This window comes from Sabethes cyaneus, chromosome 3 (genome assembly GCF_943734655.1).
Source record: "Sabethes cyaneus chromosome 3, idSabCyanKW18_F2, whole genome shotgun sequence".
NCBI classification, from domain to species: Eukaryota; Metazoa; Arthropoda; class Insecta; order Diptera; family Culicidae; genus Sabethes; species Sabethes cyaneus.
Genome location: NC_071355.1, coordinates 2,010,495 through 2,082,583, shown reverse-complemented (window position 1 = coordinate 2,082,583; position 72,089 = coordinate 2,010,495). Strand labels below are relative to the sequence as shown.

The 72,089-nt window shown below is 40.8% G+C and overlaps 2 protein-coding genes across 2 annotated transcripts; one reads left to right on the top strand and one right to left on the bottom strand.

Annotated features, from left to right (window-relative positions):
• The first annotated feature begins 23,362 nt into the window (after nt 1-23,362).
• Nucleotides 23,363-24,946, top strand: LOC128744015 (uncharacterized). The gene has a single exon (XM_053840754.1). The coding sequence runs from the start codon at nt 23,363-23,365 to the stop codon at nt 24,944-24,946; it is 1,584 nt and encodes a 527-aa protein (XP_053696729.1).
• A 12,348-nt stretch (nt 24,947-37,294) lies between these two features.
• LOC128744013 (mucin-2-like) lies at nt 37,295-50,609 on the bottom strand. The gene is made up of 2 exons (XM_053840752.1): nt 50,305-50,609; nt 37,295-39,332 (listed from the first exon to the last, which is right to left on the bottom strand). Exons 1-2 carry the CDS (start codon nt 50,607-50,609, stop codon nt 37,295-37,297), a joined length of 2,343 nt encoding a protein of 780 aa, XP_053696727.1.
• Between the last annotated feature and the right edge of the window lie 21,480 nt (nt 50,610-72,089).

Here is a 72,089-nt window from a genome sequence, read left to right as displayed (position 1 = left end):
GATAGATTGGAAGGCGATCAACGAGAGAATGTGTGTATTGAGGATAAAGGGCCGTTTCTTCAATTATAGCATCATTAAGGGGGCATAGTACTTTTAACACCATATTTTTTGCCTAATTTCAAATATTTTATTCTCGATAACGCGAAAAGCGAATCGATTCGGGTTTTTTGCATTCCAAACATTGCACTTTATACTAATATTTACAATTTTGTTTGCATATGTGAACCTCTTTCCCTCTCCCCTACGGCTCCTTGAGCATGATCGTTCGAAAAAAACATGATTTGCGGTACCATGGATTGGCGCTGGGGGTCTTATTCGAATTGAAAAATTCCAAAACGACATGAAAGTATATTAAATTATCTCGTGTTTGACCCATCCTTTTTTTAAAATTTGAACGCGTAACAAAATAGCGGACATTCAAACATAAAAGTAAGGTTTTTAGTCGAAAAAATTGACTTTAAAAATTTCTAAAAAATACAAAAATAGTAATATCAAAAAAAGGATGGGTCAAACACTAGATAATTTTGTTGGCTTTAAAACAAAAAAAGAATCATGAGAATTGCTTGAGCCGTTCTTGAGATATTTATGGCACCAACTTTCAAAACCTGGTTTCGAGAAAAACGACGTTGAACTTTTTATTCGCCGTGTAATCGCTCCAGACATACGCGGTACAAATAGCTGTAACTTTGTCAATTTTTGGAATTCATTGAAATGACTTGAAACACATATGGTCAAAATGTTAATCTTTCGAAATAATCAATAAAAAAAATTTCGATTTTTTTAAGTTGAAAAAGTACTATCCCCCTTAACGTGCACTGCCCGCACGAAGGTATACCCGACAATGAGAAAGAAGCGTTCTACGCGAGGCTGGAGGCAACGTATGACAGCTGCTCGTCACGGGACATTAAGATCGTCATTGGGGATATGAACGCCCAGGTAGGTAGGGAAGAAATGTATAGATCGGTGGTAGGACCCCATAGCCTGCACACCGACACAAACGATAACGGCCAACGATGTATAAACTTCGCAGCTTGCCGAGGCCTGGCGATCCGAAGCACAAGGATATCCACAAAGCCACCTGACCAACGTACAATGAACCAAATTGACTCATAGAGGGCCGGTTCTTCTCTAACATCACGAACGTACGCTCCCGTCGGGGTGCGGATATTGATTCTGATCATTACCTAGTAGCAATACATGTGCGCTCAAAGCTGTCCACCGTATACCGGACACGTCATAGCCGCCCTCCTCGGCTGAACATCAGGCAGCTAGATAACCCGCAAGCTGCCGAGAACTACGCGCGAGTACTGAATGAGGCACTGCCTTCTTCCGAGGATATAGCAGCAGGAGACGCAATGGAAGTTAACCTCGGAGTACCTACAAACGACAACAGCGTACCGGCTCCCGATCTCGAAGAGATCCGACGAGAAATCGGTCTGCTGAAGAATAATAGAACCGCCGGAAAGGACCGACTCCCGGCAGAACTCTATAAAAATGACCAAGAACCGCTAGTAACGGCACTTCACTGGCTGATTTCAAGGATTTGGGAAGAAGAGAAACTACCGGCGGAGTGGGTGGAAGGCGTAGTCTGTCCAATCTACAAAAAGGGCGACCGGCTAGATTGCTGTAACTACCGCGGCATTACGCTGGTCAACGCCGCCTACAAGGTGCTCTCCCAGATTTTGTTGCGTCGTCTATCCCCAATAGCAAGAGAATTTGTAGGGCAGTATCAGGCGGGCTCTATAGGGGCCCGTGCTACAACGGATCAAATTTTTACTCTCCGACAAATCCTTCAGAAGTGTCGAGAGTACAACATGCCCACGCATCATATTTTCGTGAACTTCAGAGCAGCATACGATACCGTTGAACGCGAACAGCTATGGCAGATAATGCACGAGTACGGTTTTCCGGACAAACTGACGCAGCTGATCAAAGCTACTCTGGAACGAATGATGTGTTACGTGCGCGTTTCGGGGACACTCTCAAATCCTTTCGAATCGCGCAGAGGGTTACGGCAAGAGGATGGACTGTCCTGTATGTTATTCAACCCGGCGAGCGGGTATCGAAACGAGAGGAACGATCAGTAAGAGTAGCCAGACAAAGCTAAACCATCTTCAAAGGATGTGTTTAATGGCAATGTCTGGTGCATTTACTACAACTCCTACTGCCGCCCTAGAAGCTATTTTCAATATTAAACCTCTACACTTCCACCTGAAGCAAGAGGCACTAATATGTGCTTATCGACTACACGCGATTGGCCTTTGGCAGTCTGTGGACGGTTCCACTGGTCATACTCGACTGTGGTCGCAAATTGTTGCTGAGGACAAGTTTGCCCTTGCTCCTAGCGATGTAACGCTCATGCGTACTTTCCCGTATAGGACTTTCTCAAGTGACTTTCCTCCTAGAGAGGATTGGATGTCAGGCTACATGGAAAGGAAAATTTCCGACTATGTGGTCTGTTATACCGATGGTTCCTTGTACGAAGGTCGCGCTGGTGCTGGTGTTTACTGCCGTGAGCTGGAATTGGAGGAATCCTATTCGTTGGGTAGTTACTGCACCGTTTTTCAAGCTGAAATCTTTGCAATTATGTGCGGAGCTCAGTTTGCACTTCAGAAAGAACTGATAGGCAAGATTATCTATTTCTGTTCTGACAGTCAAGCCGCTATAAAAGCCCTTTGTGCGGCTAATTCTAAATCTAAAACAGTCATCGCCTGCCACACCCAATTAGAAGAACTAAGCATTCTGAATGCCGTTCATCTGGTTTGGGTTCCTGGCCATTCTGGTATAACCGGAAATGAATGGGCTGATGAACTAGCAAGATCTGGAGCAGAAAAGTCGGTTTTCGGACCGGAACCTGCTTTACCAATAGCGGCATGTTGGATAAAACAAAAGATTCGATCTTGGTTTTCATCTGAACATGTACGTTATTGGGAAAATCTTGAAACTTGTCGTCAAACGAAAAGTTTCATTGTTAAGCCTTGTGAGAAGATTGCGAAATTTCTTTTGCAACACTCAAAGGTAAATTGCAGTATTCTTGTCAGATCACTGACTGGTCACTGCAGACTAAATTATCATATGGCTACGATTCAGCGAGCTGAATCGTTTCATTGTAATTTATGTGAATCCGACTACGGTACACCATATCACGTAATTTGCAACTGTCCTGCAGTAGCACAATTGCGTCATAGGATCTTTGGATCCTACGTCTTAAATGAATCGGATTTTAGGAAACTAAAATTACGAGACATTTTGATGTTCCTTACCGAAAGCGGTATTGAGCTATAAGCTCTTATTTATCATGAGTATACCCCCCAAGGGGTGTACTTTTGATAAGTTAACTACCAAGGATTGCAGTATCCCCTCGGGGGTACAAAAATCTCTCGGTATATATATGTTTGTGTTTGTCCAAATTCCTCATCCACCCCTTCCTATTCCTCCTGTTTTCCTTCCCGTCCTCATCAGGTAAATGATGACACGGGCAAGATGGGCAAGGCACAAATCTTCCACATGATTGTGAGGAACGTGCTGCTCGAGCCAAAGATGCTGATACCTGATAAGAGTAGCCAACTCCTAGCCTTTGCAGACGACCTCGACATCATTACTGGAAACCGCGGGACGGCGGAGGTAATCTACGCCAGACTAAAAACGAAGACTAGGAGGATAGGGTTACAAATTAATGCGTTGAAAACCAAATATATGGTAGGAAGAGGCTCCCGAGATAGTAACGTTTGCCTCCCATGGACAGTGACTATTGACGGCGATGAACTGGAAGTGGTTGATGAGTTCGTATATTTGGGATCTCTGGTCACCGCCGACAATAATACGAGTAAGGAGATCCAACGACGCATTCAAGCTGGAAATCGAGCCTACTTTTCCCTCCGCAAGACGCTTCGATCCAGGAGCATACGCCGCCGCACAAAGCTGACAATGTACAAAACGCTAATCAGACCGGTAGTCTTCTATGGACTTGAAACGGTAACTTTGCTTACGGAAGACATACGTGCACTTGCCGTTTTTGAACGAAAGGTGTTGCGGACTATTTTTGGCGGAGTACAGACAGAAAACGGAGAGTTCGAAACCAGACACTGAGGAAGCCTGCAAGTCGTAGGCGAAATACGTATCTGTCGTGAATAAAATATACATAGTAGAATTAAATTGGATAAGTTTTTTTTTTCTTTTTTAATTTTAGGAACCATTTTAAGTAGATAATACCCAATGACATTAAATACCTTGGTTGTATTGCTCATGGTATCTGTTAGCAACCCTCCCGGACAACCGACCCAGACGTAAAACGCCAGCCGCCAGACGTACGTGGAGGGATATAACTCACCCAGTCGATCGCATCACCGTTTCTCTTGCAGAAAATTGAGAAAGCTTTCCCACGTGAGCGACCCGTCCATCCCAGATGTAAAAGAGTTGGAGGGATATCGCTCACCTAGTTGCCAGCAGTCGTCTTTTGTCCGCATTGTGCTGAAATCCTGCTTCAAAACATTAGTAGTTTTTAAGTACATAGTCAGTAGGATCGAAAAAATTGTTAACTCTTTTTTTAACAAATAACAAATATAAACAAATCACATTTTCCGATTTAGATCCAAATCTATACCTATAAAGAAGGATTTCTGTCTGTCTGTCTGTCTGTCTGTCTGTCTGTCTGTCCTGTGTTCCTTATAGAATCAAAAACTACTGAACCAATCGGCGTGAAAATTTGCATGTAGAGGTTTTTGGGGCCAGGAAAGGTTTTAGTGATGGTTAGAGACCCCTCCCCCCACTAAGAGGGGGGGGCTCCCATACAAATGAAACACAAATCTGCATAACTCGAGAACTAATCAAGCAAATAGAACCAAATTTGGCATGTGGGTGTTTTCGGTGACAAGAATTTATTCTAGGGTAATTTGAGACCCCTCCCTTCTTTATAAGGGGAATTATAACTCCTCTCCCCTTTAAGAGGGGGGACTTCCATACAAATTTCCTCATAACTCGAGAACTAATCAAGCAAATGCAACCAAATTTGGCATGTGAAGGTTTTCGAGAGCAAGAAAATTTTCTATGGTGAATTAGGACCCCTCCCCACTTTAAGAGGAGGGGCTCCTGTACAAATGAAATACAAATTTCCTCATAACTCGAGAATTAATCAAGCAAATGCAACCAAATTTGGCATGTGAAGGTTTTCGAGAGCAAGAAAATTTTCTATGGTGAATTAGGACCCCTCCCCACTTTAAGAGGAGGGGCTCCTGTACAAATGAAATACAAATTTCCTCATAACTCGAGAACTAATCAAGCGAATTGAACCAAATTTGGCATGTGTGTGTTTTTGGAGACAATTTTTTTTTCAATGATGAATTGGGACCCCTCCCCACTTTAGGAGGGGGGGTCCTATACAAACGAAATACAAATTTCCTCATAACTCGAGAACTAATCCAGCAAATGGAACCAAATTTGGCGTGTAGGTGTTTTTGGAGGCAAGAATTTTTTCTGTGATGAATTAGGACCTCTTCCCACATTAGGAGGGGGGGCTCCAATACAAATGAAATACAAATTTCCCCATAACTCGAGAACTAATCAAGTAAATAGAACCAAATTCGGCATGTGGAGGTTTTTGGAGGCAAAAATATTTTCTACGGTGAATTAGGATCCTTCCACACTTCAAGAGGGGGGGCTTCTACACAAATGAAATACAAATTTCCTCATAATTCGAGAACTAATCAAGCAAATGGAACCATATTTGGCATGTGGGTGTTTTTGGAGGCAACCATTTTTCCCATGATGAATTAGGACTTCTTACCTTTTTAGGAGGGGGGGGGCTCCCATTCAAATGAAATACAAATTTGCTCATAACTTTAGAACTAATCAAGCAAATGGAACCAAATTTGGCATGTGAGAGTTTTAGATGGCAGAATTTTTTTTCTGTGGTGTATTACGACCCCTTTCCCTTTTAAGAGGGTGGGCTCCCATACAAATGAAATACAAATTTCCTTATAATTTGAGTACTAATCAAGCAAATGGAACCAAATTTAGCATGTAGGAGATTTTTGAGTCTTGAATTTATTGTATGATAGTTAGAGACCTCTCACCCCTGTGGTAGGGGGATATGGACTCTCATACAAATAAAACAGAAATTTTTGCGAAACTCAAAAACTAATCCAACTCGAGAAATTCGAGACTCTTCCATAAAACATTAAACAAAAACTATCTATAGTAACACTAGATCATTCAGGACGAGCCGGTCGTGAGTGTTGCCGGTGGCCCGCCGTCGGAAGCGCCGCCCACTGGGGGGCTTGCAAAACTCGAGAAGTGACAAAGATCATCCGAGATTCATGATTTATGTACAACACAGGTTAATTTGTGGCAATACGAAGTTTGTCGGGTCAGCTAGTTACTTATATAATATCAATTTTTTTTTTAAATTCACAATTGTTGGTGTTAATACCGTAAATTTCAAAACTGCATTGCCCATCAGAGGTCATGCTAATATAATCAAATGAGTTCCAAATAGGGCTGTCTAACCGGTAGTACCGGTAGTACCGAAACCGGTAATACCGACCAATTTTTGGATACCGAAATACCGGTTTTGGCAAAGCAAAAAACCGGTATTTCCGGTATTTTCTAATATCTTAGTTTTTTCAAACTCCTTATTCGAAGAAGAATTAAGTTTGATGGAAGATTGTAAAAGTCATAGAAAAACAACTTGGTGTTAATGCTGCCGACATTCTGCGACTACCAACAATGAAGAAGGTGAAATTGTAAGTCAAATAATTATAGCTCTTGAACCAGTTTAGGCCACAGTAGAGCATCTTAGCCGTAAAAAAGTTTCATAGTAGTCAGACGTCGCGTTTCAATTTATTTTTGAACAACTTGATATTTAAAAACCACCAAAGCAACGTCACTTATAAGTCACTTATAACCCAGCAACGTCACTTATAAGTGATTTTTCAAATCACTACTCAACAATGAAGTAATGAAGCTTTAGTTTCGACTGAAACAACGCCTCTCCGTTTTAGAACTGGCTTCAATCAGCCTCAATAAAACGGTTTTCACTTTATAATGTCGACCGATTTTAAAGTTTCGTTTGTCAAATCAAATGTCTATCAAATATTCAGTAGAAGGCCAGCAACTTTGAATGCAATTGAATTGAATTTAAGTAACATTTCCGACGATTTAGCGAATATTATAATTAACCTACTCAACATCGACAAATCGTGCCTGACTGTCAATCGTAGTCATTTGAAATAGTCACTAACTTCAGCTGAAGCTTACTTGAAACGTTCTGTTCATCACATGAAACAAATCGCTTCATGTACCTGTAAAGCGAAGGTAAGAGAAAGTCAGCTTCATTTAATTGTTTCGAGGATGCCGAGCCCTAGTCAGAATACGGGAATATTTCCGCTTTTCGGGTATTCTTGCCATTAAAGGATCTGCCAGGATAGACTTTGGAATATTTTTCAAGTATTTCGAATGATACATTGATCAAAAAAGCAGATAAAATTTACAAGCTCTGCGAATAGTTAGATTGATAATAGAGAAGAGAAGATATCTGTGAACGATGATGAACAGGATGACGCTATGCAAGGGTTCTGCTCTGGAGATGCAGGAAAATTCGCGAAGAGACAATAAAAGTCCGGGGCATTTAACATGCTGGAAGCTACATTACCGGGACTTTTAAAAATAGTTAAAAGCAGGTTTCCCTACTATAAATTTGAATAAATGAAAGAAAAATTCCTGATGCGCTTAGAGCCGTTTGTCAGACTTCGATGAAAGCAGAAATTTTCGTTGGAAGCGCTGGCAATAAAATCTAGCAAGGGAAATAAATCACTAAGCGTATTATATCTGCTTAAATTCTACTTTGCAAAGGAACAATACTGAAACTAAAGATTGAAAATAGAGACATTTACTGAAAAACATCGACATTTCTATTGATTCCGAATAATCTGCCAATACCGGTTTTTTACCGGTACTACCGGTATTTTCTACGCCAATACCGAAATACCGGTTTTCACCAAAAGCACTCAATACCGACAGCCCTAGTTCCAAACTAACTACAGTGGGATTTTGATTTTGGCACCAAATGCATCCGTTTTCGGCAACACAAAATACTTCACTTCTAAAAAATATGCTTAAATATCATTCAGTTTCCCCAAATATGCTTCAATTGACAAAAAATCAAACCCTCAGTATGTTCATGAAAAAAAGTTTGCGCTTATAGAATGTTTCGAACAATAAGGTTTTTTATTGTCGTAGGACTACGTCTTACCGCAGGTTGTCAAAAACTTATTTGCACCGGACAGATAGCTCTTGGCGGGCTTTTTAAACATAAAATGGATGCAATTGTTGATTAATAATATTTAGTTAATTTCTAACACATTTACATTCAATTTTTTCATATGAAAAAAGGGTCTCGATTTTAGCACGGTTTCGATTTTGACAACACAGGCGATTTGTTGCCAAATTCGAAATCCTACTGTATTTATCTATAACTTCCTTCGTTTATTTGAGAGACTACCGTTATAAAAACTTGTTCAAATGTCTGACTTCATTAAAGTAAGTCCACATAACAGCATGAGGTTGATGAGGCTATTTTGGGTTATCATGCTAATAAATACTCATACTTATATATCATACTAATAATTTTGTGACGCTGTTTCAGAGTTATGAACCTTAAGGACGCTGATGCTGGAAAAAAACCAACCTCAGTTCTGTTTATTCGTCGTCTAAATTCAAATTAAACTAACTTTTCATTGACATATAATGAAGCAGGTAATTCCGATTGCTCAAGTAACCACACAACCAACACCTAAAGGTGCCCGTAATTATATCTCTCTGGAATGTTATATTTATTTAAATCAATCAACCATGTTTTAGCCACATAATAAAACACTAAATTACCCGGCTCCGTCGAAGAAAGTGAATTACCTGCAATGGAAGAGACTTGCAGATAATTGCGATAATAAAAAAAATCCTAAAAAAAACTGGCTTCTTGACAATAATTACGATCAATTCAATTTGCTCTTTGCAAGTTTTTACACCCTGCCAGACCGGCATAAAGTGGCACCGGGTTCCGTGGTCGCAAAAAGAGGACCATTATTATCTCGTGCATTCATCAGACCTCCCCCGTCAATCCGTCACCCAACTTTCGCATGAGGACCATTATCCATCCACCTACCCAGCTACCACCTCTCGCGCACCCTGAAGCAACCATGACGACGGCCATTGTGCACACTATTTATGTGACAACAACACACTCTGATAAGTGAATTTTCTCCAGTAAATGCTTACTTTGTTCGTCGCAGTAATGTCACCATCATGACTGCAACACAAACAATGTTCATCGCACCGCTTCGGTTAGCGTGAAAAGTGGATTTTTTCGTTCGATTGCTAAACTGCAGCAGCAGAAGACAATCCAGCAAACAACAGCCGATAATTTGCCGGCATTCATTAGAAAATGTGTGCTTCTCGCTTGATGGTCGGATTGTTCACCTCACCAATAGTAATCACTAACTTACCGTCGTCCCTCCCATAGGATGGCTATTAAATGATACAATTTTTTGGTGGCCGTGAATCGTTTCAGGTGTTTTTTTAAACCTAACTTTCTAGTGATATTTCTTCATTCGTCATCTCATTTGATGACTTTGGTGAGCAGGTCGTGAGGTCAAACCGTCGAACCGTTGAACGCAATCCAGGGCTGCTGTTTAAAATCTTCCCCCGGGTGAAATAACCCTCAATTACGTACGACTCGCATCGATTACGCCATCACTGCGTGTGCTTCAAAACTACACATCTGTTTCCGAAAGACCCCCAATTTGCGAAACACCACCTCGGGTTAGCTAGCTAGCTAGCGGGTCGCGCACATGACGAAACTTCCAGACCGTCTAGAATCCATCCGGGGGCCATCCGTTAAACCGAGCGAACAGATTATTCGCCGAAGCCTTTTGTCCGGCGAAAGTCGACAACATTTTGTACAGTCATTGTCCGTGCTAGCTAGCGTGTAGTAGTAGCCGGAGCCTATAATCATGAACTAGATCACTGGGTCCAGATCAATTTGACCAAGGTGGGAGAAGGAAACCGAACAGATGCTTCTCCCGGCACATTTCGTCGGCAGGGGTGGTCATTATCCGGGTCGGTTCTGTGCTTTCTTTTATTGGTTTTGTCATTGCCTGCAGAGGTCCCGGATTGTGCTCGAAGAGTGACGATTGACTTCGTACGTATTGTTACTGTTGCTCTAGCAGGAGGATTAAGTGTTGCGATTAACTTGATTTACATTTTTGTAAACTTATTGAAAAACTAAAATAAAAAGTAACAATCACAACATTTTGCTATCTTTGCTGTCTACGTTTTGTTTTTGACGATAGTCTCTCATCCATCATTATTTGTAACACAATTTCGAAATGAAAGTAGGAATAAACATTTAAGAAGCCTGGAATTGTGATCAAAAGACATACAGTCAGTCGTATTACAAACATCATGGTAGGCTTTGCCTTAGCTTAGCTTGGCGGCGAACGGAGTATGGAGGCGGAGGATGAACCATGAACTTGCACAGCTCTATGGCGAACCCAGTATCCAAAAGATGGCTAAAGCTGGACGGATACGATGGGCAGGGCATGTTGCAAGAATGCCAGACAACTACCCTGCAAAGATGGTGTTCGCCTCAAATCCGGTAGGAACAAGACGACCAGGAGCGCAGCGAGCAAGATAGTTAGACCAGGTGGAGCGAGATCTGGCGGAGAGTACTCAGTGTCCGAGGAAGTGGAGAGTGGTACCCCTTAACCGAGTTACATGGAGAAACTTTATTCAACAGGCTTTGTCTTAGGACGGCAAGCCACATAAGTAAGTAAGTAAGTAAGTGCCTTAGCTTAGATTAGACTGATTGCCTTAGACTGATATCAAAGGTTGCACTCAGTGATTGTTCCGAATCAGTGAAATTGCATAATGAATCAACTGAATGGGGTTTGAAGTGACCGATTATTCTCAGTGTGCAAAATTCATTGACTCAATTATAATGGATCAATAACTGCGCCGGCCACGTCCTTGCAATCAGGTGGGAATGGGAAAGGAATCTTTGTTGTTTTGGGGACCGTGTTAGCTTCTGCATCCCCGCAAAGACCACAGGAAGAAGTTTTGTTAGTACGGAAGGTTTCAATCGATCAGGATTCACCTTGATAAGAGATGTGATCGTTGTATTTTTTGTTTCATGTAGTTTTAGCAGTTAGTTTTAGGGAGGTCAGTTCCGGCGTAGTGGTTAGCATTCATGCCTCTCACGCCGAGGACCCGGGACAAAGTCCCAACCCTGCAGAAATCACGAATGACCCACGCTGGTTAAAGTGACTATAATCGAACAAAAAACAAGTTAGTTATAGGATGATTTTTGTTTGTTTATTCTTCAACTAACCAACAACCGAGAAATGCTCGTTTTAAATCAGTTTTATACCAATGGAAATATTTAGATTTCATATTCAAACGCTTATTTGAATCAGTCAAACGATTGTTGAAACTCAACACAGTTATAATTTGATAATGTTGATAGCAAACATCATGGCAGGCTTTGCCATTAACAAACAATTTTAGATTGATGGTGAACATATTAAAAACATTGATTCAACAAACCCAAACATTTTCCAATTGCTCGAAACCTTGCATCAGCGATTTACAATAGACTCATAGACATAGACTGACTAAATTCATAGATATATTTGAAATCAATTGAAGTGAAATTTCAAAGCAACTGAAATTGATTGTTTGCAAACTGATTGAATGGTTTCATTAACTCACATGCAGTCTGATTTTAATGATAATATTAATATTAGTAAACAACTTGTGTATAACTTCAACATTTATTCTTTATATTGCAACGGCGCCTCTTCCGAGTGGTGAGAGTAATTGATTCATCCAGATTTCGAGTAGTTGCATGAATATGTTTTTGTACGAAATAATAAACGGAAGTCACAATAACATGTTGCTTTCGAAATTTGTTACATTGAAATACCATCGACAAATTACGCTAAACCACTTTTTCTTGCTTTCGCGCCACCGTAAGAGCACCACAATAATAAAATTGGTGGACAAGACACAAACACGTATCACTCTTACAACATTTAAAGATAAAAACAATATTAACAAAAATTATTTTTACCTACGAGTCGACCGGTTTCAGGCATTCTATGCCTATCATCAGGACGATGCCGATGTCCAACTGATTACGCATTGTTTATCTGGTTGTATCCACGTCGAAATGTTTTGCAACCTACGGGAAATGTTGTGCAACCTCAAAGACAAAATCCCGCTTGAGGAACAATCTGGAATATATCAAATTCCATGCCAAGATTGCCCCGCTATCTACATTGGACAAACACGTTGCAAATTTAAAATTAGACTAAGGGAACATAGGAAGGCCGTGGAGCACAGCCGATCATGTGACTCTAGTGTAGCAGCGCACAGTGAAGAATTACGGCATAAAATAAATTGGGAGAGTGCGAAATTAATCAAAACCATTAAGAAGGTTTCACTGCTAAATGCATGGGAATCAATGTATATCGCCAATGCAGAGAAACCTCTTATGAATGGAGATGATCCACCAATAATTTCCCCTCTCTTTGGATTGGCAAAAAAGTGAGATCAAGTTAACAATTTCTCCCGCTCTTCGACGTGGATACAACCAGATAAACAATGCGTAATCAGTTGGACATCGGCATCGTCCTGATGATAGGCATAGAATGCCTGAAACCGGTCGACTCGTAGGTAAAAATAATTTTTGTTAATATTGTTTTTATCTTTAAATGTTGTAAGAGTGATACGTGTTTGTGTCTTGTCCACCAATTTTATTATACGCTAAACCATAAACTGCGCTCGGCAAAGCAAATTTTTTTAATCTTCGTATTAGAATGTTTTCGGCCTTAAAAGGACGGTTTTTGGCAATTGATGAAAGTGTTCGGAACATAAGCTTTCTTGTTCGTTTTCGTTCTACGAATGGTCAGCTGGAAATGACATGATGACTTTGTTATTGTCACAAGTGACAGCCTGTCGGTTCCAAAACTTCAGCATCTAAGTTTGTCACAAAAAATACAAGAGCACTAGCACCAATGCTTTCGCCGCAAACGGTAAATATGACCTTTCGAAAACTGCAGAACGCAAGCAGCTGCTATGCGATCCAAATTTTGTCGGCAAAGCTGACAGTGATGCTCATGAGCAAATCCTCCCGGTATCCAGTATCCGGGAGGATTTGCTTCAACACCGCGTATTTTCCTTTCGGTGTGCTATCTTCTACTTCTTTGCTGCTTTGAAAACTTTGACCCAGGCAGATAAAGCAGAAAATCTTCCATATATCTGGTAAGTAACACTTGCCAGCCCAGACTTTTTTTTGGCCAGACAATTTTTGCCTGTCTGCCAGATTTCCGAAAAAACCTATTGACCACCCTACTGCGGAGAGAAAGCTCTTGTTTTATCCCAACACATTTCAGGTACAATTTTAGTTCATCGCATTTTCCGAGTTGTGCCATTTCTTTACTTGCGTAGCCAAACCTTTTCATCGATTGTTGCTCTGGTATACATATAACGAGAAGTAAATCGGTAGATGGCAGTTTGGCATGTATAGTCAACTTAAATCGACAACCATTCTTTGCAATGCCAACAGTTCCCTTGCAGCTGGAAAGAGTCTTTTATATTTCCGGCTCTCAAAAAGGGCGACAAACGGGATGTTGAATAATATTGTTGGATTTCCTATTTGTGCGCCTACTCGAAAGTTTACTCGAAAGTATTTACAATCATTTGATGTTCACTGTAAAAACTATATCTCTTCTGCACAACATGGATTCTTCCCAGGCAGGTTTATAACTACCAATTTATTGGAATTCACCTCATTTTGCCTACGTGGTACGGACCGGATTATTCAAATAGATGTCTACCTGAAAGCTGCATTCGATCGTGTCGATCATGGGATCTTTCTTTCTTCTTTTTCGGTGACAATACGGTTATCGAATCCGTGCCAAATTCAGGAGCCTCTCAACCGGCTTCTTTGCTACGTTGCCTTTTCTTCAAACTTTTTAACGTTACTGACGCCATGTACCAGCAGCATGTAGGTATTTTGTTTTGGACGTATTTAACCCAACTCCTCTGTTTCCGCTCTAGCCCGTTCAGCCAGCGCTACAGACGTTTTTTCGCCATCCGTGTCGTCGGCAGACGAATAGATTTAATCGGTTGAAGATTGTGTCGGCGTTTTGATATCCGCTTAGTTTATAACGCTCGGTAGCACTTTACTGAATCTCATGCATAAGAGATTGATTGACAAAGCTCCCTTCGGAATTCGAATAACCACAGCGATCCGCCTGAGATCCGTTTACCGCACTGCCTATCATTCATCGTAGCCCTTATTAGTATGATCAGCTTTATGGAAAAGCCGTTTTCGTGATTTTCCATAGCTTTTCACTGTCAATGGTATCATACGCAGCTTTAAAATCAATGGGAAATTATGCGTGTTACTGTATTCAGGGGCTTTTTGAAGGACAACCACGGCGTGAATATTTAGTCTAAACAGCTGATAATCCTTCAACGAAACCGGCTTAATAACTTCCTATAAATCTGCTCACTATGGGTGAGAGTCGTCGAAAAATGATCGCACCGAACGATCAACAAAACAACGCCTCTGTATGGAACGCAAAATGCAACAAATAAATGGTATAAAAAGGACAGTTTGTAGTTGGTATTGACAACGGTGATCGCACGATTATTCTCACAGTCAAGTTTGTTGCCTTTCTTATAAATTAGGTAGATAATACCATTTTTCCACGCCTCCGGTATCCAAAAGTCTTACGATCTGCCGGTGTAGACAAGTGACTAGCTCTCGGGCCTCTTGACCAGCTCAACTCCAATGCCATCCTTTCCAATTGATTTATTGTTCTTCAGCTGTTTGATGACCCCCCACAACTGTACCTATCTTTGCATTTGCTATTGCGTGATGCGTTAAGTTTCTGATAGAACTCTTACGTTTCTGAGTATGATGCAGCTGCTCCACATATTCCTACTTTTCCTCCCAGATTTGGGCTCGCTGCATTTCCTATTATCTTAAACGAGCATTCTATAGAGCTTGGGGCCCCTTACTTTACTTTTTCGGCGACAATCCGCTTATCGAATCCATGCCGAATTCAGGAGCCGTCTCCACAAAACTAGGTCTTGGGCTGCCGCTCTCTAGTCGCCCCTAACACTCGCTGTTCTAGCATCTTCGTGAACAGCGCTCAGACAACGGGTACGGAGTCTGCTTCGAAGTCGTTGGCCTTTGTCGGGTTCTCTGCTAAATATTGTTTTCGCTGGTCTCTCATCCGGCATCCTTGCTTCGTGGCCAGCCCATTGTAGCCTGCCGTATTTTAATCGCTTCACAATATCCGCATCTTTGTATACTTGGTATATTTCATGATTCATGCGCCTGCGCCACACTCCTTCATCTAATATGCCGCCAAGAATTGATCGTAGGATCTTACGCTCGAAAATGCCATGAGCTCGTTGGTCGCACTCCTTCAACGACAACGCTTCGTGTTCGTAGAGTACCACTGGGAGAATTAGCGTCTTATAGAGCGCGAGTTTTGTATGGAGTTGTAAGCTACGGGACCTCATCTGGCTCACATGTCACTATCGTACCAAGGTAAACAAATTCGTCGACCACGCTCTCTACCAGCCACCATATACTTTGTTTTGGTAGAATTTATGATAAGCCCTATCCTCGCAGCTTCCTTTTTAAGATGCGTGTACGCTCCTTCCAAGGCTCTACGGTTAACAACGATGATATCGATGTCGTCCGCGAACCCTAGGAGCTTGGGGCCACTACTGTACAATATTCATGATCGACTTCGGATGAATTACATTTCATAAGAAGGAATTTTTTCCGAGTGTGAACATTTGGTCCCTCTCGAAAACCGCACTGGTATTTGCCAAAAAAGGTTTCCTGCAACGGTCTCAGGTTGAGAAACAGGATGTAAAAAGAATTTTGTATGCAGAATTGAGGAGAGTAATGCCTCTGTAATTGCCGCATTCGAGTCGATGGCCCTTTTTGAAAATAGGGCATATGAGACCTTCCAACCAGTCCGTAGGTAGTTCCTCCTCAATCCACAACTTTAGTATATCCTGATGGATTGCACAATACAGCTGCTCATTGTCGACTTTCAAAAGTTCGGCGGGAATGCCGTCCTTTCCAGTTGCCAACGCCGTTTTTTAGCTCACTCGCCGCTTTTCTAACCTCATCCGCAGTTGGTGGATCAGGTTCCCCTCCTTATCGTTGCACATATTGCAGATATTGGAGTCGAGCGTGAATTAATGAAAAGTACAGTGTTTTCCTGGTGGCTATGGGCAAGAATGAAGCAAACTTCCTCAATATCCCACATAGAGACGACAACTTTCGTTTTAGAAATTCGACGTGAGCGTTCCAGCTCATCTTGTTACCTACTGTTAGACCAAAAAACGGAAAGCCATTTACTTCTTCATTAACTTTGCTGTTGACTTCAATGGGTATTCGATCTGGTAGACGTCTACGGGGAGAATGAATCAGCATAGAGTAGGGCGGGGCATAAGTGCGATGTTTGAAGTTGTCAGCAATTTTCGTGAGATATAAAGAAGGACAACAACATAATATATTTTATAATGATGCAGTAACTCAATGTCTTCACATTCAACTATAAATCATCTGCGGTAATAGTGTTTTGCAAAATAAATTCTTCTTTCTTCTGATCAAGTGCAGATTCGCACTTTTACCCCACCAGCGGGGCAAAAGTTCGAATACCGCGTGGCAAAAGTTCGAAGCTAGAATCCATGAAATTAGCCCAGCAGTAGCCAACAAAACCATATTATCTTCAATCTGTGTTATGTTTTGGTAAGGAATATTCTCAACTTGCACCTTTTCTATTTTGCGCTGGTGTATGGCAGCCTCCGTTAGATCGAAACTTTTCCAAACCTTTGTTTTTTGTTTCATCAGCGGAAACACATTGTTTTTCTTCGGTCAACATCTGTAGAGTACACAGTTTTCTGCAGATCTTTCATTTCTAGTATCTGTAATATAGTGCCTAAAGCTGTATATAATTAGCTATACATTTTTGCCTCGTCCATGAATCGTACTTTTGCCCCGTCCGTGAATCGAACTTTTACCCCGCTAGGCGCTTGACGGGGTTAGATAGAATTACGGAAAAGCGAAATATATTTTGTAAATTATTTCCGCCGTATTAAACAGGTAAAACAGATACCTGAGTGCTACAAATTTTCAACAAGTAATATCCTCCTGTTAATATCGTATTTGCCGTTTAACGAAAAATTACATCAAAACCGCCCTAAAATAACATTTGCACATAACTCAGCAACTATGCTTCGTAAGCAACCAAAGTTTACGTTAGATTCAAGCTGTCAAAGTAGTCACCCATCCATGCCAATGTAGAAAATTTACTCGGAATCTGCACCGATAAATTATTGAATCGCACTTTTACCCGCATCGCACTTTTACCCCTCCTTACTCTATATTTTGTTTTAGCTAAGTTCATCGACAGCCAGTTAGTTCCAAAGAACTCGTTCAGAAGCAAAAGATGCTCTTTGATATGGCGTTGAATTGTTGCGCAGTCAGTTCCTTGGTAAAAAACGGATGTATCATCCGCAAAGAGATGCAATTTCCCATGCAGGTCTAGTTTAGCCAAGTCGTTGATAAATATTAGGAACAACTGAACTGAACTGTTACTGAACTACTGGATGGATATAGTACAGCTGGGCTCGTTCAAATCAATCACGTTCGAAATGAAAACGGTCGCTTGTTGGACCTTTGTTTTGTCAGTTCTGAACTAGTAAATGAGCAAATTTCTGTAAATCGTGTACCCAGTCCACTTGTTAAACATACCCGTCATCATCCAGCACTCCATGTCTTTTTCCATAAATTAACACCACTCACTTACGAAGACACTGCTGACGATCCAGCTTATAACTATGGCAAAACTGATTTCTTGAGAATGAACGAGTTTCTTTCCAACCTTAACTGGGGCTCAATACTCGACGGCTGTGATGCTGAGTCAGCAGCTCTAAATGTATCCAACATTCTGTTGTACGCTATCGATCAATTTACTCCAAAGAAAATCAAACGACAGTCTACTTTTCCTCCTTGGTCAAATCACACTCTTAAAACTTTAAAAACTGCCAAGAGATCAGCTCTCAAAAAACTTTCAAAGTTTCGTACAACTCAGCTTAAGTATCATTACATATCTTTAAATAACCGTTATAAGCGTTTAAACAAGTTACTGTTTAATTTATATCAAACTCAAATTCAACTGAACCTTCGTAATAATCCAAAAAAATTCTGGCACTACATCAACCAGCAGCGAAATGAAAACGGCTTACCCACTACGATGAATCTTGGAAGTGCTGAAGCAACAACTACTCACGACATATGTGAGCTTTTCCGCAAACAGTTTAGTGCTGTTTTCGCTAGTGAAACTCTCGACGACCAACAAGTCTGGAATGCTGTGCGCAACGTTCCGTGTATGGCAACTGTTGAATCACTTCCAACTTTAACAACTCAAGATGTACTCAATGCATGCTTGAAACTGAAAAGCTCAACAAATCCTGGTCCAGACGGGATTCCCTCAATCATACTGAAGAATTGTGGTTTGGCTCTTTGTACTCCACTGGTCCGCACTTTCAACATATCTCTGCTTTCGGGTAGTTTCCCTACCGCATGGAAAACTTCATATGTCTTTCCAGTCTACAAAAAAGGTCCAAAACAAATCGTTTCAAACTATCGTGGAATAGCATCACTCTGTGCCATTGCAAAGCTTTTCGAGCTTGTTGTTCTGAAATTCCTTACTTACAATTTCTCTAGCTACATTGATAAAAGTCAGCACGGTTTCGTATCCAAACGGTCAACCTGTACTAACCTGATTTCCTACACATCCTTCATTGATCGCTCAATGCAAAATCATCTTCAGGTCGACGCAATCTATACGGATTTATCAGCAGCTTTCGACAAAATAAATCATCAGATCACCGTCTCGAAACTTCAGAGGCTTGGATTAAGTGGCAATATCCTTAACTGGTTTGAATTATATCTTACCGGTAGGACTATGTCCGTTAAAATTGGAAATACTATTTCTCTACCTTTTTCTGTCACATCTGGTGTGCCACAAGGAAGTCATCTAGGTCCTTACATTTTTCTGCTGTACCTTAATGACATTCATCTTACCCTTAAATGCATGAAATTATCGTATGCCGATGATTTCAAACTATTCTCCATAATTAAGAATATCTCGGACACCCAATTTTTACAATCGCAGTTGGAGATCTTTGCTGATTGGTGCAATATCAACAGAATGGTGTTAAATGCTTCAAAGTGCTCTTGTATCTCCTTTACACGCAAACGATCAGTCGTATCATTTGATTATAAAATCTCGGACATTGTTCTTACGCGGGAAAACGTTGTAAAAGACTTAGGAGTTTTATTAGATTCCAAATTGACATTTAAGGATCACATAGCTTTTATCTGTTCTAAAGCTTCTAAAAATCTTGGTTTCTTATTCAGAGTCACTAAACAGTTTACGAGCATTCCATGTTTAAAAATTTTGTACTGGTCTTTAGTGCGATCTGTACTAGAATACGCTTCAAATGTATGGGCACCGTACAATCAAAATAGCATTCAACGGATTGAGGCCATTCAACGTAAATTTGTGCGTTTCGCCCTACGACTTCTACCTTGGAATGATCCTCTAAATCTTCCAAGTTATGAAGATCGGTGTAACCTTATTACTCTTGATACCTTGGTACTACGGCGTGAGGTTGCCAAGGCTACCTTTATCTCCGATATCCTAACATCATATATTGACTGCCCCGACATTCTACAACTGCTGAACATAAACATCCGCCGTAGAACTCTTCGATCCCATGCTTTTCTCTACCTGCCTGTCTCACGTACCAACTACGGTAGAAACGAGCCTCTCAGTAGCATGTGTCGTGTTTTTAATCAATGTTACAATGTGTTCGATTTTAATTTATCTCGTACCGTTTTAAAAGAAAAAAATCGTCGTGCCTTGAAATAAATGTAACTATTGTTAATCATGTTATAAGTAAATTATTAATCCTAAGCTCAAACTTTTGTACAATTAGTATTTAATGCAATGTATTCCTAATTTTAAGTGTGAAAAAAGCTATGTATCATTTGGTGGAAACTGTTGATACAAAAAGATAGGAGGTTTTGTGCCTACTGGAGAAGGAATGTCAAAGCTGTTCCACTCCAGCGAGCTTTTCCCTTCTCAAATAAATAAATAAATAAATAAATAAATAAACAAAATTGGTCCCAGATTACTGCCTTGGGGCCCACCCGTTGACACAGCTCACAATGAACTTTTACAGTCTCCAACAGATACGAACTATCCGATTATCCAAAGAGTCAGAGACGCTGATAGCGTTTAGCCTAAAAACAGTTATATCTTATTAATTAATGCAGAAAAAGCAAAACAGTGTTCAGCAAAAATATTCCTCTTTTATGTGCAAAATGTTGTCTAGAACATCACATTGAGCTGTCTGTTGAAATAAACATGTTACAAGAAGAAATGTGATTTGAGGATTCGTTTATAAACAAAGATTTATTGCTGAAAATGGGTAAAAGGCAGGGGTTTGATATCTTCAGAAAAAAATACTTGAAATTAGTTTATCTTTAATATTTTGAAACCAAAAAGGTGAAAAAAAGTTTACTCAAAAAGTTATTACTTAAATTGTTGTTAAAGTTACACGTAAAGATTGGACGACTCCTTTGAAAGATGCATCATTTTTTCATTCAAAAAGTTGCCGAAGACTACATTGAGCTGAGACACGCCGTTTAACCGCAAATATATTTGTCCCGAAATTTCAATTTCTGGCCCATAGTGGGATGGAGGCTTTCTCTACAAGTAACGAGACGGAAAAACTCTTCGCGTCCGACCTGTGCATTTGTTTTTCCGATGACTATCTTTATCAGGTTGTAGTTGAAGAGTTGCCCTTAATCCTCAACACGCATAGACGGTCATTAATGGGCCTCCACCTAATGCCACGCTTCATTTGTTTTCCATGTAATACGAATCCGACTCCATGCTCTGCTTTATTGCCGCCACTGTAGTGGATGTGACACTTGAATGTCGTGCCCGTAATAGGATTCACTGCGCGGAATCCGCGTTCTCCCGTCCTCGGCCATCGCACTTCCTAGGTGGCTGCAACCTCGACCTTCATCTTCTGCAGGTCACTTGCCAGGAGTACTAACTACCAAGTTTCCAATAATCGTTGTGCTTTTCTTTTACATGTATCCATGCCGGTTACTCCGTTACTCACCACCAGTTTTTTAAGCATGGCGCCTGACTAGGGCTGCGATGCCTAGTCTAGCGGACAGGGCTTCCGTCTTGGGTATAACTGGCAAGACACAGCGTTTCATTAGTCAACCACCCGCTCCGAATCAGTCGCTATTGTATGCCGTCCCTAACTTGGGGTTGGGATACAGCCACATACCTTGTACCGAAACGACGTTGAAGGAAGAGGGGTTGAAACAAAAGAGGGAGGGGGGGGGTAACCCAGGAGGGGTATATAAAAAAAGCTTTGTTATAAATATTTTTAAATTGCAAAAAGATACATAGTTAGTTACGTAACAGAAAGGGAAGCAGACTAGGAAGGGTCCAGCAGAGGGCGGGAGGAACTGCAATATGAATGTATGTCCCGCCATAACTCCAGAACACCTGGGCGGTTCTTCATTAGACTTGACACAAGGGAAGGAAGGTTCAAATGAGTGAAGGGGTGCTATTGCATTCGGAACGATAGCAGTTGTACAGATGGCGATAGCAGAGGATTTCTGAAAGGGGGAATAGGATGGCCATAAACAAGGAAGAAGACACAAAAACGTAAAAAAAGGACTTTGTCTTCTTACTGAAAAGAAGACAAATTTACAAGTGGCTGGGGGACAACAGGGGGAGCTGACAAAGGGACTAGACGCATTGAAATGGAGAATAAGGGTTTTGTTTCTAGCATTATGAGAATTTTTGTTACAGTGGCTGACAGACAAATGGGTCCCGAGTAAGATCGGGGTAAAAATATTGGAAATCGATCAGGAAATCGCTTTAGAAACCTGACCACTGACCGAGACAGATTTTTCGGAATGATACCTTATCTACCTAAACCTGGCCAAAAGACGTAGTCCTACGTCCAAAAATCAAAGTGGTTACATATGTTATCTAACCCAATATTCGGATTGGTTAATTCCAAATAACTAACGTCTTCGTCTGCTGAAACCTGGTTGAGTGCTTTCTATCTAACTTGCCATCACGAAATTATGCGTATGTTTTTCAATTAAACGATTCAGTTTCACAGATAACGCACCATTTCACAACCGTAGCATAAGCAAAGTGAAACGGTAATTAAATTCTCAATCAATACAACCGGATTTACGATTATTCCGCACTGATCTAATCGTAGCAAAAAGAAACAACAACAAAAAGCCGGCTGAATAGGAGTCTAGCCACAAACGAAAGTAAACTTCGCTGAACACGCACATCACAAACAAAAACGACAAATATTTTCCAAACAACCTTCCCGTTCATTGTAAACAAACGTTTGTTGAACTCTTCCCCCAGGCGGCGGCAGCAGCTGCAGCATCAGCAAAAGGTACGGAACCATTCAAATCAGCAAACCCTTCATTGACAGCCACAACAATTCCCCGTTTTTTTTCACCTTCAACACTTTCTACCAAAACCAAATCACCGTAAATCACCACCTCCATCAAAGCAATCATTGTCAATTGCTCACACCTTGGCCGCTGCGGCGTCGCCGTCACGTCGTGCTAGCAACAGTCAGATCCGACGGAACTAATAATGAGCGAGTCATGCACGGTCACCTCTGCACGGTAGCGCCGGTGTTTGGTGTACACTGCAATTTCTTCCACCTGTGGGCAGGGAGCGCCCAACCACCCAACAACACTAGAAACCCTTAGATCTTACTTAGATTACGGACGAACGACGCCGCCGCCACCACCGTCGGTCGTGTTTGAATGCTTCTATTCATAATTTTTCGTCCTACCTGTGCAGGCGCGCGAGTGCGCGCTAAGCCTACTCCGTTGTTGTGCAGCCAGGGCTGTGTGTGGATAAAACGATGAATGGCAAGAGATTGGCGTATGGCGCTTGGTTCGGCGCTTGGCTGGCTTGGCACACCAGCCAGCATGCAGAGGCGACAACATCGGCAATTGGTGGCGCGGAAAACTATATTAGTGGGCTAGATTGGTCGGACCGGTTCAGTCGCTGAAGTGTTGTGGGCACGCGAATAAATCCGGACTAAGTTTTCGATTGCCATTGCCGCGGAAAAGTGTTTCGTGCTGAAGAATATTCTCAGGCCATAGTAGTTAGTGATAATGTGGACAATGGCGAGGCTGTTGGTGGTGTTTTTGTCGGTGTTTGAACTAGCTTTTGGTGAAACAATTCATTTTACAAATTCGGTGAAACATTTAAAAACGACGAAAAATTTTACGACTTATGAGGTGGATGTGCCCGGTTCGGGACCGATTACGATAATCGAAGCTAATCCGGAAGATTTGAACGCTCGAAAGCCGGCTATGGGACAGTTTCGCAATGCGGTCGGAGCAGGAGTTGAAGAACATGCCAAAGTTGTACGGGATGATCAAGCAGAAGGACTGAAAACGATGCCGACGAAGAAGACACTATATTCACCGGATTTATTGAATAAGTTTCTTCGCGACTACACGGAGCGTCTGAAAAATGCCGATCCCAGCACCAAGCAAAAGCTGATGGAGATTGGTATGATGACTAATCAGCAAGCACTGCAGCTGGATGGTGAGCAGAGTAAGGAAGATCAGTTTAATCTCGAGGATACCGACGAAAGAAATGCGTTAGGTAATAACAAATGGTATGGTGACAATCGCAAGGCTCATCCATGGAACTCGAAGGACGGGTGGGTTACGATGGAAGCAGTTCCCTGGTCGGAGAGTAAAGTTTCCAAGTGGCATAGTAGTTCGAATAAAAATAACGGTATTAGACAACACAATTCCTATCAAAGCAATGGTCAGTGGGCGGGGGACGATAGTGAGGAAATGTTGTATAGACCAAAGCCTTCATATTCTTCAATAACATCCCCGCCTTCCAACAATTTCTATAGTAGTGCAGACGACGATTACGTCGATAGTTTATACGCTTCGAACCGTCCGGCGGAAGAAAAACCATCCAAACCAGTATTTGACTCATTCTACAACCGAAGATATAAACCATCCGAGGATTACGTCCGGAAAACTTCCCAATATAACCCGGATTACAGTGGAGATTCGTGGTACGACCATGGTTTCAAAAAACCAACAGACAGTAACAAAATCCTTCATTCGCAGAGCGGCGACATCATCACGGACGGTCGCAAGCCACAGTTTCCTCCGCTCAGTTCCCCACAGCTTTACCAGCAGCAACAACAATCTAACAAAGATCGCTACCACCCACAATCCTACCCGGACAGTGGCAACGGCGAGTGGGTCCTAATATCCACAACCAAAGGCTACCAATACCCACGTCGGCATGGCCAACGTGCAATCTCCTTCCAACCTGCAGCTCTATCCCACAAATCCGTCAAACTGACCGTCCTCCCGATGAAAAACTCGCTGGACATGACAACCTCGCACAACGGACTGATTGAGGTGGCCTCCTCGACACAGACCGTGGAACAGTCTTTCAAAGAACAACAGAACAAAAACAGCCAACAGAGCACCGCCCTTCAAACGACTACCGTCGCTCCGGTAAAAAGAAAGCGGCGTCTAACGCCGCAAATTTCGCTCATCCACCGTGACAGTGCCGCCCAGGATACTTCGGCCGTACTGGCGGCGGTCAGTGCCGGAATGGTTCCCGCAACGCTGGCCGTTCTCGCTCCGATGGTTCTTGGTCGACGCCGGAGGAGGCGTCGGTCGTCCGACGCGTCCGAACCGAACCTGACGATTGCTGGACTGTAAACGGTGATGATTCGCAAGTACCTTTTCGTTTAGTGACAAATTTTAAGGCAAGTTTAGATTACCTAATTGTTTTCAGTTTTTTTTAATAGTCCTAACATTTATCAATAAGGTTTTTACAACTGAAAAATGATGATTTGTGTTACACAAGTTCACTGTGTTGTTGCAACTGTGATCGATATGGTGTTAATGTTGAATTCAACATAGTAATGAACGACGCACCTCCATGAAATCCTTTTATAAAGTAGACGCATGGCTATTTTCAACTTTCAGAACAAATTTCTCTTTGGGAAACAGCATAAAAGCCAAGTCACAAATGTATGAAAACCGTAATACCGTTCTGATTCAAACTTCGAACACTTAAGCTATGCTGAAACTTATTTCAAAGAAAAATGTTCGAAAACATCTTTATTCTACTCCCATAAATGGTTTAATAGCATGACAATTTAATTATTTTCGTGTTTAAATTTTAAAAATGGGAATAAAATGTTAATTTATATTGAAAACACTAAAAAACTGCTGTTCGGTTTTGATTCAAATTTCGAACACTTTCATGGTCGACATTCAAAGCTCGAATATTTCAGTCTCAGACATCGAACACTTGTTTTACTTTGAAAAGTATTAATGTTTTTAGTGTCATTCAACTTAAGTAAGTGAAATTTAATCCTTTTTCTAAACACTGTCTTTTTAAATCCACCTAACAGTATGATTTAAAATTTTCACACAATAATTAGTTTCAATCCGTACTTCTGCAGTCATCTGCTAATATTTTCAAACTCTATGTACCACATCTGAAGCAAGTTAACTTTGTACAGCTTTACAATGCAGATAATTCATGTTCCCGAAGGAAAATCCGGGAAAACCAGATATTATCCGTGGGTGTTCGAAATTTGAATCACACCTCAAAACGTGATTCAAACTTCGAACACTTTTTATTTATCTAATATCTTTGAAATAATGCATGAAGTATTGTATTTTAACTATGCTTTAGTACGTATATATCTTGCACTTACTTAATAATCGCGAAGTGGGAAGGTAAATGTTCTAAAATTGGTAAAATAACGCAAACGAAAAAACAGCTAATATTGCACCAAACGCTAAGAGTATGCGAACGAAGTTAAAATCTAAGTTCTTACTTTTTTCCAGCGCCTGCTGATTTCTTACAAGGAGTCCTACAGTTCAATGTCATACCTCACCGGATAGAGGACATTCTAACAAACACGGTGGTGTACAATAAGCATAATATTTTATCATATTAGCGTTACTAACCAGCATTTTATTCTGAAGTGTTCGAAGTTTGAGACTGTTCTAAGTTTGAATCAGAACCGTATTTCATGTTTCCAAATAGGATTTATTTGCAAGAAACGTCCCGATTTTTTCGACTTTTCTATAGTTCGGTCCTGCTTCAATAGCCTACTTCGATACGTATTAATTTACGTTCACTTTTCATATATCATCTAACATTTCATATTTCTGATATTTATATTTCTTTATTGATTCTCTAAGTAAATTATTGACAATTGAGAATAAAATTTAAATTTGTACTTGTACTGTCCCATTGTTTGGAAAAATTCCTAATAATTCAGTATATCATAAAAAAGCAACGCCATGGGTATAAATGTCCTGTTGAGAACTTGGCCCTTCTTTATCGACAAACTTCGCAGCCGGTTATTAGAGTACAGGATAATCAAGGGGCTAGTGCAACGATCCTACTGATACTATAGCAGCACCTTCCAGCCAAAATTCGAATATACGACGACTGGCTTGTTAGGCCAGCATCTCCTCTACATAACCGAATACCCGCGTTGCCAGCATTCCTAAGGTTTTGGGCAATGACGGGGCTGACTTTCTTTGATACTTTCATCCACGGTTTTATCAAAGCCGGCTCATTGTCCAACACCTTAAATGTTTTACGAAGGCCTCTCATGATGGCCCAAAACTTCGCAATCAGACAAAATTCCGGGAAGTTCGGTGGATTGACGCTTTTTGATACAAAAGCCACATTATCATCTCTGTACTAGTCTAACACCTGCCGCGCACAGTGGCAGGATGGCATATCCAGCCGAAACAGCATGTGCCTTCCGTGAAACCGCAGCATAGTAGTTCCGAATTTTCTTTCAGTTATAAAATATTTTTAATTAAATCAATCTTTATGTTATTAACCAGCAGGGGATAGGGTAAAAAACCAATTTTATGTAGTCTAATCGTATCACTGATAGTTTTATCTTATTATAAGCGATAGGTTGACTAAGTGGAGAACTCCAGCATACCAACCTTCTTCTTCATCATCTGATTCTTCTTCGTCTAAATTCTTCTTATTTAAGTTCTTCAAACTGTTAAAAATTGTCACGCTGGAACTAGGGTAAGGAACGAGTTAAGCAGTGTTACCTATTTTATTCAGTTGAACATAAATGATCCGAAAATGCACTTTTTTATTCATATTTTCAAAATCTTTTGATAGGATCATCTTCACAAATCACTTAACCATACATTTGATTCACACAAACACAATTTACTGGGTTTCCGACAAGAAATATGATGAATTAAAAATTGTTGTCCAAAAACGTACATTTTTCAGCTGCTCTTCAGCAATCGCCACCTCGCTACTAACGAATTCATCAAATTTTCAGCACTGATTACAACCACTCTGAAAGTCAAGCACTCAATTGTCACATACCATATTATTCAGTCTCTTTTTTTCTATTATCTAAGGCTTTGTCACTAGCCAAAAGTTTTATTATTTTCTAACAAAACTGAAAACAAATTCTGAATTGACGGAACCTGTTCACCACTAGCAGCAGCTGCAGCACAACTGATGAACTATCGTGTTGCCAAGACACTGTTTCGGTTCTGGAAATAAGAATTTTAAGTTTGAAATTAACTGAAACCTCCTATGGTGAAAACGAGGTTCAATACTTTCAAGAGAAATGTATGTTCATAATTAATTTTTCTTTATTAAAAACAACACAAAAGACAGCTTTTTCAATAATTTTCGAAGATTTTCTCAGTGATTTAATAAAGCAACGATGTGTTTCAATGTTATTTGCTTTGACAACACTGTTCTAAGCGGATTGTTTGTACTGCCATATGTTTACCTCTTTTGTTCTCCCACCATCCTTATGAACAGCGAGTGAGACGTCAAACTCGCAGTTTCCCATAAGAAAACCAGAGAATAAAAGAGACGACGAATACCGTTTGCCGAACGGTGCGGTGAGTATGCCCCGATAAACAATTTAGACAGATGGCATTTTACGCATCTATGCCGATACGCTATGCCGATTACGCATCAGATGCCGATTAGTAGGTCACCAATAGGAACGCGAACTTACTGAATAGGGGGAAAAGTTCGAGGGATTTTTTAACGGGACGTAAAAAGATTCAGATTTCAGGATTGCTTAAAATAGCACCTTGCGGGTGAAAATGGGTTCGGTGTGTTCAAAATTAGTTCCGCCGCTCCAACTTTTAAAGCGAAAAATCAAAAGTTTAGCTCAACAATAGTGTCTTCCAATGGTAACAGCTTGAAGAACTAAAGATAGCAAGAAGATTGGTATGCTGATATCCCCCACTTATAGCGAATTCATAAATTAACCTGGGTTCGTGCTAACTCGAACCCGAAATTTATGAACGATACGGGCAGTTTGACAGATCGACCCGTAAACCGTAATGCTAGACAGTTTTAACCTGCGCTTCAAACTGAATGCTGTCAGTTTAACCGAGATGCAATCTCGGTTAATTTATGAACGCTTTGACAGCACTTCGATTAAAACTGAGTGCTAATCGACCTGAGCCAGATTAATTTATGAATTCGCTATTAGTAAACCCATCGCTTGTAATAAGGTAAAACAATCAGTGACCCGCTTAGACTGCTTAAAACTAGTTCTTTACCCTAATTCTAATCAGCCCAGACGCATTTTAATCACCAAGTTTTTTTTATCCCAACTCATCACTGTAGTGATGCACTGTTATAAGCTGGTGACCTTGACCTCAAATGACGCAAGCGCGCACATATCTACTCACTGTGTTGACGATCGTTCTGACAGCTGGCGTCAAATTGAAACGGTTTATTCTAACAGTAATCAGTGCTCGAAGTAGTGAGGTGGGGATCCTTTTCAACAGTAGCAAAATGAGTATTCAACGAGATTCATACGGCGGAAGAAAAAAGCTTCCTGGGTACTTATTTACTTCTACCAGCAGAGAGCCAGGGGCTCCTACCGTATCGAGAATTTCTATCCAGTTGGCTACTAGTTGCCAATTCGTTAAGAATCTCGACACACGCAAGCCGATGTCAATTTGGTCGAGCCACCTACCCCGAAGAGATCGGATTTCGCTGTATAGTCGTCCGGCATCCTTGCGACGTGGCCGGCCCACCGTATTCTTCCAATTAGTCTGCAACTCCTTTTGTTCAAATACGGCAAAGGCATGTTTGTCCGGTACCACTCAGTGTATGTACACGAAACAATGTTATCAAAGGAAATCACATTGAAACACACCGTTGCTTCATTGAATCAACGAGAGAATCATCGAAAATTATTTTTAATTGGTTAAATTGTTTTTAAAATAGGTCTTTTCTTTGGTTCTTATCAATAAAATTAAATTATTTCACTACACCTACGTTTTCACCATTGCACAGTGGTCCAGAATCGCCAAAAAAGCGGATATTAGCAATTGGGTAAAAATACATAATTTTTCAAGGGTAGAGTCTTTGGAGTAGTTTATTAATATAATACCGTGACCGTCAATTTACCTATTAGGGTTTTATCAATCTTTTGTTTTTTAAAAAAACTGCAAAACTAATGTAAACTGCATTTCTGGCATATGTATGTTTATAAGAATCTGTGAATGCCATTGTTTAAGTGATTGTTTAAAAGAGAAGTGCGAGATATTCAGATTCAATTCTTCATTGAATACAATGGTGGCCCATATGTACAACGCCTGCAACCATCGAGACAGAGAGATTTCTTTAAAAAAACTCTTGTTGCATCATAAAGGTTGAAATAGTAGTAATGAATGACCAGCCCACAGATTATTGTATTAAATAAGATTATGCGTAGCTTGACATGTTTAAATAATCTTATTTTAATTCGCTTGTGGCCTTTAAAAGGACCATTGATTACAAATAACTTTAAAGCCAAAGCACGTTCATCGCAAACATGATGTGCCATTCGAATGTCCTTCTCTTTTGACATGAATGGCAACAGACACGTAAGTTAGCAGCGTCGATTTACTGTCTTTTGCTCCGAGAAAATTTTACTAGTTTACTTTTACAGCTTACCGCTTACCTGGCACATACGTAAAAATTTCTGTTTCATTTGTTTGAGAGTCCTTATCTTCCTACCACAGGGGTAGGGGTCTCAAACCATCATAAAATAAATTCATGCCTCCAAAAATCCCCCACATGCCAAATTTGGTACCATTTGCATGATTAGTTCTCGAGTAATGAGGAAATTTTTGTTTCATTTGTTTAGAAGAACCCCCCCCCCTTACGCCCTCCATAAAATTGCTGGTCATTTTATCTATCCAACGACCCAGTCCCAGTATATTAAGCAAAGACGTAGTCCTACGTCAAAAATTGTTCTTTCAATAAGTTGTATAACATACTAAAATAAGCTACTTTGCTGAATATAGTAACTATCCTAGTTGTTTTTTGACAACAATGTTTAATTCTTTATATTTTTTATCGAAAACCCAGTAAATTGTGTTCGTGTGAATTTTATCTATGGTTAAGTGATTCAAGACGATATTCTTATGAAAAGATTTTTACAATATTTGCGGATTGGCGCAGATTGGCTGCGAGGTGTAAAAAGTTGCGTTGATGTATAACTCTCTCTCAGGAGCGTAAATGTAGAGCTGCTTAATTGTACTCTGTCAGCAAGTTAACACGCTTAGTATGGACACTTTGTCTGCCAGTCAACGCAAAAAATGGCGGATCTGATCCCATCATAATCAACTCGTCGAAAGTCCGGTGTACCATTCTTAAAAATAACACAGGTCTGCATCAAAAAAACTGCATAGGATTCTTCAACTGATTCTTATAGATTTTTGTCCACTGAATTCAGAAAAAATAATAAAAATTGTCCATCACGTCACGTTTTCATGTAATACTTGTTGAATAATCTTGAAAGTTGGTTTTATACATAAAGCAGCAGAAATATCCCGGATGTAAATTACATTAAAAAATCGGTTTTCACATCAGAACTGTATTTATTAATGTAAACCCTTGCATGTTTTGGAAGAAAACCATATACGATGGAGAAACTATGGAGAATATTATTTTAAGGCAAATTTGATGCGCTCAAATATACCCACTTGCGCTCAGTCGACTGTACTGCTTTATAGAAGCAAATTTGATAAAAGTCATGTATGAAACATTTGTAGAACTTTATGCAATCGAGAATCTTTCTGAATTGAGTACTCCATTACTTTTGTATTTACGTTGTAATAGTATTGCATCTTTATCCTTAGCTCAAACAAACGTTCTACTTATATAACAAGGCCTTTGAGCCCGTCTTAATTATAAAGGGAAAAAATGCACTACTCTATCCAACAAAATTGTAGATTATATTCAGCTCTACAAATGCTTCTTACATATCATCTACAGATTTTGCTTCTGTGAGGCACAGGCGTTGAATTTGCGTAAGTGAGCGTACCTGAGTACATTAACCCAGTGTTGAAGGGCAAAAAAAGAGTAAAGATAAAAATTTCAGTCCAGTAATATTTTTTCTGTATTTATTAAGTAAAAATTTACTGAAATAACAGAAAAAGATCTTATTTAGGTTTTTTAATATGAATCTGTGATAATAATTTTTCCATCTAATTTGTGGCTTTTCCATATAAGAAGCATAATTTGCAAAAAATCTGTACGTGATGGAGAAAAACGGAAATAAGTTTTGGATTCAGCACCCCAAAAAACATATGATTCACCTAAAATATCTCATGCATCTGAAAAAAATTTATTTTTGCAGACCTGTGTAATCGGCGTTGGGAGAACGTCCAAAGCAGGATGGTCTGCGTCTAGAGTAATCAAAGGCTCAATAGCTTCAGAAATGGTGCAGACGGTACAGTACATTGACTTGCATCAACCCATGTAGGGCAAAACCGGTGATAAATGAAGAACTGGAGGCACATAGTGCCGTTAGGGAGTCGACCTAAAATGTCCCGTCATTTGACTTACACCACCGAAGTTGAGGCTGATTATAGTCCCCGAACTGCCGGGCATAATCACTGAGTTCCAAGTAGGGGACAACAGCACCGATAGATTCCACGTGCTCATGAATGTTGATGATATCGTTACGGCGATCCGGGGGTAAATAGATGACACCCACACTTACAACACGGCGAAGCGTAGTGATTCTAACCCATGGCTGCTCTACAGCATCGGAAACAGCCGTTGATTTGATATAGCTGTTCCAGTGAGTTGAAACAGGAATCAGAACACCACCGCCACGGGTTTTATACTGCGGCTCCGATCGAAAGGTGCGATGGACGGCAAAGCCATTACCGAACAGTTGCGCACTGTATAAATATTCATCGCGGTCAATACAATAGTCACACTCGCTTGCAGTCCGAAAGAATAAATAAATCTTTTATCGTAGTCCTCGCACATTTTGGTAGTAAAAACGCATGGGGTAGTTATTTTCCACATTGCTAACAGCTCCATTGTTCTACTCCAAAGTTAAGGTAACCGGTAGATAGCAGCATAAGAGTGCGGTAGGAACAGAGGCTCGGCAGGGAGGGATATCGCTACAGTGGCTATTGGTACCGACGGAATAGAAACCCAATGGGTAATTTTCTACACCGTTTCTTCCGTGGTGCAATTTGATGTGGGACACCCTATATAGGCTTTATAGGGCTGTCGGTATTGGGCGCTTTTGGTAAAAATCGGTATTTCGGTATTGGTGTAAAAATACCGGTAACACCGGTAAAATACCGGTATTAGCAGATTATTCGGAATTAATAGAAATGTGGATAGTTTTCAGTAAATGTCTTTATTTTTCAAACTTTAGTTTTAGTATTATTCCTTAGCAAAGGAGAATTTAGGAAGATATAATACGAGTAGCGATTTAGGACAGAACAGCTCCAAGCACACCAGGAATTTTCCTTTCATTTCTTCAAATTCATAGTAGGGAAACTTGCCATTGTAGCTTCCAGCATAATATGAATGCCTCGGTCTTCTATAGTCTCTTCACGAGTTTTTACGGGATTCCCAAAACGGAACATCCTCGCATAGCGTTATCCTCTTTATTATCGCTCTCAGATACCTTTTCTTCTCTCTTATCAATCTCACAAGAATGGCAAGAATGCTCAAAAAGCGCAAATAACACCGTATTCTGATCTTGTTTTCTATATTCATTATTTTTGACGATTCTCAACATGGATTCATGTCACCTCGATCAACCACGACAAATCTCCTTTCATTTACTAGTTATGCTACAGATACCATGCAATCTACACCGACCTCTATGCTACTTTTGATGAGTTGAATCACGAAATTGCGATTGCCAAACTCAACAGGACGGGACTTGACGGTAACCTATTACTTTGGCTGATCGGCATCTGGTTGTTAAAATCGGAGAATCAATATCCAGCGAATTCGTTACTACGCCTGGTATTCCACAAGCCATCTCGGCCCGCTCATCTACGTGCTGAACTTCAACAATGTCAACTTAAGATCTATCTCGAGATCAAAAAAGTAGAAGACACCATGTTCCTGCGATAACAACTGGAGAGTTTTTCAAGATGGTGTAACGAAAATAGAATGGTGCTCAACATTATTCGCAAGTCTTCAGTTATATCATTCTCCAAAGGGCCGATCCTAACTCGGTGGTGTTCTTATTAAAGTAGAGCCCTGCATTAAGGGCTGTCCCAGGAGTCCTTGACTCACGGGTCACCTACAAGCAGCATTTCAACTACATCGTATGGGATGGTAAACCATCCCACAGTCTAGGCCTGATTACGAGAGAGGCGAAAAGCTTCATTGATGTGCATAATTTAAAGAATTTATACTGCGCACTTGTCCGATCGGCGCTGGAATATCGCTCGGCGGTCTGGAATCCCAATTATCTCAACGATATTGATCGATTAGTGAAAATATTACGCAATTTTTTTCGACTCGCTCTCCGACGCCTGCCATGGAACCAACCGCTCCAACTACCAAGATACGAAGCGCGCCTGATGCTAATCGAAGTGGACACTCTAGCAACCAGGAAAAATCTGGGCCGAGCAATCCTTGTAGCGGTTATCCTGTTAGCGAGGACCGATTGTGCATGGCTTCTCAACCGTATTAGTCTACGAGTTCAACCACGACCTCTTTGTTCCTCAAAGCGCTGTTTTGAAAGATAAATTACGCAGCAAAACGAATCTTCAGTTAAGTTGTCAAGTATCGATTGGGTTTGATTTTCACTTTACACTTAGGACTATTCGTGGGAACTTTTCAGACATTTTCCGTACCGGTTAGATTATAGGTATCATTAGGACTTCAATTCAGCTTTAATCATTTGATCCACAGTTTCACCCTCTTCAATGCTAGTAGTCGAAGAAACTCTTCAGTAAGTGTTTCTGTATGTTTTACAATCTTTTACTAAACTTAGTTCTTCTTCGATACCGGAGCAGGTATATCGACGAAGCAGAGTATTAAAAAAACTAGGATATTAGAAAATATCGGAAATACCGGTTTTCTGCCTTTTCAAAACCGGTATTTCGGTATCCAAAAATTTAGCCGGTATTACCGGTTTCAGTACCACCGGTTAGACAGCCCTAATTATATCGCATCTCTGATTCTGTCTTTACCGGACAGTACCAAAATTAGACAAATATTGTTGACATAAACATTGAAATATGCAAATAGATCATTTGTGGGTAAAACCGCTCACAACGAACTGGGTAAGACTCCTTTGTAAAATTTTAGTGCGATAAGCGTTTTTTTGTTAAATAATAGCATAGTTTGGGCCAAAGGATCACAGATCTACATAGAATATTTTAGACGTGCTTAGCTTGTAGCCTTGGGAACGTGCAACTATTTAAAAAAAAAATGAGGTCACCAATTTTTCCAGACGGATGCGGTGAACTTTTTTTTAATAATTCTTCAAACTTGAACCGCCTTAAACCAAGCATAATAGAATAAACTTTTTTTTATGAAAATATGAACAATTTGAAATGTCAAAAAATGACCCGCCGGATCAATTACAGGATCTTTAATACCGATATTGGTATATTATATCTTAGAACCTTAATTAGTCCTCTCTGGTTTTACAGTGATGACTCCGGAATGGCCAACCCGATCCATCTTTTTATTTGAGGAAACTCCACGGTATCAATTTTAAGATTTTGTACCTATCTTACTGGTATTTTTGCAATACAAGTGACTCTCTACCTCATACCGGTCACTCCTACGGAATTACTTGTAAATTAACCCGTCGTACAAGAAGGCGAACGAGAAGATGAACTCTATTCTCTTCGATGTGTCTAGGCAAACCAGACTCGATGAAAGTCAACCGGAACGAAGTCTGCAACAGTCAATCCAGGTTCACTGACTACTCCGTCGATCCCTACGACAGACGTGAGCAGGGACATATACGCAAAATTCTCCGACAAGTAGAGCATGGAATGGAATTTTCATCCTGCCTCTAATTATTAGGCCTACTCTGTTTTCGTGTTATTTGCGCCTAAAAAACAATTTGTCAACTCGCAACGAACGTGCAACGATAGTAGTATAAATAGTGACAGTTTTCTTCCTACACTCTTAAATGAAATTACGTGTAAATAGGTTGGATTGAGCTAAAACTTGGTAAAAACGACTCAAAATGCCCTTAAAGTGCACAAACTTAGATTCTGAGTAGTTTTTTAACTACAAAAATGGTAGTAGAAACACAAAACTGCGTTATTTGTCATAGCGAATAACTCAATCATTGGTAGCAAGTAGCCAAAATTAATTAAATTTTCTACTTTCTAATCTGAGTTTGTACACTTTAGAGGCATTTTGAGTAGTTTTAACCAAGTTTTAGCTAAATCCAATCTGTTTACAGGTAAACTCATTTAGGAGTGTAGGATATGGAGAACAGAGGATAGGCCCAAAACAGAAGAACTAGTCTGAAGAACTAGTACCGTTTCCTAGGTCCCTAACTCGAAGGTTATCCGGGGTATTTTTTAAATTTATGACATTTCTATGACAATGTAGTGGTTTTGATCTCTATTTCTATAGTAATTGCTTATTCGTTTGTTTTTGGTATTACACAGAAAGACACAAGTTAACCTGAACCATAAGATCCTACATTAGAGACGTATGTGTAATTAAAATTTTAGTTTGGCTTAAATTGTATATTTATTAAATTTATCTCTATAATTATGACACCTAACGCTCCTGATTTTATTTTGTTTCGTTATAGAATCACCCGCAACTGCAAAACTTCACCTCACCTTTACGGTGCCTGCCAATTACTGACCGTCACTCTAATTCAACGTCTACAACACGGGAATTATTTAATTAGGAATGTCATCAGAAAACTTGAAACAACCCAACAGTACAAACCCTTCAACTAAATATTCACCGAACACTCTCTGTCACTTGACAAGTTTTTTTTTTGATCATTTCTTTCAACCCCTACTTATAAGACTTCATTTTGGACTGATTAAAGTAAAACTTCAACGCAAACCCATATTTTATCTAATTTATTTCGTTTATTTATTGCAATAAAATTTACCACTTAAGAAAGTATATGTATTTAAATAAATAATTTATTTCGCGACAATAAAACACAGAATCGTTAAGTTTTAGCTTACGTAAAATAATAAAATAAAATAAAATAAAATAAAATAAAACACCACATACGTCGGGTATGTACAACAATGCCGAAAACGAGACCTTTCACAACTCTTAAAAATGTTCGAATTGTGCTCACTGTTCCGTCCGTTTTGAAACTTTCCTTTTCGAAATTGTGTCGCAATCTAAAACTGTTCAAATTCAAATTGTTTTCCCATACAGAGTGAAGTAGAAGAAGTGCGTTAGAAAACAACACTGGACAAACACGGGAGTGAGTGCAATTGTGCAAAAAAAAATGGCGCACCAAATCGCTTGATGATGAACGCAGCCGAAGCAGCAGGTTCGTTTGGGTCAACTCTTCTGTTCTGAACGAGTTCTACGATACGAGCTGAGGAGAGTACTCTCATTCTGACACACGTTGAGGGATCGAGAGTTCAATCCTCGAGCTCGTAATCGCTTGGAGTTTGACCCTCCGACCTGGGCCCTTTTGGTTTTCGAGTGTGGCCGAGTGCGGTCATTCGCGATTAGTACCAATCAGTGACGTGTGCGAAGGAGACAGAGAGTGAAAAAACAATGGATTAGAAAGGACCGGCGTGTCACTGGCGGACGGTGGTCTGATTGAAGACGCCACCGACACGGCTCTGAACTCCGTTCAGATAGCGCTGAAACTGGGAGGTCACCTGCTGGAGCAGCTTGATACCCATCACCATCTTCATTTCGACGGTGTTGCGAATCAGGTCGGACCACGTGATTGGGCCGCCTTCGGCGGTCGACGGTGCGAAGGAAGTCGCGTCAATCTTATGCTCTTCGGTGGTTGCTTCCGCGGTTGAAGCAGCGGTGCTGGAAGCTGGAAGCTTCTCACCGCTGTCGTAAACTTCGTTGTCCATGTCGTTTTCGTCGGCGGCACCCTGCACGCTAAGGTCACGCTTTCGACGTGGTCCATGTTCCGGAACCGGAGCGGAAGTGATGATGTCCAGCATGCTGTTGTCCGGCTGGTGGTAGACGCTTCCCACCACGTACTGGGCGTGATGTTCCGGTCGGTGTTCGGCGGCTGTGTAGGCCGCCGGATTAGGCAGCATTTCGTGCTCGGATTCGTCCGCCGCGTCGTCCATGCCCTCCAGCGAGGACGCTGGGGGTTCCGCCGTCGTTAGCGGAGTTTGCGTCGTGGTTGTCGTTGTCGTGTAGACGGGGCTCTCGGAGGGTGTCAGCAGGGGGGAGCTCATCTTCGTCTGAAAGCTCGGCGGAGTGTTGTAGAAGAATTCGTTGTGCGATTTGGCTTGAACGTTGCGATTGTACATGGCGTACATTTCCGGCGTACCGGCGTAGGCCGGTGGTCGCTGCCGGTAGTTGATCTGCGGGTATTTGTTGGGCGAATAGCTTTGAACGTGGTAGTTTCCGTACTGGTGACCGGTTCGGGTCGGTTGACTGATTCGACGGCGGATGTTGTTACGGTAGTAGGACCGTTCGGGCATACCGGCGATCAGTTTGCCGAAAACTTCCTCCTCATTTTGTCCGTCGTTGGTGGCGTAATCTTCGTAGTTTGAGAAGTAGACATCGTCCTTGCGGTTCGTTTCGTCCGATCGACGCAGGGCGGCGGTTAGCGGACTGCCGAGGAAGTAGGAGGCCAACCCGGCCGTGATGACCAACCCTACGAGACCGACACCAACCGTTGGCATGACCTCCCGCGACAGGAAGTTCATGATTTGGGTCGTAACGGGTTTACTCTTGACGGGGGGCTTCTTTACGCCCGGTTTGCTGACATCGTCGCCCTTCTTTTTGGTGTTTTTCTTCTTGCTCGAGGTGGTCGTCTTTCGGGTTGGCTTTTTCTTGCCCACCTTCTCCGGGGAGCGATCTTCCGGGATGTCGAACAGGGCGTCCTTCGGTTCCAGAATGAGGAAAGTAGAGGTTTCGATGTCGTTTTCTTCCGGGTTTTCGTCCGGTGCGGTGCTGGCCGTTTCGGTGATCGACAGTTCCGAGGTTGTGGAAGTGGTCGTGGTCGGGGCCGCCGTAGTCGTGGTCGTACCTGCGGTGGTTGTGGGTTTTTTCGGTTTCTTGGTGATTTGGTTGGGGTCTTCGACCTTGGGTTTGGCTGCATCCTGCAGCGAACTCAGCTTGATGCGGGTCATGAATTTGTTGATCTTTTCCTTCTTCTCATCGGAGAGAATGGGCGTGGTTCGTGTGTTGGCGGTCGTTCGTCGACGGGGCGTCGTTACCGGTTTGCGACCGCTGGTCGTCGCTGGACGCCGGGTTGTGGTGGTTGTCGTTGCGAAGGGTTTCTTGGTGGTATTGACGATTTCCTTCTTCGATTCGGTCGAAGTTACGGAATTGCTTCCACTGAGCAGCACCCACGTGGACAAACCCTCGCGAGGTGTAGTCGTCTGCTGTCTCACGTGAGCTCGTTCCGTCGGCTTACTGAGCTCCTTGTGGTATTCCTCAACGGAAACCGGCTCTGCAACACCCACGTGGCTGCCAAACTTCTCATACTTAACGTTCGCTTTGCCTTCGCTGACTGGTGGTGGTTTCGGGTACTGTTGGATGCCGGCACTAGTCAGAATTTTGGTACTCGTCGACACTACGTAGCCCGTGGTTGCTTGCTTGGTTTTCAACGGCGGCTCCGGACGTTTGAACAGCGGGCTGCAATGAAACAAGTAGATATAGGTGCTTGAGATACGATAAACTAACGTGGAACGAACCGTACCAACCGAGAGAGAAGGCTGTAGCCGGAAGCACTCGCCACAGAGTTGAGATAGACAGAGAAGCAAACATGCAATTAAGCTTTCACAAGATATAGAGGTTAGGACTACCGTTCGAGAGGCATCGGAAGGCGGGGTCTAGAAGAAGCGGGATTAAAACGCTCGGTTGTCAATGTCCAATCACATGGTTGGAAGCATGGTTTATTGGTAAAATGTTAGTTGTCCAAAGATGCGAACAGATGACATTCCGTTTCCGTTAAAAAAAATTAAAACTTAGAAGCTAGCTTGTACCCTACATGTTATTTATGCTAGTAATACTACTGAATGTTGACAATTTGTTACACTCTAATCGCTAATCTACGTACGGCTGGTTAAAAGAAACTCGAAACATCACTAAAAAGTTATAGCAACCACATGTTTGTTCGATTTTCTTACTTTAGTTTTTACATCGCTAATGGTAGTGAAATCTAATGGGTTGGTTACTTCGATTGATGAGCCTACTGTGATCTACTATTATCTGCTAAGTTTGTATAATGTATTTAGAGACAGACAGATAGACAGAGAGAGAGTGAGAGTGCGCGCGCGCACAGTGACAATGGCAATGGTTCGGAAAATGCACAAGGCCTACTTTCCTTCGAAACTGACTCTTGCTTCCACCGCCCCGCGATACGGGGCGTCGATTTCGGAGGAGAAATTCCCTGATTAAGCTGCCTGGCAGCGTTTTCATTCATTCAGTGTTAATTATGGGGACGATAATAGAGCCCACCGGCAAAAGCTCCGGCGACGCCGGAGTCAGTCAGTCAGTCAATCGCAGTCAGAGGCAGAAAATTAAACACAAAAAAATCTGCAATGCAATGCATTAGTACACTCTTGGTTTGCTATCTTAGTCATAATTTTCTGCCAGCATTAACACGGAACTAGATTAAGTACTATTTGCTGAGATTTTTTTCTGTGTGTGTGGGAAAATCAACTTGCTTAAGCTTCTGTCCATTGTTCATTTGCTTACTCTCTTCGTCCGTTCGTTCAGCGAATGGTTTTATTGCTTTTTTTACTATTTTCCCGGTTGTTATTTCCTACAACAAAAACAGAACCAGAGCCTACTGCTTGCTATTCATCCTATTCAAAGGAACTGACAATCTGTAAATGTGCGCGTGCGTTGGTATGTTTTGTGTGAAATTTGTTTCCGATAAGTTCACTTTGATTAAGCTAGACAATACTGAATGAAGAGAAGAAACATGAAGTAGTTAATAGCTACAACAATTAAAAAAATACAACAGCATGCATGTGATTGTACGGAAAAAATGATTTGTGAAGGTATTTCTGGGTTTTTATTAGAGCACTAGCGCCTACACAGACAGTTAGAGGGGGGTAGTGGTGGTGGAGAAACAGAAAGAGGGGCTGGGAAAGCGCAGAAAATCTGCACGACTAATGAGTTATTAAATATGCTACTACTTTTCCGGGTTAATTGTTCATTCTTTTCTTTGCGTTTGCTACACTACTATGGTTTCGGTTTTATATTTTGAGGTCGTTTAGTTCACATTATACTCGTCACGGTGCTTAACTTTTGCACATGATTTCATCTGTCAAACGAAGAACTGCTTTTTACACAGTAAAAGTCACTTCGCTAGTCTCTAAGTATTCCCTGCAAACTTGGCACTTCAAACACGAATGTTTTCTCGTTTGTTTGTTTTTTTTTTGTTTTAAATTCGGCGAAAGCTTACCTTCCTTTGTCACGAACCGTCACGTCACGGTGCGATTTCCCTGTTTACTGCACCGCCTGCTGTGTTCTGGGTAAGCTTTCCTGTCATGGATCATCCAAATAACCGCAAAATCTCAATCCACCATTCAGTATTTTATTTCACGGTGTTATATTTTTGGAACAAAATATTGAAAAACTATTATTCCACACAAACTCTTTCAAATTTTTGGTACCTGCTCCAGCGTATTTGAAATTTTAAGGCACACAATAGGTCACCTTAGTTGGACGTTTCTTTGACTGCTCTCTGCTATCACCAATGCCAGCCAACTACGATCAACCGACAACAAAAACTGTGTGTCTGTTATCACGATTGTATACCATTCCTCCAAAAAGCCATTCCCCAGAAAGTCATTATTCCCATTCGCCAGAAAATCGCTCCCCAAAATTTACCATTACCTAGAACAATTTGTCCCAGAATGAACTACGTCTTAGAAAGTTATTAAAGATTATTTAGCCGAGCGTCACTAGGCCGAATATTAGTATTTCTTATAACACTAGCACTAGCTCGAAGAGATCCGATGAGAAATCGGTCAGGTGAAGAATAATAGAGCCACCGGAAAGGACCGTCTCCTGGCAGAACCTTACAAAAGTGGCCAAGAACCGCCTGCAACGGCACTTCATTAGATAATTTCAAGGTTTCGTGTATTCCTAATAGCAAAAGAATTTATGAAGGACGGTCTTTATGGGAGCCCGTGCTACTACGGATGAAATTTTTAATCTCCGAATAAATCCTCCAGAAATGTCAGGAGTACAACGTCCCCATGTATCATATAGTCGTGGATTTCAAGGCAGCATACGATACAGTCGAGTGCGAACAGCTAAGGCAGTGAATGCACGAGTACGGTTTTCCGGACAAACGGACGCGACCGATCAAAGCTACCCTGGACCGAGTGATGTGCTACGTGCGCGTTTCGGGGGAACTCTCGAGTTCTTTCGAGCCGCGCAGAAGGTTGCAGCAAGGGAATAGGCTGTCCTGTATGTTATTCAACATCGCTATTGAAGGAGTGATCCGGAGAGCGGGCAACGAAACGAGAGGAACGATTTTCAGCAAGAATAACCAGCCCGACATCATTACTAGCAACAGAATTTCATTTTTCGGCTTTGCAGTCCAATTGCTGATGGAAACGAACATTTTTCTTCTACTTCCGACGTTCCGACGTTTCGGACGGCAAAGCCGAAAAAAAACTCTGGAAAGATACTCAGTCGAAAGCTACAATAAGCATTACTAGCAACCGTGGGATGGCAGAAGCAATCTACGCCAGACTAAAAACGGAAGTTAGAAGCCAATACGTCGAAAACCAAATATATCCAGGGAAAGTAACTTTTGCCTCCCCTCGGAGAGTGATTATTGGCGGCGATGAACTGGAAGGTGATTCAACGACGCATTCAAGCTAGCAGTCGAGCATTCGCAAGACGGTACGACCCCTGAGCATAAGCCACCGCACAAAGCTGACGGCGATGTATAAAACGCTAATCAAGCTAGTAGTCTTCTACGGACTTGAGACAGTAACGTTGCTTACGGACGGCATACGTATTTGAACAGGAGGTTTTACGGACTATTTTTAGCGGAGTACAAACGGATAGTGAGGAGCGGCGTAGGCTTATAAACCACGAGTTGCAGGCACTACCTGGAGAGATTCCCATCGTACACCTGGCGAAAGTTGAGAGATTACGGTGGGCCGGCCACGTCGCAAGAATGCCGGACGACTGTGCAGTGAAATTGCACAAAAAATGTATTTAGGCTAAGAATCTGTAATATTTAATTAGTTGAAAAAGTTTTATGTCTGTACGATGTTCTTTATGTCGACGATTAATTAAATTAAAAAACTTTGCAATGAACAAAGCAAAGTCAAAGGCTGCGAACTGAAATTCGTTCTCTTCAAGAATAGAGGGGAATAATAAAAAGAATACAGGGGCACAACGTGCTAGATGGCTGGAACAGGTTGAAGCCGACTTGCGTGTGTCAAAGTGCTTAACGAAATAGCGATCAGTAGTCCAAGACCTAGTACAGTGGAGACGAATTCTTGATTCGGCAAGAGTCACCCCGAAGAAGAAGAAGTAGAATCACACGCGTACTGCTCACGACAGGGTCTTGCAAGTAAAAATTGGCTCGAAAGTATCGTCTTCGTTCACAAAATAATCTAGTGTACCGCAAGGCAGTAACTTGGGACTCTGTAAGTTAATTTTGTTCTTTAACGTTGCAGCAGGGTTCAATAAAGATTGTCATTCGTTAATCAACCACCAAGCAAGGAGTTAGGTGCTTCAAACTTCGAAGACGGTTGGGGCAAAATACGCTCGGCCATCGGAGAGGCCGCTACCGCACTACATATTGAGCCTCGGAGTACACAAAATGATTGGTTTGATGGGGAATGCCAACAAGCGGTGGAGAAGAAAAAAATGCTTGAAAAAATTATCTAACTATTGCCACTAGAGAGAACCTGGCCAAATACCGACGAGCTAGGAACCAGTTGACCACGATCCTGAGTAGCAAAAAGCGCCAAAAGGAGGACAGAGATCGTGAAGAATTAGAGCAACTATTCCGAGCTAATGACACGCGCAAGTTTTATGAGAAGGTGAACCAAACTCGGAAGGGCTTCACACCGAAACCTGACATGTGTAGGGACGAGGGAGGGAATCTAATTACAAACGAGCGCGAGGTGGTCGACAGATGGAAGCAGTTCTTCGATGAACAACTCAATGCCGAAGTCGCAGAACCCTAATTAACCCGGAAATTAACCTAGGAGCGCCCATGGAAGATAGGTAAACGCCGCCTACAAGGTACTCTCCCAGATCCTGTTACGCCGGCTGTCACCGATAGCACAAGGTTTTGTAGGGAATTATCAGCCGAGTTTCATGGGGGCTCGCGCAACTACGGACCAAATTTTTACTATCCGACAGATCTTGCAAAAATGTCGGGAGTACAACGTGCCCACGCATCACATCTTTATTGATTTCAAAGCAGCATACGATACAGTCGATCGAGACAAGCTATGGCAGATAATGCACGAATACGGTTTTCCGGACAAACTGACGCGACTGATCAGAGCTACATTGGATCGAGTGATGTATTTCGTGTGCATCTCGGGGACACTCTCGAGTCCCTTCAAGATGCGGCGAGAGTTGAGACAAGGTGACGGTTTATCCTGTATGCTCTTCAACTTCGCTATTAAGGTGGCGGTCCGACGAGCGGGCATCGAAATAAGAGGCACAATTTTCACCAGGAGCAGCCAACTTCCAGGCTTTACAGATGACCTTCATATTATATAGCCAGGAACTTTGCGACGGCAGAGGCAATCTACGCCAGACTGAAAACAAGGAAACAAACGCGTGTATCTCACGAACGGTAATCGTTGACGGCGACGAACTGGAAATGGTAAAGTCCAAGTCAGAGGAAAAAGCAAAGAATGTCTTTGGCAAACGGGTTTTCTCTGTCTCAGAATCAATTTCATTAATATTTTCATCGACCTTTTGTAGGTCGTTTGCTTCGAGGGGCAGATTGTTCGGAAAACCTGCAGCTAGCTTTTAACTGGTTTTTCTTTTTCCAGCAAGGACTGCCGACATCGCAGTCCATTTGGTGAAGGAAAGGAAAATCAAGTCACCTTGCTTTAAATTGTTAAGGACCAAACCGCCAAATGAACAAACTTGTACAAATTGACAAAATTTCATCATTGATGAACAGAAGTGGTCCCAAATGACTACCTTGCGGTACATCTGACGTTACAGTATATGGTTTGAAACATGCACCTTCTACACTAACATATTGCTTTCTTCCGGGTATCCATGGATTCACCTCATCAACGAATCACCAATGCCAGCATGCACTACCGCGCTCAACACTTTCTGAATTCCTACAAAATTGAAGGCCTTCATTATGCTTGTATATGTACACGCAATCAACCTGGTGACCACAAACCCAACTTGAAACATATACATAAACAGCCTGAATTCGTTAATTGAGTCAAAACTGCACTCCAACAATTGGAACGAAGAAATTTTGAAACGATAGAATTTTGACATTCAAGATGCATTGCACAAAAGATACTACCAGTGCAGTGGTTGGAAAAATCGCAAAATTAATATATACGGCGAGCATCGACAAACGATTTTGTCATGAGAAAACAGAGAAGCGAATGGTGCGATCGCCTATAACCATACCATCGCTGAATATACGAATATTGCGTGCAACGCAAAAGTACGAAATAACGCCTTCTGCTGCTTGTAAAGCAGCTAACACTACTGTAAATTGTTCTCTTTTCGTTGTGACATTATTTTGAGTACTTTCCAGCGTCCTCGGGCATCATATACCTACTAAATCGGCCACATTCAATGCTCAATATTAAACTTTTGAAGGAATTCCGATGATCATAACGAGATTAAGATCGTGATAAAATTCAAAGCCGATGAATGCATTATCGAGAAATTGGAGAAGCACAGCCATGGACCGAGTTAGTTGGCGAAATTTTATATTATATTGCAGGTCAAATCCTGAGGGACAGCGAGATGCGAGGTTATGACGTTCTTTCCAATAAAAACGCATATAGTTTTCGGCTTCAAAACTGTCGATCAGATATTGAAAAGGGTGAAGGTGAATTTGAAATATTTTGGTATAATTCTCGATCCGAAACTAGCTTTCGCCAGCTAGGATTTATTGCAAAAATTAGACGAGATATTACAGACCTTCACAGCCTAAAAGCGCTGTATTGTGGCTTATAGCGAATTCATAAATTTACCTCAGGTCGATTTGCATTCAGTTTTAATGGAAAAAGTGCATAACTTAACCAAGATTTCCTCCCGTTTAAATTGACAGAAAATTTACGCCCGTATTCCTATCGCTGTCACTTGCTTGGTCTAGATATGGCCCTATTATGTAAGTCACGTCGAGTGTCACTTTACTCTGATGTCACTTTACATATGTGTCGACCGGTAAAAAGCTATAGACTCAACTGTCAGGCAAATGGACTTGTTTTATTTTGGTAATGTATTGAGTCGCTATGCTGTCCGTTCTCCCGTAGTCGACAGGTGCATAATGTTAGGCATACGGACGTTAGGCATACAAACTTTAGGCATAATGTACGATAGGCATAATGGATGTTAGGAAAAGCAAAGCCTTGGGCAGAATGTCTAAAACTTGACCCTTCTTTATCGACAGACTTTGCTGCCGGCTGTTAGAATACAGGACAAATAAGGTGGCTAGTGTGCAACGATCCTTTTGAATCTATTGTGCAGCATCGCCCAACCGAGAATCGAACATACGATAACTGGCTTGTTAGACCAGCATCCTTCCTCGAAGCTAACTGGGTGTTAGCCTTTGAGCCAATCATCGCTCCGTCACAATACAATGAAAAACCGGGGCCGCCCATTTAGCACAAAATCATATAATATAAGGCTGTTTGTCATAGCCTCGTTTGCTATAAAAACATTGGCATAATCATAAGGGACCATTTGGTATAACGACCTTGTGGCATAATTCCGTCACAATACAATGACAACAGAGTTTTACTGCACTCATAAAAATATTTATGACCAATTTTGTTCACAAAAACCATCATAAGATCGTAATAAAACTTTCAATGTTACTTGGGAGGGACCTCTGATTTAACATAAGGTCATTTGGCATAATGCTTTTTTGCATAACGTCATGTGTCATGAAAACATTGGCATAAACATTTGGCAACAAGTAATGATGGAAAAAAGTATTTCGTATAACACTGGTACCATAATTTCAGAAATACAAGACACATGCTGCATCTTATTTTTTATGGTAGTTATTTGTAGTACAAACAGTAGCGTATAGGACATTACAAGGGCAATTTCTAGAAAAATAAGCAAAAAATGTGAATATTGTCTGCTTAGGCCATGTGTGACTCGGCCGCTACACCCACTATGCCATTTTTTAGTTTGTCCATTTGAGTTTCGGCCACTCGTGATTCGGCCATTCGTAAGTAATCTGACTCATTCTATACGCAATGCTTTTTTAAACTCAATCGATTGGGCCTCTTGCAGTTCAACGGCAGATTGCCTTCTGCACATTATGCCTACAGAGACTGTAGATTACAGAGGTGCCGAGACACTCAAAATCCGCTAAATTTTGAACGAAAACGAGAGTTACCTTTATTTATGATGGTACTCCCCGTTTTGTTTCAAAATATAGCGGATTTTGAGTGTCTCGGCGCCTTTGTAATCTATAGTCTCTGTAATTATACCTATCGCTATTATTCCCAATGTATTCATGCCTAACGTCCGCACTCGACAGTGACTGAGTCGAGTTGAGTCGCTCGACTTAACTTCATAATAGGGCCCATACAGTCTAGAATATCGACGCAAAGTTCAACCAGCTTTGTTTGTGTAAAACTGTTATACGGAGAGACTAATTCACCGCAATTAGTTTTGCCAGTGAATTTCCACGCAGCAGAAAGGATGAATATTTATGGTTGTTGGTGTTTTTAATTCTTTTCAGAAAGTGAAATGAGCTGCTATATCCCTGGCCTTTTGTAACATGACTCTTGGCTTAAATGCCATTAGTTCATCCCTGAGGTTAGGGAGTAGCACTTAATATTTATTAGCAAGGTACTTCCAACGGTTATAGATATTGTAATAAAGGAAGCGTTTAGCACGGAAGGTTCACGCTTACTTCCGTGCCCTTGATTTCAAGGAGTTGAATGGAAGAATGATATCTTTCTTGGTATCACTTGATTCCTTGCAATTCTCTCTGCGATACATGCTGTTCCAAGTGACAAACTAACATCTTTACTGCATAAATCTGTATGGGATTGCCATTAAGAGCTTTGATTACGATACGACAATAACGCAGTCGGTTCTAAAGGGAAAACCAAAGAGAAAAACCCGATCTCGAAGACTGCTGGTGCTGCAATCGAGAGAGATCTGGCAGAAATTAAATGTTCTAAGGCTAGGCTGTCTGAAAAATTAAGACAAAAACGAGACCAACCTTCCAGATTTGTCTGGATTTTTCAGACTTGTTGATGTCTAGCCTGGCCTAGCCAGTTGCCAGGCAGATTATAAGCGTCATCGCCTAACAAGCAAGTAATAAATATGTACGTAAAGCTGCTCTGAACGTGCTTAGTCGTCCGAGCTCATTTATGGATTGACACAATCGACTAGGCCAAAATACTTCATTTCATAAATCACAAATTACTACTAATCCTAAACTCCTCGTCTTAGGTTTACTCGTTTTCCTAGTCATAATCTCAATAGTTTCAATCGCTGATATAGAATCTTAAAACCGCTAGTTCTTTCTAGGGCATTATTTTCTAGGGAATGGTTCATTCTAGATAGTGACTTTCTGAGGAATGATACTCTCGGAGAATTGTTATTATCTGGGGAATAATTTTCTAGAGAATGGTGCTTTCTGGGAAATGGTTTTCGGGAGAATGGTATACAATCGACCGACAGACACCATTCCACAATTTACCTAAGCGATAAATTTGTCCAAAATGTCACTCAAAACGATCAAGCAATCTTTCTTCCACAGTCCACAATCCACATTCATCGGTTCTTAACTGCTGCTGCTGCTGCTGCAGTGTGCCCCCGATAGGGACTCAACCTGCTGGACCACTTTCCCGCTTTCGAGCTGGTTGGAGGTTTGACCGTCGTTGGTCGGGAAAGCCGTCTAACGCTGCGTCGATCTTCGCCCAGTCCAAAGCCGGACCAGAGGCTACTGAAATCGAACCACCCGGATCCGGACGAGCTACTCGTCGACGGCGGTGGTCTGTGCCAACGGTGAAGCAACGGCATTGCCGGAGCCGGTTTCTTCACAACCACCGTACTGTAGTTCTTGATCGTTGTCGGTGGTGTGAGCTTGGAGTACATGTACATGCCATAACCGACGCCACCCATCAGCACCGCTAGCATGGGCAGTGCCGATACGCCCATCAGAATGATCTTCATCGGTGTCCAGGCCGATAGGGCGGTTAACATACCGACCATCGTGCTGAAGGTGTCCGGTATCAAGGAGTTAGAGCTTTCGGTTTGATGTTTGTTTTTGTGCTTTTTATTTCCGCCCGCATTCGGGCTTGTTCGCACTGGCTGGGGGACGTTGTTCATAAGACTTCCCAAAGGGTTGGAAATAAAGGAGGATATCGGTGCCGCCGGGAATACTGGAGGAACCGCTGGAATGGCCGAAAGGGATTCCGCAGGTGCTGCGAATAACGTTGCATCGTTGGCAACGGGAGCAGCAGCCGCTGCTGCTACCGGATCAGCAGCTGGCGGCACCACTGGCGGAATTATCGGCGGAGGCACAAGTAGCGCACTATTCTTGATCCCTTCATCGCTTAGTTTTTGGCTTATCGTAATTTCAATATCTGGACAAGCTTCTTTCCCGTTGACCGTAACACGTACTCCGGTACACTCAACACTTCCATCAGTAATTGCTTGGTCTTTCAGGGTACCCTGATCGTCGTAAGGATCTCCGTACTGTTGATCTGACTGTGGTGACTGTGATGCTGGCTGCTGCCAGCCAGTCGGCTGGATTTGCTCCACCTGATCCCAGTACACCGGATCGGGACGATCCGGATCACTCACTTCCTCCGGTTGTTTCACAACAGGGGGCTTCTTGTGTTTGTTCTTATTCTTTTTACGCTTTTTCTTCACAACCAACCTCGGTGGTTCTGGATAGACATCCCGTACCGGTTCGGGAGTGTAAACATTCTCCACCGACTGCAATTCTAGCTGATTATTGATCACCGGATGATGATACACGGCCGAAGGAGTTGGTTCAGCAACAATAATCACCGGTCTGGCGGTGGACGACGGATAAAAATAGATTTTACTCGTAGAACCAAAGTTTGGCAACGAATGGCTGGGCGTAACGAGCCCATGCTGCCCGGCAAAGTCTACATTGAAAACTTCCTGCGGTTTGTCCGTCCACTTGGTGATGATTTTGTGGATCACCGGTTTCTTGCGCGTGAAATGGTACGACGGTGGACGGCTAACCTTTTCCGGTGGATCCCAGTTGGAGCTTACGTGCACGGCAGGCGGCAGCGAAACCGACCGTAGAGTGTTCGGTTCTTCGGCAAGGGAAGGAAGCACCTGGTGAAAGGCGCCAACGGATTCGTGTTGAAAATTAGCCAAGTTTTTGATTAGGAAATTTTGAATTAAACTTTCACTGGACAGAACGTCGTGAAATTGTCTAGAGTACCTGCCATTTTCTTCCTGCGATGACGTCAACGTCGACGGAGCTGCCGGGCTCGGCGGGGTTGTTGTTGTTGTCATCGGAGAGGATGCCGATGGAGCTGCCGTAGATGACGCAGGACTGCTCGGACCGACTGTCGTGTGATGATCTTCTTCTGTCAGCGGTAGGGCGTTCGTGGTTTGGATCAACTCCTCCGTTACCTCCAGTGGATTGTGTTGGGCCCGATTGTAGATTGGTTCTCGATTCGGAACGGCCCATGCCGGCCCGATTAGCCACAGGCTGCAAAGCAGCAGCAGCGTTTTGTACTTCATCACTGGAATAGTTAATGGGAGAGAGAGAAAGAAAAAAACAATCGATCAGTGAAACAGTATGGACAGCGGATGTAGCGCTGCTGAAATTGAAACGAGCGTGGACAATGAACTCTGGCGCCAAATAAGGCAATGAAGCCGTAATGGGTTGCCATCAGTGCCCTAATTGGCCTTTCTATTGTTCGTTTTGATCTTATTGTCGGTGACTCTATTAGTAGCGTTCGTGTGCCTATAACTTTGCAGTTTTAATGAGTGAATTTAAAGCAGTTAATTTACGTCATTTTCAGCAAATAGAAATTAAAATCGCCGTTGCAAAGTTATTCAGTTCGTGTAAAAATAATTTTCATATGTCAGGTGGAACAAAAGAAATCTAGTGCCTCATTTTCCATGCTTCCAGTTATGTTTTTGTCAATTTTCTCATGCACTTTTTGCTGCAAAATTGATCAACATTTTGGAGTAATTTTGGAGGAGATTTGGAAAGCTTTATAAATATAAATTATAATTTGCGAATGAAAAAGATCAAAGCCAACAATGCAAAGCTATTAAGTGACGGCAGCAGCTCGCAAGCAAACATCAACAAAACGGAGCGGCGCCGGCGGTTGCCTATAGTAACAAGTCAACAAGAAAGTGAATTTGGGAGGTTTCAATCAACTCAAAGTCGAAATTTCATTTCATGCGGAAAGGCTACATTTTTACAGTGTTTTGATTGTTTGTTTGTATTTTATGTAAAACAATAAGTGTTTTATACGAGTGCCCTTCGAAGTGTTTGCTACAGTAAATGTCCGGTAATTTGCCATAGTTATTAATTTATCACCTCTAAACTTCCCGTAAATAGAAGTCAGTCACATTGCAAAAACGTGCAGCTGCGAAAAACTTTTCTCTAATTATGAGAGTCATGCCTTGATCCACTTACGGCTCCAATGACTCGTCAGTGTTTTTAAGACCACGTTCTCGTTTAATTCAACTGTTTAAGGTGAAGGTCGTCAGAGTCCAGCTACTTTTTTACTGATTTCAGTACTTGTTGCCGCCATCGTTTTGTTAATGCTATGGCACTTTTCCAGAGGAAACCAGAGTTGCTAATAGTAGTAGTAGGTAATAATCTGTTATGAACAATTACGAAACGTAGAATCGCGTATTTATTTTTACTGTTCTCCGACAGCAATTCTATCACATAAAATGTTGTTTAAGGTGAATTTTATTATTAAAAATTTTATAAGTATATTATCGACACTCTAGGACCCTTAATTCAATAGCGAAAATTATTGGCCAATTTCATGCTCAAATGTTTACGTTGGCATCCCTCCATATATAGTTTGTCCTATCAATTCAAGTGAACAGTTTGGGCAAAATCATTGTAATATCTTACTAAATAACTGTCCAGGTGGTAAATTAAAGTTTTACCTCAAGTTGAGTTCCGCGAGTGATGTGACAAATGGAACGGCTGAAAAAAATTAATGAAAAATCGACGGCGAAAAAGTAAAAATATTGTGACGACGTATAATTGGGCAGAAATCTCAGTATCTAGTGTAATTAATGACCGAAAAAGTAATAGAACTTACAGAATGCAATGTTTAGTGTTTCGAGTTGCAAGATCTTATTACGGTTAGTAGGTTAGTTGAACTAATTTTACATTTTTGTGATGCATGTTGGTACACTGAAGGAGGGAGGGGAAGGGTGATATTCGGTGCCATGCTGACTGCCATAAATGTACTCTGACGACCTTGTCGTTAAAAATCAGAGGGGTTTTGCACAACACACGACCGCATAGGTGACGTAGAACTACGTAAGTCTCTTTGTAGCGAAAGTAGGATGTATCCATGTATGTAATAATACGATTCTTCATGTATACAACCTACATACGCAACGTTTATCCTAGTAGTAACATTGTATACGTTCAATCCTCAACCGATTTTGGAGTTATATCCATCAATTGATTGGCAATAAATTCTTCGGTTTATTGCCGTCTCGCTTGATGAATTTGGATGTCTTCGTTGCCTTATCCGGGGAAGCAGCAACAGCTGAAGCTCAACAATTTTCGATAGGATTCTATAGGGCGTAAATTAAATACAATCATAAGGAAGCTTAACCCTTGGCTCATATCGTATAGATTTCTGTCATCCGTGCTAGGGAAGCACTGACGAAGGAAGGCAAAACTATGAAAATAATTCAATTTTTCAATGAGGCGCATTGAAAATCAATAGTTTTCTATGTTTTCAATATTTTCCGAATCGATTTTCCGATCAATTGGTGTGAATATCTTGGAAATCTATTGAAAATTGACTGAATTTTCATTTGCTGATGTTATTTCCAACAACTAATCACGAAGCGAGAATTCTGGTAAAACATAGGTTCATTATTTTCAATTTTTCAATAGTTTAACATCAAGAATCCATACTTTTCTTCATTTGGGCCAATTCTTAGAAGATTTTCCAATCGATTGGTGTAAGAATATTGAAAATCGATCGGGAAACCACTAAGCTATTAGCGTTCACAACCTGCCTGACCGCTTTTCGAGAAAGATCTTTTGGAATGACACCCTATACCAGCTACCTTCCTAAAAGACGTAGTCCTACGTCAAGAGTCTGTACTAGACTATCTGAAATTTTACGGTAGTGAGAATAGTTCCGAAGATGAACTTGGCGTTTGAACTGACCGGTAAGCAGTTTCCAGAAATGACATCTTCGGTATCGTGGCTGGTCAAATAGGCGAAATTCAAAAACCTACTTTGATCATCATTTTGTACGTCACTGTGTTCCCAGATATCGAATGCAGGTGCCAGCCGTTTTGAATTTATTTGTTCTGCTTTCGGTCGTACCAGCTATCGAAGCTCTGATACTTTTTGTTGGGTATAATTTTGTTTAAATATTGTCTAAACTGATATTGATTAATGTTGGATTTGGAGTTGACCACCCAAGTGAATGTTCAAGAGACAGGTAATGTACCAGATTTTAACCTTTACGTCCCCGACATCAAAAGTGAAGGTACTTTCAGTTGTACTTTTGACTCTATCTCCACAGATTCGATTCATTCGATTTCCCAGTCAGTCCTAAAAGAACCACATTTGCCTTTCGCCATTCGCCTTCAATGAAAAAACAAGTTGATAAAATATGGTTCCATTTCCTCGGATATATTCCAGATCGCAGTGATTTTTTTTTTGTGGGACGTAATAAGTAGGTAGCAGATGAAATAAAACTAGAAATCTGCTTAACAGAGTGCGCAAAAGTTATGCATTTCATTTGTGGTCAATAAGAATGAATCTTGCAATATCCTGTAGAGCACTGGTTTATGTCCCACACTCCGGAACATCCGTTATTGGTTCCATCGGAACACAAAATAGGCCATTTTCATCATCTGATGATGATGATGATAGTTTTATTAAGGACCTTTTAGAGTCATTCGGGTCAATTCAAAAGATCTTTCACGAAACTTATGCAATTTGTTTCATTCTATTTAAATAGCCTAGAAGAAGGCGCGCAAGTAGACGCAATATATAGGGGGATTAGGGGCATAATGAGCACATGGGGCGAAATGGGCACCCCTCTTTTCTATGAAAGTACGCAATTTGTAATAAAATGTGATACGCGATACACTACTGTAGGTACTACAGTATCCATTTTTCAAAACAAAAGTGATCTCTCCACGGAACACGGAGATATATTAAAAAACTTAATGTGGTTCTCAAACGACGAAAAACATATAATTTTGGAGCACTACCAAATAAGATTTTACAATCGTTTAAACATTTTAATCAATTATGTGCACACTGCAACATGATGTATACAAGTTCGTTGAAGTTTCGATTTTTTACTATAATTAGTGTAAGAATCCGTTTTTAGTTTAACTAATTGACTAGGGGCGAGATGAGCACTTCTATGTGGGGCGAAATGAGCACATTATGTCCAATAAACTAAACTCAAATTTATCACAGTAGGCCTGTCAATTTTCTTGTTCATCTCGTCAGTGCTTGTTTAAAGTGATGGTGTGTACACATAAAAGAAAATCCGGAAGACAGACTTGGCCAAAAAGGGCCCTGGAAGCCGTCTTGACCACTGTAAGGTGAGCCGGAACACCCATGAAACAATCCGCGAAGCACCACGGAATTCCACGGTAGATGCTATCCCCGTATGTGAAGGGATACGAAGCTGCAATATCGAGGCCGGAGGTGTTCCAAATCGATTCTTTTAAGACCGTTTACACTCCTGCTGAAGAACAAGTGCTAGTGAACCATATTTTGGAAATGAAGGTTCGATGCTACGGTATTACTACCCGTGAAATCAGAAGCCTTGCATATTAGCTGGGGGAGAACAATAGAAAAAGCCATGTCTTCAACATCCAAATACAGCTAGCTGGTTGGGATTGGCTGCGCGGTTTCCGAAACCGTCATCCGGAGCTTTCCTTGCGCAACCTCTGCGACTCGATTGCAAGGCTTCAGCCGGGTTCAGCGGTCAATAATGTGTGATATGTGTTTATGTGCTTGTTGTACTTGTATACACCTCCTAGATAAGTGTTTATAAGAGTGCTCATTATGCCCCACACACCTCCTTTTTGGTAGTTTTTGAAACATGACTTTAACTTACAATTTTCATGAGTTCATAGTTATTTTGTAACTTACAAACAGTTAATCGCTACTAAATTCATGTTTTGCATTGACCATACTTTAAAAATTCAGTCATTTTGGATGCTTAAATCAGTTATCAAATTAAGGCGCCCACTGTGCCCCTATTGCCCCTACCGATTTAAAAGCCGCATTCGACCTGTTGATGAATGGATGGAGAAGCTTGGTATTGCTTCTGCATTCACAAGATGGATGAGGTCTTACATTACCGGCTGTAGTTTAAGCGTCACAATCGGTCTGGAAGAATCAGAATTGTTTTACAATCTATCGGGAGTTTCTCAAGGAAGCAATTTGGGACCAGCGCCTTCTACATCATTCATTAACGAGCTCTCGATAGTCCTACCGACTATGTGTCGCTTGTTTTATGCTGACGGCGTTAAAATAGATTATTTGAGACTACAACAAATGATCGAGTCATCGGAAAGCTGGTGTACGAAAAATTTTCTGACAATTAGTGTCCTCAAATGAAACGTAATCGCGTTCCACCGCAATCAGAGCTAGATTATTTTCAATTACTGCATTTTGGGACATGCACTGTAACGAGTGTACCACGTTCGTGACTTAGGCGTAAATCTCGATTGTGCGCTTACCTTTCGCTTGCATCTTGAGGAGACTGTCTCGAGAGCTAAGAGGCAACTTGATTTTATGTTTAAAACTGCTGATGAGTTCAACGATCTTCACTGTCTCCGTTCACTCTACTGGACCTTAGTACGTTCAATACTTCAATACTTCCTCAATATTTTCTGCTAAGTAGTCTGATGCCTAACGAGCTGGATTGCAAGGATTAAGTCGGTGCAAAAAATGTTAATACGTTACGCTCTTCGCATGATGCACGGTGTCAACTATTGTTACTCGAATCGCTCGAAATGTTTCGAAGTTTTCCTCGTTGCTAAGCTCTTGAATGGACAAATTGATTGCCCTACTTTAAGCCTAACAGCTTAATAGCTCTACGCCCCAGAACGAGCTCTACGAACGAGAAACTTCTTCCATCTCGAGGCAAGAAGAGTCAACTACGGTCTGTTTAACCTACCAAGGGACATGGCAGCCCAGTTCAACACAGTCTACGAATTATTCGATTTCAGCATCTCCATCCCATACTTTTAAAAGACGACTCTCCCACAAACAACAGTTATGTGTTTCTATGTGTTTAAAGTAATTGTGTTTTTTTGTTCTAATTATTATTATTACTAGTTGAGCCCGAATCTTATGATCCGGGAAATATAAATGTTTATTCTATTTGCCACACACTTAAAAACTCAGCAAAATTTGCTGAGATTTGGACAGCCGAGCGTTCGGTGAAAATTTCAGTTTTGCAAATCGACGTTTATGGATCTTTACTAACGTTTGGCATCATAGTCCAGTCGAGCAGTTTAATCAAGCAGTAAAGTGTAATAGTCCAGTCAAACAGTTCAATCGACCAGTTCAGTCGAGCTGTCAAGTCAAATCGAACAATCGAGTCGAGTAGCAAGTCGAGCAAATGAGTCGATCAGTTGAGTCGACTAGTCCAGTGGAGCAATCTAGTCGAGCAGTTCAGCAATCGAGCAGTTTAGCAGGTGACTGAGAATAGAACGCATTGCTACGAAAGCATGACGCATAACGGAACTGTTTTAGTTACCTATAAGCTTCTTTGATGTTCTGTCAGAGACCCAGCTTTGGCTACAGACAAGCCTATTATATGTGTATATCTTATATATAAAAATGGATTTCTGTCTGTCTGTCTGTCGGGATGTTTCTTATAGAATCAAAAACTACTGAACCAATCGGCGTGAAAATTTGCATGTAGAGGTTTTTGGGGCCAGGGAAAGTTTTAATGATGGTTAGAGACCCCTACCCCCACTAAGAGGGGGACTCCCATACAAATGAAACACAAATTTCTACATAACTCGAGAACTAATCAAGCAAATAGAACAAAATTTGGCATGTGGGTGTTTTTGGTGACAAGAATTTATTCCATGGTAAATTGAGACCCCTCCCATCTTTAGAAGGGGAATTATGACTCCTCTCCACTTTAACAGGGGGGCTCCTATACAAACGAAATACAAATTTCCTCATAACTCGAGAACTAATCAAGCAAATGGAACCAAATTTGGCATGTGAAAGTTTTCGAGGGCAAGAAAATTTTCTATGTTGAATTAGGACCCCTCCTCACTTTAAGAGGGGGGGCTCCTGTACAAATGAAATACACATTTCCTCATAACTCGAGAACTAATCAAGCAAATGCAACCAAATTTGGCATGTGTGTGTTTTTGGAGACAAAATTTTTTTCTATGATGAATTGGGACCCCTCCCCACTTTAAGTGGGGGGGGGCTCCTATACAAACGAAATACAAATTTCCTTATAACTCGAGAGCTAATCCAGCAAATGGAACCAAATTTGGCATGTAGGTGTTTTTGGAGGCCAGAAATTTTTCTATGATGAATAAGAACCTCTCCCCACTTTAGGAGGGGGGGGGGCTCCTATACAAATGAAATACAAATTTCCTCATAACTCGAGAACTAATCAAGCAAATAGAACCAAATTTGGCATGTGGGTGTTTTCGGTGACAAGAATTTATTCTATGGTAAATTGAGACCCCTCCCTCTTTATAAGGGGAATTGTAACTCCTCTCCCCTTTAAGAGGGGGGGCTTCCATACAAATTTCCTCATAACTCGAGAACTAATCAAGCAAATGGAACCAACTTTGGCATGTGAAGGTTTTCGAGGGCAAGAAAATTTTCTACGGTGAATTAGGACCCCTCCCCACTCTAAGAGGGGGGGCTCCTGTACAAATGAAATACAAATTTCCTCCTAACTCGAGAACTAATCAAGCAAATAGAACAACATTTGGCATGTGGGTGTTTTTTTTGGTGACAAGAATTTATTCTATGGTGAATTGAGACCCCTCCCCTCTTTATAAGAGGAATTATAACTCCTCTCCCCTTTAAGAGGGGGGACTTCCATACAAATTTCCTCATAACTCGAGAACTAATCAAGCAAATGCAACCAAATTTGGCATGTGAAGGTTTTCGAGAGCAAGAAAATTTTCTATGGTGAATTAGGACCCCTCCTCACTTTAAGAGGAGGGGCTCCTGTACAAATGAAATACAAATTTCCTCATAACTCGAGAACTAATCAAGCGAATTGAACCAAATTTGGCATGTGTGTGTTTTTGGAGACAATTTTTTTTTTTCAATGATGAATTGGGACCCCTCCCCACTTTAGGAGGGGGGGTCCTATACAAACGAAATACAAATTTCCTCATAACTCGAGAACTAATCCAGCAAATGGAACCAAATTTGGCGTGTAGGTGTTTTTGGAGAATTTTTTCTGTGATGAATTAGGACCTCTTCCCACATTAGGAGGGAGGGCTCCAATACAAATGCAATACAAATTTCCCCATAACTCGAGAACTAATCAAGCAAATAGAACCAAATTCGGCATGTGGAGGTTTTTGGGGCAAAAATATTTTCTACGGTGAATTAGGATCCTTCCACACTTCAAGAGGGGGGGCTTCTACACAAATGAAATACAAATTTCTTCATAATTCGAGAACTAATCAAGCAAATGGAACCATATTTGACATGTGAGAGTTTTAGATGGCAGAATTTTTTTTCTGTGGTGTATTACGACCCCTTTCCCTTTTAAGAGGGTGGGCTCCCATACAAATGAAATACAAATTTCCTTATAATTTGAGTACTAATCAAGCAAATGGAACCAAATTTAGCACGTAGGAGATTTTTGAGTCTTGAATTTATTTTATGATAGTTAGAGACCTCTCACCCCTGTGGTAGGGGGATATGGACTCTCATACAAATAAAACAGAAATTTTTGCGAAACTCAAAAACTAATCAAACTCGAGAAATTCGAGACTCTTCCATAAAACATTAATCAATAACAAGACCACAAAAACTATCTATAGTAACACTAGAGCATTCAGGACGAGCCGGTCGCGAGTGTTGCCGGTGACCCGCCGTCGGAAGCGCCGCCCACTGGGGGGCTTGCAAAACTCGAGAAGTGACTAGATTCATCCGAGATTCATGATTTATGTACAACACAGGTTAATTTGTGGCAATACGAAGTTTGTCGGGTCAGCTAGTCTTATATATAAAAAAGGATTTCTGTCTGCCTGCCTGTCTGTCTGTCCGGATGTTTCTTATAAAATCAAAAACTACTGAACCAATCGGCGTGAAAATTTGCATGTAGAGGTTTTTGGGGCCAGGGAAGGTTTTAATAATGGTAAAAGACCCCTCCCCCCACTAAGAGGGGGGGGCTCCCATACAAATGAAATACAAATAACTCGAGAACTAATCGAGCAAATGGAACCAAATTTGGCATGTGGGTGTTTTTGGAAGCAAAATTTTTTTCTATGATGAATTAGGACCCCTCCCCTGTTTAGGAGGGGGGCTCCCATAGAAATGAAATTCAAATTTCCTTATAACTTGAGATCTATTTAAGCAAATGGAACCAAATTTGGCATGTGGGAGATTTTGGAGTCTTGAATTTATTTTATGATAGTGAGAGACCTCTCACCCCTGTGGTAGGGGGATATGGACTCTCATACGGGGGGAGGCCACTCCCTGCAGAAATCGGTACTGTCTAGGTTTATTTATTTTCCTAGGTCTACCTGGTGCTGGTTTTCCTGGAACAAGCGACAGCGAGTAAGGAGAGGATCGCGAAATGGTACTCTCCACAAAAAACTTCTATTTCTACTTCTACTTTACTGTGAGGAAAAATTGCAAATTTGTATATTAAACTACCCATTCCTGGTAACTAATAAGCATTAACAAAGCAGCAAATCAGCATATCTGCCATTTTATACTGCACGTTGTTGTATATTAGCTTTTTGACTGCATAGGTGTTGTAAATTGGCATCCAAAATTGTATTCATATTCTCAAAGTAGCTGTATATTTTGCCAAAATAGCATTTAAGTAGCATTTTAGGCGACTTAAATGCTTATTGGCCTGCATTTGAATAGCATTAGTGATGCTTATTGGTTACCTGGGATGCTTTCATAGTTACGTAACTGCCAAAATGAATCATCTAAGGTTGAACTCCTCAGAAACTTCCGAGATTCATGATTTACGTACAACACAGGTTAATTTGTGGCAATACGAAGTTTGTCGGGTCAGTTAGTAGATAGATAAAGATTACTATGATTGGTATTCATCACTGTGTCCAGTGAATTTTTGAATAAGTGACGAATAAATGAATGGAAGTAACCGAATTGAGAGATTTTTTTCGTCAAACATGTCATCTATCATCCCCTAAAAAATTTGCACCGAATTACCTAAGACCGTGTATATAAAAAGCAAAACTAGTTTCTTTCTATTCTTGCTTTCACTGTTGCTCAGCTCCCCAAGCACGGACGACAAAAAGATATACAAGACCTGGCGGCTCTGAACTAAGCACCAACAGCAGCATCGGTAGCAGCAAAACTTGCTCTCTCCACCTCAGGATTTGGCTTGCAGAAAGCTACAAAAGAGGCTATAAAAGAGTCGTCGCGGCTTGCAGACTCGCAGTCAGTTCGTTCATCCTACGATGGCTTTAAAGAATGGACACAACAGAACCAGTACGAAAGCTAGCTAGTCTCGCGAAACAGTTTGCGAAACCAGCAGTTTTGGTACAGGAACAGAAGTGACAGGTAGTGAGTAAAATGAAATTAATGTTACACAGTATTTTTTATCGCAAACCTTGGCGTAAAGCCAAAAGATGATAAAGTAAATGGAATTGAATTCCGTCTAAACGTTATTGCATTTGTAGCTTCAACAAAATGACACCAGCATCCAGCACCCGTCGTTAGGTATAATGGTAAAAAATTCCACTGCCACTGATTGCAGTTACAATTGGGATAAAACTTACTTTGCATTTTAGTTTTAGGTGTATTTTATCACTGAACGACTCCGATTTATTCAAAGAGTGCTTTATATCTCGTGAAAGTTAGGCGTTTTGGAGTAGAAAAATGAGAAAACTCAACTAATAGTTCTCGGCGGATTTACCTGGAAATATCAATAATTAAGTAGAACTAAACGATTGAAGACTGAAAGATTGAAAATATTCTTTAATGAATTCACGATTGCGGTTGATAAAATTTCTAATTTTTACGCAATCTTTTAGTGACATATCGCTGTTCTTTTTCGTAATTGACTTACGTTAAACAAACAAACGTGGCGTAGTTAGCAAAGGAAGGCTTGTATAGGTTGATGTACTGAAAGTAAACCGAATCTTTCATATTTTATGTATTATTCATATTTATATTTGCGTTTAATGCTTTTTTTGCAATAAAAACTTTTTATCAACACAACTGAAATATAGAACAAGACTTTCTACCAATCAATCAGAGCTATTAAATTTAAAATTTCTCTATTTACTTTCCACACAAACGTTTTCGAATTTTCTCATGATAAAAGAAAGTAATCGAACCAATCAATGCCTGAATAGCACGATAAGATTGCTTCATCGTCTTCATTTTTCTCCTGAAAAGCCACCGGCAATCGAAAGTGGGTTACGAAGAATTAAACGTTCATCGCTCGACACAAATCTAACCTGGGTGGGGTCATGCCCTGGATCGGAATCCCATCTGGCTTCTGAGTGATAAACACAGATTACTACTAATCTCGCAAATCATGCTGCCCTAACAGCCCGATGGCTCCTCTAGTACAGCATAGTAGGCTGCTGCCTTAGGTTCCCATAGCCCAGACGCCCGAAAGTAGGCGTGCATAAGTGGACCGTAAAAAATCCTATAATCAAACCGCACGGTTGTTGCCGCGAAACCGATTAGACGTAAAGTTGGGTGGCGTCGTTCCATTCCCAGTCCAAACATGGCATCCTCCAGCAGCCGTTGGCTGCCAGCCAGACAAACGGAGATAACACGTTTGTTATGTTGCTTTCACCGCCCCGTCTTGCCATTCCAATTATGCAACACAGCAGCACAGCAGAGGAGACGTCAATTCCAAAACATGACAAGGAAAGAAGCACACACGAAAAGAAACAACAACCTAAAACAGCAGCAACGAGACGTGAAACGATTCACGGATTGCTGAGATTTCAGAGGGTAGTTTGTTTGGCACGAAACAGAATTCTCATCAAGATTTGTTTGCCGATAATTTATCGTTTATTCCTGTGTACATTATGTTGATGGTGAACAAGAATCTTCATGTAAAACCATCTGATTCTTTCCCACTGTCTTGACGGTGTTAATGCCGATTAACTGTATCGCCATGCGGTCTTGTTTTGCTGAATTCGCAAAGCAACTCCGTTCGCGACCCACTTCAAACAAGTGAAGGGGAAGCTTTTTTCTTTTACACCGGAAGGTGCTTGCAAATTGCTTCCCAGCTGCCCAAACGATGATAGACGATGGCTCAGAATCACCCGACCAAGGGGCCAAAAGTGTCTTGTGCGACTGCGCCATTGTGTTGTTTCCCAGCATTTCATGGTCGGGAAAGTCCCATTTCAACAATACTGCCTGCTTTCTTTCTGCTTGTGCTTCCTAGCCCCTGCGACCGTAGAACCACGGTTGATTTATCTGTAGCGCACCGAATGAACGAGCTATCTCTTCATGTATTTAAGTAACAGCCTTTTACAGAACGAAGTGCTAAGTAAGAGACGCGATTTTCCACGCTTTATGTTCGGCCTGCTAGATCTGTTGCCTGCCGGTCGTGACCTACTTAGATCGAAAGGGCCTCTGAGCTGAGCACAGCTGTTTTATCGACGATGATTGGATTGGGCACCCGATAAAAATCCGATAAATGAGTCACGCCGTACAGACGTGTACAGACAGACTACCGTTGAAAACAATAATAAAACAACATTGAGGCATTAAACTGTGCGATATGTCGTGAGTTCCTATTTCCGTGCCCGCTCGAGACGATTCCTAGCTCTTATTTTCCGTAAAACAATTTGCTAAACCATAAACGAGACCAACGAGAATGAGTACCAGCTAAAGTAGGTTACAAAACCATCTAAGTACCTAGTGAACATAGTTGAAAACAAAAGGCTCCGACCAAAAACGGCTCTCGTATCAACTAGTAATTCCGATAAGGTTCGCCGCAACGATTCCAGTTCCAGTTCGGTTCGAACCAAAGCTGGCCGCGAGCAGATATGATGACTATCCGTCGGACGATACCGTTCGCTGGGAGGCAAGTTAGCCTCGCTCGGGTGGATCACTTCAGTTCGACCGGCCAGCCCGCCAGCCAGCCAGCCAGAGCGTTATCGAATCGAACGGTTTTTTTCTGTTTTCGATCCTCTCTATTTGTGTATCATAGTACGAATCAATCACGCACATGTCGATGCATCGACCCATTCGGTTCACTCCCATTGACGGGACGTACACGTTGCAAAACAAACCGCGAAATAAATTATCCCCACCCTGATACGTGGTTTAATTGATATGAATTACCCCGTAATGACAGACAGCCATTTCTTTTTCCACGTTGCCATTGGATACGTTTTGACGGTCAACGAACCATGGTCACAGCCCGCAGCACTCCTTGCCCGCGAGTCACGCCGTGAATTATGCTACTGTAAAAAAGATCGAACACTACTAGCGATGATGACAGAAAGAATTTCTATTCCAGCAGCAGCGACGAACCTGGCCAACTTTGTTCACACCTTGTCGACGTAGGATTACGTCTTCTTGAAAAGTATTTATTTTTCAGTGCACACTATAGAAAAATTAAAAATAATAAAGCATTGTCCATACACTAGGAATGCTCACCTTGTGATTGGTTGGAAAAGACGTCATTAAAGTGGGATCTTGTTTTCACGCTTATAATTCAGTCAATTCTCAACAGATTTCAGAGATTTCAGATTTCAGAGATTTCAGAGCATTGACTCTAACGTGCCCAGACATAAACGAAAGGTGAAGCACTCGACCTTTCAGAACAATGTTTTTCCCTGGCAAAACGGACGGCAATCCTAGGATGGTCTGTTATTACTTATCACAGAAATACCGGCCGATTAGATCGAAGACTTCCGGGCTGTCGGGTGCAATTGGATTTAATCAGAGTTGAAATTGAACTAGAAATTAGAATTGGAACTGGACTACAAATTAAAGTCGAAATTAGACTTGAAATCTGACTTGACATTCAAATTACATAGGGGCCACCACCAATACCAATTTTCAACACCTCCGTCCTGAGTGCCTTAGCTTAGCCGTTGTCTTCAACACAACACAAGACCTTACCGACGTAGTTCGTAAAATTTTCTTCTATTTTGTGCAAAATGCAATCCACATTCGGTGCCAACGCGAAATTATAAATAAGTCACATGACTGATGAATATTCGTGAGTTTAATTTTTTGACGCTTCCTAGAATGGCATCGAAGGTTTTGGGTACACTTTCGTAACTTTTGTCATTTATCAAAGGCTACAAAGTATTACTTCAACATCCAGGCTGGACAATCAACATTCCTGTGTACTAACGCAGGCTAAATCTTTCCAACAAGTAATGCTCGGTGAAATAATTACAAATTGAACTGAAAATTGGATTTAAATTTGGAGTAACTTGGACTGGAAGTTTAACTTGTAATTAGACATGAAATCGGATTTATAAAAGCAATAATATTGGAATTCAGCTCGAAATGGAACGTAAAATTGGATTGGATTTGGACATAAATTGGTTTTAAATTGGTATTATTCTATCACACGTTTTTCTACTTTTTTTTTCTTTTTTTCTCCTTTCTTGGTTTTTGCTCTTACTTGTCTTCTTCTGTTTCTCGTTTCTATATCGCTATTCTTCTTTTCTTTTGCGATTTCTCTTGTTTTCTGTTGTTCCCTTTCTTGTCGCGACTTTCCTCTTTTTATTTGTCGTTTTTCCTTTTTCTCCGCTGTTTTCTCTTTTTTATTCCTATAGATAGCCCTTTTTCTGCGTCCTGATTTTCCTCTCTTTTGTTTTTTGTCTACCCTCGTTCCATTTTTGTTTCAATTTTTGTCAAATATTGTCAAAATTAAGTTCCGTTGCGACTTTTTCCTTCCTTTCAATCCAGTGTTTTGCCTTTTTTCGCGTTTTAGCCGTTTTTAGCTTTCGTCTCCCTTTTTTATATCCTGCTTTTTATCCTTTTATGTCACGTTCTGCTTTGCTCTCCGTTTTCATTTTTTCTCTTCATTTTCTGTCTCATTTTTCCTCTTTTTCTGTTCTTGTTTCACCGTTTTATTTTACTACACCCGTATTCTCCTTTACTTTTCTACGTTTTCTATCCCGTTTTTCTCTATTTCTGTCCAGTTTGTTCCAATTTTCTTGGTTTACTTTGTTTATCATTTTTTCGTGTTTTTCTTCTTTTTTACTCCATTCTCATTTTTCCATTATTTGCCCCGACTTATAAACCTTTACATCGCGTTTGACTTTTTTCTTCTTTTTTCTGTTAATTCCTCTTATTTTCTAACCATTGTTTCCCTCGCTTTCTTCTCGTTTTGCCATTTTCTGCTGTTTCTAATTTTTCCATTTCCTATCCTGTTCTTTTTATTCTTCATGTTGCCCCTTTTCCTGTGTCTTAATTTACCTCTGTTCCGGTTTTTTTTGTCTATTTTTTACGTTTTTCCTCTTTTCCTGTCCGATTTTTTTGTTTCCTTTCGGACCCGCTTTTCGTCTCTTTTCACTTTTCAACTCCTTTTCTATCTTATGTGTTCTGCGTTTCCTTCTTCTTTGTCAAGTTCTGTTTTTCTTGCCTGTTTCAGCCCTTTTGTCTTTTATTTTCATTTATTTTTTCTCCTTTTTTCCTTTTTCTAACTCGTTTATCCTCTTGTTCTGTTCTTGTTTCTCCATTTTCTTGCTCCCGTATTTGTATTTACCCTCGCTTCTCATTTTATTTATACTTTTTCTTTTTATTCTCTCGTTTTTCTTTTTATCTCTACTGTTATTCATCTTTTACTGTAAAGTGTCCTCGTTTTTTGCCTCGTTTTCCCTCTTTTCTAACTCATTTTCTTCATTACCATTTTTTTTCATTTCTGTTACGTTTTTGATGTAGAACTACATCTCACAGGTAGGTAGATAGTATGGGGGATAATTCCAAAAAATAAAAAAATGCGAACGTCACGAAAAAATGATTGGTTTTGAGCGTTAATAACTAATCGATTTGCAATATTTTCGAAACAAACTTTTAGCGGAGCATTTATATTGCAATAAGATGAGGAGTATCAATGTTGCGAGTTAAAAACAGCTTTGGATATGTCGCAAGTATTTCCAAGTTAAGTAGTCGCTGCACATAAATTGTTTTGTGTTTTGCGCCAAAAAAAATTTTTTTTTTTCTTCAGGAATGTTATAGAACATACTAGCAACTTGCTGAATATAGTAACTATCTACCTCTCACTGGTTGGCAAACAAAATGCAAAGCGAAAAATAAGGTTTGAGATTTCAATTATATTTATTGCGTTTTATTACTTTGAAATGTTTTACAAAGTTATTTAGACTATTAAAATACACTTTTTTTCTGAAGACTGTTTGTCGCTAGGACGCATATTAATTGAGTTATCCAACTTTTTTTTTATTTCGTGTTACTTCGGGCAAACCAAACAACTTTAAGAGGAAAATAGGGTAAGTTAACCTATAGTTAATCCTTTACTTATAATGGACCTCGAGTACAGTTTCGGCGTTTATAAGCTTGTGCTTCTTATTTCCGAGGATATCTGACATGAAACAGAAAGTACTAAACATACTACACAGTTCAGTTGATAAAATTTTAGCTGAATTTAATGATTAATGCCTTAAAATCGACATTTTCAACAAGTTAGGGTCCATTATATGGTTAACAATGCGAAATGTGGCCATTAGTGGACCATCTTCATGCAAAATGCACTAGAATTCCTATAATGGACCCGGTTACTATCATATTGTAAACCATCATTGTGGTCCATTGAAGGAAAATGGACATTCCAATCTGTTTTAAAAAATGTGTAAATATAGAGATTTGCAGAATAAATTGGTATTTTTTTAGGTTTAATCGAAAGTTACTCGTATTGTAAGTGCCATCAGGTCACTGATGGTTAATTTACCCTACTATACTTTGTCTATAGAACATTGCCCAAGTAACAATTCAATAGCAAATTGGTCTTATTCATTTCTTATAGTAGTTTTATCAGAGCATTGCCAAGTGTGTCAGATTTTATAACGTTTTTCTCCAAGAGAATTTTATCTTATTTGATTAATATTTCTGAAGTATGACTGAAGGAGACTTGAAGAAACACTCATAAAACTATATTATCAATAAGTGTAATTCGCCTTATAAGCGGTTTTAAGGGATACTTGATTTATGCTTAAAAACGACGCTCCTCAAAGCTTAGCAAAAGATTTGACAAAAATTTATGACATTCTTCTGCAAGATTGGTTTATCTTAAAAATACTGCCATAAAACTCTCTTAAAACCGTGAATTATTGAAAGAGAAATCATACTCTTAACAAAGAACATTCTAGCGTAAACAACTGATCTGTCAAAACGGGTGTCTGAACCTGGAGAAAATTGAAAAGATGGATCAGTTAAACCAAAATTATGCAAAAATCGGCCCAATATTTTGAAAACTCTTTCATATAAACAATCAGCGGAGTCACAAAATGAATGACGAGAGCAACAGAGCTGGGGAATGACGGCGCCGGTGATGATTTATCAGTGGTAGATTTGTTTGTAATTAGATAAATTTGGTTCGATTGTGTTTTGCCGGACATGGTGCAGATTTCCTCTAGAGTTGTTTGTATTTTTTAAACTGAATGACCTCTATATCACTAGTCTTTGTTTGATGTCACGGTGTCTTTGTTTGGAAAATGTTTGAAGGGATCGAAGCAATTGAAGCCTATTTCGTAAAAGCGATGGTAACGATAACATGTATAAAAAATTCTGTAGAATTAATTTTCCGCATGGAACTGTCGTGCAGTCCTATTTTAATTTTGGAAATCAATTTATACTGACAATCAACTTGTCTGCTGTACTTTAAAATTATCGAGCTAAGGGGAAGTATATGAATCTCCAGCACAAACATCGACACTTCGTCGACGTTTTCTTTGTTTATACTAGAATGGTTGCGAAAAAGTTTGGTGCCCTTAAGTAATTCTAACAATTCTTATTCAAGCGCAGTTTGTCTTCTTCAAGAATGCAATAAGTATAGGTGAACTTATTGTCCTCTTGGAAAAATTTTGTTTGCCTTGTGCAAGAAATGTTAGTCTAGGAATCGCTTTCTGGTTGATTTAGATAAAACCATTGAAAAAATGGCGAACTACTTTTGAAATTGTAGCCAATTGCATATGGGCATTTATAAACATGGTGTTTTACAATACCATAAGTGATTTTATCTAATTAAATAAATGTTTGAACATATAAAAGGCTTTTTGCCGCAATTTGTTAAAAAATTGGTAGCTATCAACTTTCTAATGAAACTATTGAATATTTTTTTGTTAATTAAATTTTTCAATAATCTACCAGAAATAACCGGCGCGTTAAAATTTTCTAACTTTCATGTCACAAAACATCAACAAACTGAGCGTGGCATAAAAAATTTGTCATCTATGGGCAACAAAGCAGCTGCTTTTGTTACCATTTTTATTTTCAATTTTCATTTATATCCATTTTGGAAAGGTAATATATGTGAATGCTTTTTTCTCTTATAGCTCTCAGTCAATTAAAAACTTTAAGGCTGCGAAAAGTGTATGATGTCTTGCAAGCGTTCTTTGAGAAGACTATTATAAAATCAGCAACACTTGTTTCTTTTAGTTTCAAGCGACTCTTGAAAGTCACTATAAATAGATAACGATAAAAATTACAAGTTTTAAAAGGACCTATGGAATTATTCTTGAGAACTTTCTTTAGTGTGAGCCTCCTTAGTTTTATAAGGGTTTTATGGCTGTTTTATCGCAATTTTGTAGAATCATAAGTTTTATGATCGGTTTTAATAAGAAAATACTGGAAACCTCTTCAAATGCACCTTAAAATTAAATTTGTTACTTGGGTGGAGTAATGATCTCTGAAGGGCATTCAAGAGTCCAACAGTACCCCATCAGGTATCAGCATCTTTGGGTCGAGCAGCACGTTCCTCACAATCATGCAGAAGAATTATGCCTTGCCCATCTTGCCCGTGCCAACATTTACCTGATGAGGACGGGAAGATAAACATAAGCAAAAGCAAGTGACCAGAAATAGTGTAATCCCATACAATGGATGTTTTTCTACGTGTGAAGGATATTAAAACATTACATAGCAGTTACTTATATTGAGGATCAGCTGATTTTGGAAGCACCACTCAAACGATTCGTCGCATATCTTTGCAGTTCAATACAGTCTTCTATCCCAAGTAGCAATTTTGGTTTTATTTTGATTGTAAAGTAGATTCCAGAACCAAATTTTACAACCCACTATGGCGACCTTACTGTTATAACAACCATCTGGGGACCCACATACGACCACGTTATGATAATTTGGCCCAGTTTTAATGCAATCATTAAAACCCGATATGTTAACCATCTGCAGAGCTCAGATTTTATTTGAGATTCATGCTAAACTTATATATGACTGCGACCTACGAAGCATTCGCTATGTTCTACAAAGCTTCACTTGAAATTAAATAGTCAATTTTATCAGTCAGTGTCAGTGTATATGACCACTGTAAAGCTTTAGGTAATCGTTATTCCGCAATAAAATCTTCATAAAATTTAATAAAACCAAGCAGCTGTAGATTTGTTACTTGGGATGGATCGTATCGTAAGAAACAGCTTGAGGTCATCCGCATATAGTTGCCCGCATCCTGGCGGGATGACAAAACAGACATCATTGAAAAATATAGAAAACAGCAGTGGACCAAAATTGCGTCCTTGAGATACAGCTGATGAGCTGACGAAGCTATACGATTCATTATTTCCTCACAGTGAGGGAACGGTTAGTCAGGTATGATTTAACCGATTCACTTCGCCACCAGAATGGAATGACCGGCTTGTGAAAATGCAGCCTTAATAACTGAATTGTTGGTATCTTGAGTGCCGTCTTCCATATGTTTAATGCAGTGTGAGGTAAACTGAGCCAAATTAGTAGTTGTCGATCTTCCAGGGAAGAAACCATGTTGATCTATGGATATATGGGATTTAGCCTCATGTAACATAATTTTTCTTATTAATATTTTGAACAGCTTGAAGGTAGCGCACAGAGAAGTTATACCTCAACAATTTGCAATGTTCTGCTTATCGCCCTTTTTGAAGACTGGAAACATCACAGATTTTTCCAACATACCGGGAACACAGCTTGCGATAACGATTTCTTGGAAATTATTCTTAACGGGAGGCTTAATTTTTTTAATACTACTGCGGGACTTCCGTCAGGACCATACTAGTCACAGATATCGCTTCTTGTACTTGAATGTTCATTATCAAGAAACATATTAGCTGGGTGTCCATTCTCTTTTGGCTGATTTTAACGAACACCCAGAAACCTTTAGGACTTTGTTTAAGCTTGGACTGGGCATACTGCATAAATCTTGAGTAAAGAAACCGATTATACGTCCTATAGGAATTACTGGCATAATTCTGGCTTTAGTTTTCAAAAGGTCGCATAGTTAATCTGTTTGTATGCATTATGCTACCTTCTGAAAACTAAAGCCAGAATTAAACTCAAGCTTTGCTAGGGGGTCACGCCGATACGTGTAACAACGAAGGGCGCGGGCTCAATCGTTTCAGCTCTAGTTCGTAGCCGTCTACTTGACCACAGAGGCTTCGGTCGAAGACGGGGTGCGGGAACGTGATTTCTGAAAAGTTGGGTCAGCGTAACAAAAATCATTCGGAAATATGTCACAAATTTTTGTTGCAAGCTTTTGAGCAATTGTAAAATATTAACCATTGTTTATTCAAAATAGTTTCATTGGAGAGTTGGACATGCGCAGATTGCTCCATCATTAGGTGCTGCCATTATGATTTTGCCACCGAGACCTACGAGTTCCTATCCTATGTCAACCATGCGGTCGTGTCATTTACACAACCCCCGGATTTTTTTTCTACTGCTGCTGTTAATAGTTCGACACCCAGCTGACGGACGTATGGCAACAGGCGCTCGGAGCGGGAGAAATGATGTTGTTATACACTGTGGTTTTGCTCCGACTGCAAACAGGTTGACAGCAATGAAAGTAGCACAGCAAAAACGGTGATCCCGTTGAAGTGTTGTAGGTGGGTGGAATGTTGTTAGCCTAACACGAGTGCTCAGCACAATGCCAGACGCAGACACTGCCAGCAAGCGACAGGGCTTTTGACGATATTCAAGATTGGAGCTACCTATTCAATCATGCTCAGCCTGGCCAACAACAGGATGCGATGGTTTGATTGACCGAGAAACTCGGCCATTGAGATGGGGCGGATGGAATTGCGCCGTAGGTATACAATTGCCGGTGCATCGATCGTTAGCGAACAAAACGGACAGGCTATAAAATTAGCGCAAATTAATCGGCGCTCGGCGCTCTTTTTCTTCCCCACGGAAATGAAAATTATCGAAAGCGATGATGATTTAATTTTGCACTGCAATATTTACGGCGCGCGGTGGGTTCATTAACGAGGCCGAAGTGAGAATACAACCAACGCGCCGGTTCGATTTTTAATTAACTAACGGAAAGGTGCCAATACTCAATATGTGTGAAAATGAAAACTAATACCTTCCCCCGGTAAAGGTTGCTTTCTAAGTTGCATCGACGCACCGGAGCAAGGATCGGAAGAGAGTCATAAATCACTAACCTTTTTCGAACTTAAAACTGCTGGATGCATTCCTGGATGCATCGTAAAAGTGAAAATCACTCGTAGGAGGCGTTGCGTCTACAAGATACTCAAACTGTCACGTAGTTTTGTTTTGATGAAAAATCATTTATTGTGATTGAAAATTGTTACAGTTTCTGTTCAATTTCAGCTTAGTTGTTTTTGAACTATCCTGAAATTGAATGTGTA

Coding starts and splice junctions, on each gene's coding strand:
- LOC128744015 (XM_053840754.1), top strand. CDS start 23,363: ATGGCGAGGCTGTTGGTGGTGTTTTTGTCGGTGTTTGAACTAGCTTTT.
- LOC128744013 (XM_053840752.1), bottom strand. CDS start 50,609: ATGAAGTACAAAACGCTGCTGCTGCTTTGCAGCCTGTGGCTAATCGGG. Junction 39,333..50,304: donor TCGCAGGAAGAAAATGGCAG/GTACTCTAGACA, acceptor GTTTCATTGCAG/CCCGCTGTTCAAACGTCCGG.